The sequence below is a fragment of the Hibiscus syriacus genome, unplaced genomic scaffold (genome assembly GCF_006381635.1).
Source record: "Hibiscus syriacus cultivar Baekdansim isolate YM2019G1 unplaced genomic scaffold, ASM638163v2 tig00110319_pilon, whole genome shotgun sequence".
NCBI lineage: Eukaryota > Viridiplantae > Streptophyta > Magnoliopsida > Malvales > Malvaceae > Hibiscus > Hibiscus syriacus.
Window position 1 is genome coordinate 2,630,904 of NW_024062678.1, and position 62,307 is coordinate 2,693,210.

At 33.4% G+C, this 62,307-nt stretch overlaps 1 protein-coding gene and 3 pseudogenes across 1 annotated transcript; 1 reads left to right on the forward strand and 3 right to left on the reverse strand.

The window, feature by feature from the left end:
• The window catches only part of LOC120117363, a 6,529-nt pseudogene extending 6,042 nt beyond the window's left edge, over positions 1-487 (reverse strand).
• Positions 488-17,386: 16,899 nt separating this feature from the next.
• LOC120117238 lies at positions 17,387-18,399 on the forward strand. The gene is made up of 3 exons (XM_039137524.1): positions 17,387-17,609; positions 17,664-18,102; positions 18,187-18,399. The coding sequence occupies exons 1-3, from the start codon at positions 17,506-17,508 to the stop codon at positions 18,211-18,213; spliced, it is 570 nt and encodes a 189-aa protein (XP_038993455.1). The 5' UTR covers positions 17,387-17,505; the 3' UTR covers positions 18,214-18,399.
• A 1,477-nt stretch (positions 18,400-19,876) lies between these two features.
• Positions 19,877-22,638, reverse strand: LOC120117431 (annotated as a pseudogene).
• An 11,057-nt stretch (positions 22,639-33,695) lies between these two features.
• Positions 33,696-37,349, reverse strand: LOC120117469 (annotated as a pseudogene).
• Between the last annotated feature and the right edge of the window lie 24,958 nt (positions 37,350-62,307).

A 62,307-nucleotide genomic window follows, 5' to 3' on the forward strand; every position in this document is an offset into this window, starting at 1 on the left:
TAAAATTGGTGACTAAATTATAGTAAAATTAAAATTAAAAACCTAATTCAATATTAATCAAAATTATAGGGATTAAACATGCTATTTTCTTATTTATTAATTTAGTGACTAAAATAAAACTTATCTAAAGTTCGAATATCAGATTAAAATAAATTAAAAATATAAACTCGGGATTAAAATATTAATTATTAAAATTAAGGATTAAATTTGTTATTTACCCTAAATATATTATTTTAATATAAAGGACTAAAATAAAGAAAATTAAAATTAAAGAACCGAATTAAAAGGATTATAAATTGATTTAGTGACTAAAATGTAAAGTTTACAAATTTGAGGGATGGCGGACGGGATTTAACAATTAAAAAATTACATAAATAGCCCTCCACGAAACGACGTCGTTCGGGAAGGGCTATTTAAAGCCAAACCTGGCTGGCCCGAAGGGCCAGCTTCATTTCTCATTTTTTTCCTCTCTCTCTCTTCTCTCTAAAACAGAGAGAAGCTAGCCGACCGGCAGCCGTCCGCCGGCGTTCTTCCACCGCCGGCGGTGGCCGGAAAAAAAAATTATACTAAAATATAGATCGGACCGTCCTAATGACGGTTCCGATGGTTTTTTCTTCTAAACGGCTCCCGATCGAAGCAAATCTAAGAAAAATACCTTCGGTTTTTGAAGGTTTTGGTGACGTTTGAAGAGGTCCGGTGGTCGTAGCTTCCTCGGTAAGCTTTTCTCCTCCCTTTTCTTTTGTTTTTGGTTGTTGATTATTGTGAGTTGGTCTCTTTTTTGGTATCTTTGCTTTCGATTTTTGTCTCTCTAGCTCTGTTGTTCTCCTCTTTCTGTTCGCAGATGGGGTGATGGCTTTATAGCCATCACCGGTGTGGCCATCGGACCAGGTAAAAGAATGGAGTCTGGTGAGTCACCGGACTCCCAGTGGTGACTCACCGTTGGGACGATATGTGTGCGGCTGGAGTGGCGGCGAGGCTGAAGCAACGCCGCGTGGTCTTCTAGAATCTACGGTGGCGCTGGGACGTGTCCCTAGGGTATTGATACCCTAGGGTTTCCTCTGGAAAACTGTGGACCGTTGGATCAAACCAGATCCAACGGCTGAAATTGAAGATGGCGGCTGGGGGAATAGGAAAACCCTAATCTGTTAGGGTTTGTTATGGGCTCATTGATCTGGGCCACCATTTGGGTTTTGTAATATTAATAAATAATATATATTAATAATAATAATAATAATAATTAATAATAATAATAATAATAATAATAATAATATAAATAACATTTAAATGAAAAAAATGAATATCTTCAGCTGCCCCTCTTTGCTTATTCTTAATAAGAATAGAGCAAAGACGAAAAGATAATAAGTTTTTTTCATTTGACTTCACTTGATTATTATGGAGATGTTGAATAAATTCTTCTCTTTCTTTCAGATGAGTTCTTCTCATTATGAAATTTTCGCTGGGGATGATGTTGACCTCTTTCCTTCTGTGATAGAGTCATTCAAAAGGTTGAATAAGCTCTTCTTATTATGAACTTATTCTTCTTCAGATGAGTTCTTCTCATTATGAACTTTCTCTGTAAAGGTTGATCCATTAAGTGATGAATTTGAACAAAAGGTTAAACAAGTTCTTCTCATTACGAACTTCTTCTTCCTTCTTCAGATGAGTTCTTCTCATTATGAACTTGAACTGGAAAAGCTGATCCATCAAGTGATGGATTTGAGCAAAAGGTTGAACAAATTCTTCTCATTATGAACTTTTTCTTCCTTCTTCAGATGAGTTCTTCTCATTATGAACTCGAACTGGAAAAGCTGATCCATCAAGTGATAGATTTGAGCAAAAGGTTGAACAAATTCTTCTCATTATGAACTTCTTCTTCCTTCTTCAGATGAGTTCTTCTTATTATGAACTCGAACTGGAAAAGCTGATCCATCAAGTGATGGATTTGAGCAAAAGGTTGAACAAATTCTTCTCATTATGAACTTTTTCTTCCTTCTTCAGATGAGTTCTTCTTATTATGAACTCGAACTGGAAAAGCTGATCCATCAAGTGATGGATTTGAGCAAAAGGTTAAACAAATTCTTCTCATTATGAACTTCTTCTTCCTTCTTCAGATGAGTTCTTCTCATTATGAACTTGAACTGGAAAAGCTGATCCATTGAATGATGGATTTAAATCTTTGCTAAAATCTTTGAAATTCCTGTTAAAAATTCAACATGGATAAAAATGAATGAAAATGCACCTATTTTTGCAAACACCTAAATATGATGCATGAATGTTAAGTTATTTGATTTCAGATTGGTGAACTGAGTATTTCTTCAGTTGTAGAAACCCAATAGATCTTTCTTCTTCAAATCAGAGAATCTATCATCTTTGAAAAATGTAGATATAATGTCACAAAACCTCTTGAGAATAAAACTCAATAGTATAGGCTCTTGAAAAGCTTGCATTCATGCAACATGTTAATTCTGATAACAACTCATCTGATTATGAAGTGACCTTTCAAGATGATTTCACAGATATCGATAGTTCTTTTAATACCGGGAAATCTTGAATTCTGATTCTGATGAGGAGAATAAACTGTTATACTTGACAAAAATGGGATTCTCAGAGGCTGAAGCTTCAATAGCCATGGAGAGATGTGGTCTAGATTCATCAATTGTAGAATTGACAAATTTTCTATGTGCTGCTCAAATGACTAAGGCTGCTGATGCACTTCTTCTGGTAAAAGGTAGGAAGCCATTATGCGATGATCCCAATTACAAGAAAAGGCGAAACTTGGGCTATGAGGAAAGGAATAAGCAAAAGAAGCTTGAAAAGAAGCTTCTTAATGAAGACGATCATGCAATTCATCTTTTAATTCCAATGATTGGTTCTCTGGTTCCTACCGAACCAGATCAGATAACTCAAAGAACACTTCCAGAAGATGCTATGAGCACATTCATCTTTCAAATCCAATGATTGGTTTTTTGGGGTTTATACCAAACCAGATCAGATAACTCAAAGAACACTTCCAGAAGATGCTATGAGCACATGGCATTTGTTCCAGTTAATGTTTGGACTGGGATATCACAGTACTTATTCGATGTAGAGCCAGAATTTGTAGATTCGAAGCATTTTCATGCTACTACACTGAAAAGGGCTATATTCATAATTCTGCCAATTGAGAACAGATTTTCTCTTATTCTGCTTCCTCCATGTGCTGATGCTTTTACATTGACAAAGAAATGATGGCCTTCCTGGGATCCAAGAACAAAGTTGAACTGTTTATAAACATGTGCAAGAAGTGCCAAATTGACAGAAAGGATCTGTAAGGCTCTTGAAGCTTATGACAATGAGCCACATTCGAGTGTCCAGAAGTATGTTCTTGATGAGTGCTGAAAATGGAATCTAGTATAGGTTGGAAGGAATAAAGGTTCTCCACTTGAACCTGATGAGGCAGATATGCTTCTAGGTTTCATTAAAACCCATACACGAGGATCTGTATAGAGACATGTTCCATGGTGGTATCAATGTGCTGTCTCTTTTCTCTGGGATTAATGATGCAGAGGTCGCCTTCTACTGTCTTAGCATATCTTTGAAAACAGATGTACAAGAACTGAATGATGATCGGTTGGAGCAATTGATGAGTAGATTTAACGGTCTTGATCTTGTGGTCGGTTGTATCCAGCATAACAACCTTATTGTTCATGGCTTTAAGATGGTGAAGATTTGCTTACTTTGTATTCCATGCTTTTAGAAGTAGAAATCTTTAACTTATTTCAAAATTATGTTATTCCATTTACAAAATAAAAGGATAAATTGAATTTTCGAAAATAAATTGAATCTCAACTAAATTGAACTCGGAATTTTTTAATAAATAGATAAGATTGTATTCAAAGTTATGGCAAGCATAAAAATTCAAATGACTTAACAAATTATTAGCATAAGTATTTCTAAATTAATCAAGTTGACACAATTTAGAGTAATGATGTAAGCTTTTGTCTGGAAGATCTCAAACGTTGTCAAAATGCTTGTAGATGTGAAGTTTCTCCCAAACTGTCAAAATCTTAAGAGGATTCAATTGCCAGATGCCTAATATCAACATGCATTTGAGCCGCCCATTTAGGTTTTCAACTCAAATCATTCCTTTGGTTACAAGATGCCCTTTGCGGGTTTTCATCTTGACCCCCCTTTTTCTTTTTCCTTTTTCTTTTCTCTTTTTTTCTTTCTTTTTTCTCTTTTTCTTCTTTTTTCTTTTCTTTTTTCTTTTCTTTCTTTTTTTCCTTTTTTCTTCAAGCATAATATTTCTTGACAGAATCCGAGTTTATTGGATTTTTCAGAATTTTTCCATCCATTTCTGCCAAGATCAATGCTCCTCCGGAAAAGGCCTTTTTTACAACGTATGACCCTTCCCAATTAGGCATCCATTTCCCACGGAAATCTTTATGTATAGGCAAGATCTTTTTTAGTACTAGATCACCCTCTTGGAATTCTCTTGGATGTACTTTTTTGTCATGAGACTTCATCATCCGTTTTTGATACATCTGTCCATGGCAAATAGCTTTCAATATTTTCTCCTCAACCAGGTTCAATTGATCAACTCTAGCTTGGATCCATTCAGATTCATCCAATTTTGTTTCTCTCAATATTCGAAGCGATGGAATCTCAACTTCAATTGGTAAGACTGCTTCCATCCCGTAGACTAAAGAAAACGGTGTTGCCCCAGTAGATGTTCGAACAGTAGTTCGGTATGCATATAAAGCAAAATGTAACTTCTCGTGCCAATCTTTGTAAGTTTCAGTGGTCTTTGTAATGATTCTCTTGATGTTCTTATTTGCTGCTTCAACTGCCCCATTCATCTTTGGACGATACGCCACTGAGTTTACATGTTTGATCTTGAATTGTGCACAAAGTTCGGTTATCATTTTGTTGTTCAGGTTCAGAGCATTATCTGTAATGATCCTTTCTGGTAGGCCATACCGACAAATTATTTCCTTCTTTATGAATTTGCAGACTGTAGACCTCTTAATATTGGCATATGAAGCAGCTTCGACCCATTTGGTAAAATAATCAATTGCCACAAGGATGAAACAATGTCCATTTGATGCTTTTGGTGTGATTGCTCCAATGACATCTATTCCCCACATAGAAAATGGCCAGGGTGCTGTCATTACATGTAAAGGAGATGGGGGTACATGAATCTTGTCTGCATATATCTGGCATTTATGACATTTCCTTGCATAATCAATGCAATCTGTGTGCATGGTAGCCCAATAGTATCCATATCTCATTATTTTTTTGGCCATGGAAAGACCATTTGCATGTGTTCCACATATTCCACTGTGTACTTCTTTAATGATGCTTCTAGCTTCGATGGTATTTAAACATCTCAATAGCATTTGATCATTGCTTCTTCTATACATAATCTCTCCATCAAGAAAATATCCAGCAGCCATTCTTCTCAAGGTTCTTTTATCAATTTCAGATGCATTTTGTGGATAACTTTGATTTTTGATATATTGCAGAATATCATGATACCATGGTTTACCATCTACCTCTTCTTCCACACTATAACAATGTGCAGGAATTTCATATACTTGCATTTTGATTGGCATCATATCAACTTTCTTAGTTGCCTGAAACATAGCAGCTAATGTAGCCAAAGCATCTGCCATTTGATTTTCTTCTCTAGGGAGATAATTGAAGGTGACTTTCTCAAATTCTTTCACTAATTTGAGGGTAAAATTTCGGTATTCCAACAATTTGGGATCTTTTGTTTCCCATTCTCCTCGCAATTGATACACCACTAATGATGAATCTCCATATATTTTGAGACATTTGATTTTTCTTTCCATAGCTACTTTCAATCCCATGACACAAGCTTCGTATTCCGCCATGTTATTGGTGCAAAAGAACTCCAGTCTACTTGTAAAGGGATAATAAATATTTTCTGGAGAAATTAACACTGCCCCGATTCCTCGTCCCAAAGCATTGGATGCTCCGTCAAAGTAAAGCTTCCAAAATGTAGATGCACCATTTGTTCTGACTTCTTCATTCATGGATATGCACAACAAATCTTCATCGGGAAAATTGAAGCTCAAAGGCTGATAATCATTTGATACACGACTGGCCAGAAAATCAGCTATGACACTTCCTTTTATCGCTTTTTGGTTGACATATACAATATCAAACTCAGATAATAACATTTACCATCTAGCCATTCTGCCTGTCAAAGCTGGTGATTCCATTAAGAATTTCAAAGGATCAAGTTTGGATATCAACCAAGTAGTATGGTATAACATATATTGTCTGAGTCTTCGAGTAGTCCACACCAAGGCACAACATAATTTTTGTATTGGTGGATATCGAATTTCACAATCAGTAAATTTCTTGCTCAGATAATAAATAGCTTTTTCTTTTCGTCCAGATTCATCATGCTGTCCCAGTACACATCCCATTGAATTTTCAAAGACCGTTAAGTAGAGAATTAATGGTCTATCAGGCATTGGTGATACTAAAATTGGGGCATTGGATAAATATTTCTTAATAATATCCAAAGTTTCTTGACATTCTTCATTCCAGACTTCAGGATTGTTCTTTCGAAGTAATTTGAACACTGGATCACATTTGTCAGTTAGTTGAGAAATGAACCGAGATATATAATTTAATCTTCCCAAAAAGCCTCGAACTTCTTTTTTTGTATTGGGTGGTGGAAGATCTTGAATTGCTTTTACTTTATCTGGATCAATCTCGATTCCTTTTTTGCTGACCACAAATCCCAAAAGTTTCCCGAAAGTTACCCCAAAAGTGCATTTTGCGGGATTGAGCTTTAATTGATACTTCTTCAATCTCTGGAAAAGCTTTCTCAGGTTTTGAATATGTTCTTCTTCAGTTCGGGATTTGGCAATCATGTCATCCACGTATACTTCAATCTCTTTGTGCATCATGTCATGAAACAAAGTTACCATGGCTCTTTGATACGTTGCCCCTGTATTTTTCAATCCAAATGGCATCACTTTATAGCAGAATGTGCCCCACATGGTTACAAATGTTGTTTTTTCCATGTCTTCAGGATTCATTTTTATCTGATTATATCCTGAAAAGCCATCCATAAAAGAAAACCATGCGTGTCCTGCAGTATTGTCCACCAATGTGTCTATGTGGGGTAATGAAAAGCTATCTTTCGGACTAGCTTTGTTGAGATCTCTGTAATCCACACACATTTGAACTTTTCCATTTTTCTTCGGTACGGGAACAATGTTGGCTACCCATATTTAGATGCCTGTAGGAAACCTGCATTGATCTGTTTCATCACTTCTTATTTGATTTGCAACAACATTTCTGGCCTCATTCGTCTGAGCTTTTGTTGGACCGGTTTATATTCTGGATTGATTGGAAGCTTGTGTATCACTATATCTGTGCTTAAACCAGGCATATCTTGATAAGACCAGGTGAAGATATCCTTGAACTCTTGAAGGAGATTTATCAATTCTTGTTTTATCTGGATTATCAGAGTAGTACCAATTTTCACCTCTTTTATTTCTTCATCTGTTCCCAGATTCACAGTCTCAATCTTTTCTTTGTGGGGTAGAATTTGTTTGTCTTTTTTTTCTACCAATTTTAATAATTCAGTAGGAACATCACATTCTAGTTCATCCTCACACCTATTGATTTCTTCCAGACATGTGGGCTGCTCTAAATTTATCTCTTGATTAAATTTAGGAATAAACACGCTATTAACATGGTGATACCTGCAAATTTAAGTCGGACATATTTCCGAAAGAATATAGTAAATTAATGAAATAAATGAATGTAAAAATGTAAGAAAATGTAAAGAATGATTGCTATCTGAAAATTTTAAAGAAAACTTCTTATATTTAACCTAATTTTCTTTACAAGATAACAAAAAGTTTTCATACTTTTGAGCTAAACATAAAGATTAGTTCTGAATATTACTCTGCGTTAATATTAAAAACTATAGGAAGATCTTCAGTGGTCCAATTGTTGAGTGTTTCTCCAGGAAAACATGGGCGAATCCTATCCAAGTATTTGCTAGTCTTGTTGTCATTCATGATCATGTTGATAAATATTCCATTCATAGCTTCTTCAACTATGTTTTGATCTTTCGTCAACTTTTCTTCTTTAAAGGCTTCAACAAGCTGTTGTTCTACATTAATTGTTTCCCCTGATCTGAATGTGGTCTTCAACTGTGGGAAAAACATGTGTTCCCAAAGGATTTCTTTCCCTTTCAACCTTGCCTCTCTGTCTTCACATCTTCTTTTCATCTCTTTGTTCTTTTGCTGAAAATTGGGCTTAAATCCAAGCCCAAAACAATCTTTCTTCATCTTTATACTTACAGGAACTGAAATCCCTTGAAGATTCTTTCCTAAACCTTTCCCAGCTTTAGCTCCGATGCCTAAAGTTTGTCGTACCGTTATCTTGGTACAAACAGATAATCTGGGATATGGAATTTTGCTTCCTTCCGCAATAAAAGTTGCATTGACAAATTCAAGAGCTCGGAAAGAGCATTCAAGAGCATCATCATTGGTTTCAATATATGGAACATCACTTGTTACGGACGCAATGATTTCTTCTTCAGCTCCGACACATATTAATTGTCCATCAACAACAAATTTCAATTTCTGATGCAATGAAGAAGGAACGGCTCCTGCTAAATGAATCCATGGCCTCCCTAATAAACAATTATATGTAGGGTGGATGTCCATTACCACAAAGTCAATATTATACATGACTGGTCCAATTAGCAACGGTATTTCCATTTTCCCAAGCACCTCTTTTTGAGTACCATCAAAGGCTCGCACTACATTCTGATAACTCTTCATGTGTGATTTATCCACAGGCATCATTTGAAGTGTGACTAGAGGCATCAAGTTGAGAGCGGATCCATTGTCAATCAATACTCCTGGCAACACATGACCATGACAATGTGTTGTGATATTCAAAGCTTTTACTGACCCCATTCCGCCTTCAGGTATTTCATCATCCGTGAATGTTATGTAATTGTCAGCGGCTATATGTCCCACCATTCTGTCAAGTTTATTGAGGGATATATCTTCAGGGATAAATGTTTGATTGAGAATTTTCATCAAAGCATTTCTATGTGCTTCTGAATTCATCAATAGATCAAGAATAGAAATTCTCGCTTGTTGTTTGTGTAGTTGTTCAACCACACTATACTCACTATGTTTTAGGAATTTCAAAAATTCTTGAGCTTGTTTTTCTGTCACAGGCTCATTGAATGCTGGAGGGGATTCATCATCAAATACATTCTGAGGTATTACCATGGCTTTTCCTTTTGCTTTCACTTGTTCTGAGGCATTGGATGTTTCGAAAGAGTAACATCTCCCACTTCTTGTAAAGAAACCGACTTCACTCACTGCTTCAGATGTCGATGTTGTACCCAAACTCTGTATTTTCTCTTCCATTTTTTCTAGAGAAACAGATCCTCCTACCATTGAAACATTGGTAGTATAATTCCAAGGTACCCTGCGAGTATCTTTGTATGGAAATGGTAGAGGAGTGGTGATAACTACTTTCGACTTTGTTGGTGCCAGAATTACTGTAGATGATTTCACATTAATGATCACAGGATCATTTATTCTTTGACTAGGTTTAGAATCCTTTGATGAGAAAACATCATCTTCTTTTTTTCCTGGTTTTTCTTCAAAGAATTCTATCTCTCTGCTATTCATTAATTTTTGTACCAAATCCCTAAACTCAGGACATAGTTGAATTTCATGCCCCTTCTCTTGATGATATTCACAATAATTCTTGCCTTCATTATGCTTTGGCCTGAATTGTTGTGGAATTATACCGGCTAAAGAGAGTTGTTGGAATACCCAAACAAAAGGAGATTTAATTTCAGAAATGTCCGTTTTTTCTTTCTTTCTGTTCTCTTCCTGAATTGCATTCACGTTTTTATCTCCATGATTTGGCAATGGATGATTTGATGTAGATGGTGAATTGAATTCCAACTTTCCAGTGTTGATCAAATTTTGAACCACCCTTTTGAACGCCAAACAGTTTTCAATAGAATGGCCCGTAATTCCTTCATGGTAAACACAGTGTGCCTTTACATCATACCATGGAGGGAATGGTGGTTGCATGGGAACCAAAGGATAGGGCCGTATGACATCTGCTTTTAACAGCGAATCATAGATCTCATCATATGGTACTGGTAAAGGTGTAAAAGATAACCTTTCATTTTCCTTTCGAGATCCTCTGGACTCTGCTCGATTAGTGTTTGTTTCTTCTTTCTTAACCCTTGGTTGGGTTATTGTAACACTTTTCGATGAATCCTTGTTGTAAGAGTTTGCATTGTTGATCTCATTCTCTTTTTCCGGTACATAGGTTTTGGAACTAGACCCTCATTTGATTCAATTTTACCACTTTTCAAGACATTTTCAATGAGTTCTCCAGAAATAACCAAATCTGCAAAATTTCTGGTTGCATTCCCCATTAGATGATTTAAATAAGGAGCTTTCAATGTATGGACAAATATTACTGTAGCCTCTTTTTCTGACAAAGGTGGTTGAACTTGGGCTGCTGTGTCACGCCATCTCTGGACATACTGTCTGAACGTTTCGTTATTCTTTTTCTCCAAATTTTGGAGAGTCCATCTATCAGGAACCATGTCTGTTACGTGGCGGTACTGCTCTAAGAATGCTTTAGCCAGAACTTTCCAGGATCTAATGTTGGCTTTGGTCAATTGAGTATACCATTTTAAAGCTGGTCCTGTCAAACTATCTTGAAAGCAGTGAATTAACAACTTCTCATCTTTCACATATCCTGCCATTCTGCGACAAAACATAGTAATGTGGGATGAAGGGCATGTAGTACCGTCATATCTATCAAATTTGGGAACTTTGAACTTGATGGGGAGGATTAAGTCTGGAACCAAACTCAACTCACTAGCGTCAAACCCATAGAATGATTCAGTTATTTCCACGGATTTCATTCGTTCTTCTAAGCTCTTGATCTGTCTGGTCAATTCTTCATTTACTTTTTCTTTCTCATTCAGCTCATTCAAATCTGGGATTAAATGCTCAGTATTAAAATCCCCTATTTTCACATCAGATATAAGTGGATTTTTGCTTGAAGATGCAGGATCCACTTGTCGATTTTCATGTGGTTTGGCTTATTGAAATGCTGATGTGCGAGCATTAATTTGTATAGGTGTAGTACCAGAGTGATAAATTGGTTCTGGTGGAAAACCTAGAGGATACATAGGTTCTTGGTCGAAAGATACAGGATTTTCATGCATTTTTCCAATGATAGCCTGCCTTTTAAACATGTCCTCTATTTTCTGCATCATACTGTCTTGTGAATTTGCAATACTGGCTTCAATTTTTTCCAGCTTCATTCTCATTTCTGCTTGTTCTTTATTATGCTGTTCCTCAATACGTTGTATTTTATCCTCCATAATTCTCTTAGTAGCTTGTCTAGTACCGTAGTGATGTTGTATTTCTCTTTTGGCCAAAATAACTGCGATTGAAAAATCTTTTGATATTATTTTTTCCAAATTTTAATTAATGAATTTTATCTTAATAATAAAATATCCATAAAGAAAATCATGAAATGAATAATGAATGTATGCAAAATGTATGTATGCAAAAAGGAATTGATCCCAAAAAGTTAACTGTCATAGAACAACTTTCATCGGCATACAAAAGTTTCTTTATAATAGTTTATAACTACAGATAAGGCATAGCTTTCCTATTAAGCTCTATAATTTCTTTCATTAACCATGACACCTTCTTTCCGAACTTAGAAACTAGATCAACGTGATGCTCAATTATTTTAGCTTCAACAGCTAGTTCCCCAACATATCTAGCAACTTCGCTCATTTGTACCATGGCCTCGAACACCATATTACTTCTTTCTTCACTTCTTTCAACATAGAAATCAGTTGACTTTTTCCATTGTTCATTAGTTCCTTCCAGAGTTTGCTCTAATTCAGTGATTCTGTCTTGACAATTGTGCAGAATTTTTTCAAGATCTCTAATGCGTCTTTGCAGTGAAGCACTTTCCTCATTACTTTCTTTGAGATCATTAGGTCCTAGACGAACCTTTTCTTGAAATAATGACTCTTCAAGTTGCAAAATGTAAGCATTAAACTCTGAGTTTTTGTTTCTAGACTGATCCAGATCTTCTTCAAGTTTTGTTCGTGCTTCTTGCGTTCTTTGATTAATCTTCTGGATTTGAACATTCTTGTTTCGCATCTTTGCATCCAATTGCTAGCCACTTCTTGCTCTACCTCAATTTGGTGTTGAAATTCTTTCTTTCAACTCCATTTTTCTTTTTCAATATTGAACTCTTCAATCTTTTGGCCCCTGACTTCAAGTTTAGCAATCAACTGGTTCATTTCAGATTCAAATACCTTGAACATGATATTTTTCTCACCTTCAAATTTATCAAAGATGTCATTCTTTATCTCTTCTAAATCTTTGGCTCGATCCCTTTCTCTTTGCATTTCATTCATGATCTCGCGGTGTTCAGCCTTGTGTTTTGTAATTCGCTCTCTTCTGTCGACCTCAAAATCTTCCATTTTTTGCTTTCCTTTCTCAAGGCTTTTGAGTAGACGGCTATTCTTTCCTTTCAGATCTTCAACTCGACTTTTCTCGATGTTCAATTCTCTGGTCATCTGTACCGTTGATTGGCTTGGTCCTGATGCTTTCCGGGATTTATATAACTCTTGGTAATTTTTCTTTAATGTTCTAAATTCACCATCAAATTTTTCTTTGTTTTCTCTCAACATTGCACATTGTGATGAATGAAAGTCAATATCAACACCCAACATAGCTTTATCTCGTCTCATTTGCTTTGATTCTCTTGACCAACCTTCTCTTTCTGATTCAAACTCAGCTCTCAGGATTTCAATCTCTGATGGAACCACCTTAATGCGATCTTCCATAGAGATATCCTCATTTTGATCTGGTAGAGGAATATTTTCATTTTTCTGACAGATCTCCATTCCTCATAATCAGGAGTTAGCATTTCTTTTGCTGCTTTAGCTCGGATACAAAAAGTTGTTTTCCAAGCTGTAACGACTTCCATGATATTTCTTTTATAATTTTTGCTGTGGAATGCGAACTCAGATGAATGTAATCCAGCGGTAACAGGTACAAATTGACGACCTTCATACTGTCTTATGACCAGAAGTGGTGCATATCCAATTCCTCCCCATAATCCGAGCAGCATTATCCAATTGTAATCACCACATTTGTAAAATAATTCCCTTTGGATTTGCCACGGGGCTCGCCAAACAATGTCATTGCTTTGCAGATTTCGAAAGGCATTATTCCACATATCTTTCTTAATTTCTTTCGGCCATTCTTGCTCCAGAAATTCTTTTAATGGTGAGTAATCCGTATTAAAGCGTCGGTATGAAACCTTTTCTGTCTTCCAGAAATGGCTACGGACCCAAACATATAACAACTGGGTACACCCTGAGAATCGTCCACCTCCTAGCTTTCTACAAGCATTTAACGATCTGAAGGTCTCTGCTAGAATTGCAGAAGCAGGATTAATCTTTTTCGGTAGCTGTTCAAACAAATCTACCACTGCAGCTTCAACATATCCAATACTTTTGGGAAGATGACCATACCATACATACCAGAGCAAATAGATCGAATCGTACTTTAGTGTCTGGATGACTCTGAATAAGTTCTTTAATGTTGGTCCAAGCAATGCCTTCGCTTTCGCCTTTTTGTTTGTACGGGATGCCACCCATTCTTCTCGTACCCCGGCAATCTTTGCTAATTTAACTCGAAAGGGTTGAGTTTTAATTGACTTTGAATAGATTCGATTCTCCAAAACCCCTTCTATATGTAGCAAAGTTGTGTACTCTTCAATAGTAGGGACCAAGTCCTCCTTATTGAGAGTGAAGCAATTGTACCCTGGATTCCAGAATTGAATTAGGGCTCTGAGTAATTCATCATCAACTTCAACATAGAGCAAATATGGGATGTCTCCGTAAGTCTGATAAAACTGCAATTTTTTGTTTGAATCCCAACTTTCCCAAATGCTTCGCAAATCTTGCATATCATTTCTTTTTAGCGAAACTGGAGCATAACTGGCCAAGTCAGATACATAATCATCCTGCAGACTGTCTCCTTCTTGTCTTTGTAAGTCCTCAACCCACTATCTTACTTCTGAGTTTATAATTATTTGATTTGAACACTTTTTATCTATGGATGAAGGCTTTCCAATGAGACAATTAACACGAGGATCAATTCCTTTTATCCTGTATGATGCTATGCAAAATAAAAAAAAATAAAGAACACACAAAAAGAAATGAAGTAGTTTACATAATAAAGAATTTAACAATAATATCTACCTAAATATCTTTATTTAAACATGCTTTTCATAATTTAAATAATTTAAATTTACATGTAATTTTAATCAGTAAAGAAAATAAATAAATTAACAGGAAAGTTAGAATTCATTTCTCCTGTGTGTACCTATTTTGGACAAAATTTTGGCATGACTTCAGATCGAAAGAGTTTTTAGGGTTTATTATATGCAAGGTTTCAGATCTAAGAATAAAGGTACCCGAATTGTCCTTGTTATTGCCCCCTTGGGTTGATAACCCTAAATCCTAGTCCATCACAGACTAAAGTGGATCGAGTTCAATTCGAGGGGATACATTTCTCTATGCCTGACACGGAGAATAAATTCTCACGAAGATATAGAGCATATGAACCCCGAAAGTTACTTGCTAGGTCTGACACGGAGAATAAATTCTCACGAAGACGTCGCTTTCACTCCCACTTAAAAGGGACAAACTCAATTATAGAGCTTTATGTTATGCAATGCAAGTGTTGTGTGTGAGGAGAAATGTTCAAACCTCTGACAGAAAAATAAATAATGAAATAAAATACTTGCAAATAAAAAAATATTAATAGGAAAATATATACATACTATGAAAATAATAAATATATAAAAAATTTGAAAAGAAAAAATTATAAATTAAATATATAAATTTTAATTTATAGAGACAATTTATAATTGATTTTAAAAGTTTGACCAGTCCCCAGCGGAGTCGCCAAGCTGTCGTAACCGGTTTTCGTCCGGGTACGAAATATTTATTTGGCCGGAAAATTGATGTGAATAAATGGTTTTTGAAAATAATTTGGGAGTCGCCATCGGCCTTTTGGGTCAGGTAGGTCGAATACCTAAAAATTATTTTCTTTAAAAGAGTTTTAAGAAAACATCAATTAAAAAATGAACTGATCTCTACGTTTATAACCAAAAATTCGTTCTTTTTAATAATAAAAAGGGATTCGTGGTCGGTTACGTTTAGGGAAGGATTAGCACCCTTACAACGCCCAAAATTGGTACTTTTTAATTATAAATTGTCTCTATTATTAAAAATTCAAAATATATTTAATTTATAATCCTATTATTTCAAAATTATATAAAAAATATTTAAAAATATCGGAAAATGACTTCTAGGTGCCTTAAGACAGCTCTTTTCTTGATATTAATAATATTAATTTGAATAAAATTAAAATAATAATTTTTTATAATATTTAATTTTAAAATACCAGAATAGGACATCCAGTTGTATTAAGATGCCCTTTTCTTCGATATTGAAAAATAAATATTAAAATAATTTATTGAAAAAAAATAAATTATTATTTATTATATATTATGACTACATATAATAATAAAAATATTTAAATATATAAACAAATAAAATTAAAACAATAAAATACAATTAGAACTATATGAAAATATTTAAATTGGTGACTAATTATAGTAAAATTAAAATTAAAAACCTAATTCAATATTAATCAAAATTATAGGGATTAAACATGCTATTTTCTTATTATTAATTTAGTGACTAAAATAAAATTATCTAAAGTTCGAATATCAGATTAAAATAAATTAAAAATATAAACTCGGGATTAAAATATTAATTATTAAAATTAAGGGATTAAATCTGTTATTTACCCTAAATATATTATTTAATATAAAGGACTAAAATAAAGAAAATTAAAATTAAAGAACGAATTAAAAGGATTATAAATTGATTTAGTGACTAAAATGTAAGTTTACAAATTTGAGGGATGGCGGACGGGATTTAACAATTAAAAATTACACAAATAGCCCTCCCCGAAACGACGTCGTTCGGGAAGGGCTATTTAAAGCCAAACCCGACTGGCCCGAAGGGCCAGCTTTAACAATTAAAAATTACACAAATAGCCCTCCCCGAAACGACGTCGTTCGGGAAGGCTATTTAAAGCCAAACCCGACTGGCCCGAAGGGCCAGCTTTTTCTTCTAAACGGCTCCGATCGGAGCAAATCTAAGAAAAATACCTTCGGTTTCGAAGGTTTTGGTGACGTTTGAAGAGGTCCGGTGTAGCTTCCTCGGTAAGCTTTTGGTCTTTTTGGTATCTTTACTTTCGGTTTTTGTCTCTCTGGCTCTGTTGTTCTCCTTTTCTTTCTCGCAGATGGGTGATGGCTTTATAGCCATCACCGGTGTGGCCATCGGACCGGGTAAAAGAATGGAGTCTGGTGAGTCACCGGACTCCCAGTGGTGACTCACCGTTGGGACGACATGTGTGCGGAGTGGCGGTGATGGCTGAAGCAACGCCTCGTGGTCTTCTGGAATCTACGGCGCTCTGGGACGTGTCCCTAGGGTATTGATACCCTAGGGTTTCCTCTGGCAAACTGTGGACCGTTGGATCAAACCAGATCTAACGGCTGAAATTGAAGATGGCGGCTGGGGGAATAGAAAAACCCTAATCTGTTAGGGTTTGTTATGGGCTCATTGATCTGGGCCACCATTTGTTATAATAATAATAATAATAATAATAATATAAATAACATTTAAATGAAAAAAATGAATATCTTCAGCTCCATTTCTCATATCATCTACTCGAAGGAATAGACCCAGAGGAGTGGGTGTGGGTGGTCGTCCCATTTCAAATTTTAAATTTGTATATATTTTAAATATTTTTTATATTTTTTTTATTCAGAATAAGATTTTTTCTACTTAAAATTTTATCAAATCACCCTCTCTAACATGAAATTTTGCGTCCATCGTTTGACAACTTGACAAATAGATTCTTTTTACATAGGAATGGCGCCCACTAAGTCTGTTGCTCAAGAACAAATGTTTAGATATTGGTGTCAAAAAATGCTAATGATGTTGACAAAAGATTTATGAGGAATTTGTTCCCTGTATGACTGCAATCAACATGTGGTGCCTTTATCATTTCCTTTATGGTTGTAGCACTCACCAGAAGGAATCCAATCCACCGTGCTTGTATTTATAGTTTGCTCCACTCAAGTAATTAATCATCAAGCACTAACAGATTAAGAGAGGGTGAGAATGGGGTTGAATGGAGGTGGCAACTCAATGGGACAGGGACACTACCCTAATTGGGGAAGCAAGAAGGAGAGCAAATACCATGGAGTCAAGAATGGCTTATAGTGGAAGCGAATGTTATACTCAAATCCACAATCCCACCACCTACGGAATGAGCAAACCCCAGAATGCTTATGGAATGGCTGAAACTTGGGATGGGTTTGGTCAATCTTACGGCAACTACAAGTCCCAAAATGGACCTGCAATGTCCAAAACTCAACTTCATGTTCCTGGAAATGGATATGGCAAGATGCAGTCGTATGGCTATGGGAACGATAGTAACCACGGGAAACATGAAGGTCGTGTTTATGGCTATGGGAGCCCCACCCCAGCCGATAGGTTCCAGAAAAATGGCAGCGGGACGGGCCATGGTTTCGATCATCACGGAAACTATGAAAGCTATGAAGAGACGAATGGCTATGGAGTATGCCATCAATGAGATGGTCCGTAGCCAGCCGCACCGTCGCGGCAACCACTCCGGACACGGAAACGGGTTCATCACCACTCAATCATACGGCCCTTGTAAAACCATGGGGTTAGAATACACCGAAGCCGAGTACAGCGAAACACACTTTTCCAACGACTCACATTATTACGGCGGAGGCCGTGGATACCGTGGCAACGGCCACTCAGCTAAGGGTCTGATGAACAACAATTCGGGTGAAAACAGCTGTAGTGACTCTCAGAGTAACGACGAAAACGATCATCATGGGGGATTTAACAAGGTAAAGTTCCGAATCCATATATTCACCTTCGTTCTTCTTCATTTTGTTTAATCAGGATACAAAACTAATGGTTTTTATTTACAGGTCTGGAAATGCAAAGAAATACGATGAACTCTACATATGTATAAACATGGTAGATATGTTGGCATGATGATAAGCCTGCCACACAATATAAATTAAATAAACTTGCGATGTAAGGAACTGGAGAATGTATCTTCTTCCTTCTTGATGTTGTGTTAATGTAATACGGTGTTATGAATTAATGATAAACCTCTGGCCCTGAATGAGAGCTGGATTTGGTCATGCTTTGTTTATTTCCCTGTATGATTATGATCAGATATAGTTTCTTAAGACTTTTCTATTTTTTTTTATTTTTATTTTTAAAATCAATTAATGAAACTTGTCCAGTTGTCCTTCACTAAAAAAAACTTAACAAAAATATAAAAATTGATTGAAAACTAAACGACCTCCATGATTAGAGAAACGATTGTTATCACTAAAGATTTTATGTTCAATCACCAATGACTTCAAAATATTTGAACATTCATTATTTAATGGTTTAAAATCTTTAAAATATATACAATCACTTATAATCACCATAGATTAATAAAAATATTCTTTTAATCTCTTTAAAATAGAATCCCCTATTTCTCTTTGTTCTTTGTGTTCTTATTTAGTCTCTCAATTCAAAATTGCGACATGTATTCTTTTCAGCAAATTATTTTACACTTTATTCGTTTTAATGTAAAAAGATTTATTATTATTTTTGTTTACGCTAAGCAATGATTTACATTTCAAAATTAATTATAAATTTTAATTACATAAAGATTAAAAATCAATGATAATAAATAAAAATAAAAAAAAAACAAATCAGGTGATGGTGATAATTCGGGATTTATATATATGTATTTCTATTAATATAAAACGAAATAAAATCATCTTATCATATTTGTTTCAATTTATTTTAAAATTTATTTAATTTTAATTATATAAAAATTAAAATTAAAAATAATAAATAAATATTTTTAAAATTTAATTTTTTTACCAAATCTAATATCTATATTTATTTTCTCCTCTTTTATGATTTTTTCCCGTTCTCTTCTATAAGACATTTATGATTAAAGTGAATTTGAGTAAACTTATTTAAGCCATATCAAAAATTTAGACTCAAAATTATATTTGATTTTAATTAAGTTTTACTTTTATAATTTGAATTGATTTAAAATAAAATTAATTGAGTTTCTTCAACTCATTGGATTAATTTAATTTACCTACAATAATTGAACTTGATTTACTTGTTCAATTTTAAATTTAGTTATTTATATTTATGCTCAAGTTTAATTCAAGTTTAAACTAATATTTTCAACATTAATTAAAAAATAAAAAAATATTTTATTCTTGTAGGTTAATTGAATAAAGGTTTTAAATTTTAATGATCAAATTATATTGCCTTAACAGATTAATCTCAAAGTTTTTTCTTTCATGAAATTCTCCTTTGTATTTTATTTACATCTCTCCCATAACTACACATTAGATAATAAAATCTTACATTTTACTCTTTTTTATTGTAATGATAAAAAAAATATTTTATTTTATTTTATTTTGTGTAGACACATAATAACACAAATTTCCTTAACAAGTCCCTAAAGAATAAATTCAACACAAAAATGAATAATTAAATAGATACAAGCATAAATATTACAAAGGGGAGAAAAAAAATAAAAAAGAAGCAACCAAAAGTGCAACATACTTCAGTAAAACAACAAAATTATACAGAGCAGGGTAGACTTCTGCAATAACAGCAACAAACCACAAAACTGCACAAAAATACTGTATTGTAAAATGAAATTGATATGCACTGGGTCAGACACTTCAAATTCTGAGACCCCATTTTTTGTCCCCTCTTTCTTCGTCATCCTTGAGTTCGATTGATCAGATTTTTCAGCGATTTTGCTTTTCTGTTTCGAGGTTTGCCTGCCTCTTTTAGGAGCTCAGCCATCCTACCTTTTTCATCTTAGAAATCAGGGTTTGCAGTTCCAAGTTTCTCTGCTCGCGATTTTAGTACATTCTCCAATATCTCGATTGCATCTTCAACCCTGTTTTTCATCAAAATATAAGTAACTGAATTCTAGAAGGAAAAAAAAATAAGAAACTACGAAGAATTAGATGCAATGCACCATAAGAGCACAACAGATACACTCCCGTATCAATTTCATTCCTCCTAAGTTTATTTTGTGTCTTCTCTGATATTCAAGCCTACAATTCTGTAAGCAAAACTAAATAACTAATGATCTCCTGTTATATCAATCATAAGCTAGGTTGAATGGAATTTGCTGCAGAGTACCTTCCCATAGCATCATAAGTCGCTGCAAGATTGCCACATACTCCTAGAGTATCTTGATGACATGGACCACATTCCTGCTCGAGTATGGCTCTTACTTCCTCATACAACTCAACAGCCTCATCTATCTTGAATAATTGGACACAAGTTAAGCCCATCTGGTTCAGGACAACCCCAAAAAAGGCTGACTTCCTCTCTCCACTAGCTCTAAGCTTTGCTATTGCACTTTCAAAAGAGGTCCTTGCCTCTTCATACCTTTCAAGAATGTAGAACATCACACCCATCCGAGCATCAATTCCAGCAATCGTGCTTTGCTGTCCAGGTGTATCTTCCAACAATTCCATTACCTTCTGCAAGAGCTTCAATGCCTCCTCAGGCTCATCATCAGATTCATATATGGTTGAAATCTCTATTAACCCACCAGCTATCTCTTCTGCTGTGGTTCCAGGAACAGGGTTAGCAAAGATTCTCAGAGCATTATCACAATAGGACTTCGATTCTCGAAGCTTCCCCGTCCTGTGGTAGAGGTCAGCAAGGCGCACAAAGACTGAAGCAACTGAATGGTGGTTGTCGCCCTTTGATGATTTGAAAACTGTTAGTGCCTTCTGGTAAGAGAAGACAGCCTCATCGAAGCGACATAAAGACAGGTAAATATTGCCAATGTTGACACCAATGGCTGCTACTTCATTCTCCAGTCCATTAGCAATCATTGTCATGCTGGCTAGGACAAGGTGCTCAAGGGCCGCTTCATAATCTCCCTTTGCCTCAAATACGAGTGCCATCAAGCGACGGTCAGCTGCCTCTTCGAGTGATGCAGCTTCACTGTGGGCACGATGAATTTCAAGAGTTTTTTTGCACAATTCTTCGGCTTTATCAAATTGCATTGCTTGAACATGAGCCTCAGCCAAGTACCTGTTATTTCCATTCATCATGAGCATACTGTTGATAATAAAACAGAGAAACTCATACTAATTTATGCAAATTAAAAAATAATAATAATCCTAGGAAAAAACTGAAAACGGAACATATCATTGCAGTCATTTCTAACCTCAAAATTTTTCCTCCTTTAGTTCTTCGAAGTTTGAAACTCAATTTAAGGAAGAGTTAGTTCATTGGAGCCGATAAAAAATTACCAAATAACCCATTTTCCCCTAGACGGCCTCATGAACAATCGTTAGTTAATAAAATTTTACAAAACAAAAATAGAATATCAATAAAAAAGAAAAAGAAAATATTTAAAATATAAAAATTAAAACTTTTTGAGAGACACTGCCCCATCTGCCACTTCAGCCCATCGATGCCTATTCCCTTTTCTTTCTCACTATCTTTTCTTTCTCACCTACCAAATCTCAAATTCTAGTACTTAAATGTTAACAGTAAATAAATCATTCGAATTCAGAAACAGAGAGAAAACCTGCAAGTTTCGCCAACTCTGGCATCAGTCTCACCCAGAGCCTGGACCTGAATCTTTAGTCCTTCTTCATAGCATCCAATCGACTTCTCAATTTTCCCCAGCATGGAATATGTGTCCCCCAGCTGCATATGCCCCGAAAAAGCAGCCAACGCGTGGTCAGGGCCTCGATCCACATCGGGTACTTGAATAGCCTGTTCCAGCACCGGAATCGCCTCATCAAACTTCCCCAAGCTGCAATAAATGGCAGCCAGCACGTGCAAGCTCATCGCCAGATCCAAGCTGGGCTCACCTTCCCACGGCGCATCTCTCAAACGACTTGGCCGCTCAAACCGCATAGTCCAAAGCCTTAGCCGGACCCTCCCCGGAAGCGATAGTGTCTCGGGCTAACTTGAGTAAAAAGGGACCAAGATCCGGATTGTCGAGCGCGGAGTCGTCGAGGTTGGGTGAGTCCGGTGGAGGCTTCTTGGTACTGCGAACGGGGGAAAGCTTGGATCGGGAAGGGAAAGGAGAAGGTGGCTTCTTATTAGGAGTTCGCGATGGAATTTGCGGCAGAGGTGACTCCCGAACTGTAATCCGCAGCGGTGGCGCGTCGGGTGGAGATTTAACGGAGACGAGGCCCGGCATTGGTTGAAAAAAACTGCTAAAATCAGAAATACTAGATTTGGAAGAGGAAAGGGAGGTTGGGTAAATTGATAAAGTTGAGTTGCAGAGAAATAAGATTACAACATTCTACTTGTCTGTTTACGAAATTCGACTGTGAGGAAGGTCAGAGGTCAGTGGAACCAACAGACAAAAAGAAGAGGGAAATGAAAGATTAACCGCTCCTTTTAATTTTGTTTGCAGTTGAACCAACAGATACTGCCGGGACTACCGGCTAGGCTTAACTATAAAAAAGTAAATTTTTAAATATATATCATGTGGATTTTTTAAAGTATATTATGTTTAAGACACTTAAAATAATAATGTATATACCATTAGTCATTTACAGTGACCAAAAAAAATTAGGCACCTAAATGAGAAAAAATGTATAATTTAGACATCTTTTCTATATTAAGTTGTTAGTTACACCTAGATATAAGCGTTCAATTGAGTCGAATCAAATAAAAAAATTTCAAGTTATTTAAGTTGACGATATTTATTTTATAACTTGGACTCTATTTAAATTTTTTTAGTCTAGTCTAGTTTACAAATTTTGAGTTGATTTAAATTGTTTGAATTTCTATTCAAATTTAATTATAAATATTTATAATATTTTATACTATTTAATTTAAATTTAAACTGTTTTCTATAACTATACATAATATACATATACATTTCTTCAAATTTTTTATATGTGATATATGTATATTATACAAAATTAAGAGATTCGATCAAAACTTGAAAATTAATCTACTAATTACTAAAAATTTTGAATTATTAAATTTATATTTTATAAATCGGCTCGATTTTAAAAAAATAAAATCAAATTATATAAATAAATAAAAACGATTTTTTCAGGTACAGTTCTACACCCTGATTATAAGTTTATAACACCTGTCTCTTATTTTAACTTTTTCAACCTTACCCCTCTCAGTTTGTTTTTCCGACTAACTGGACCGAAGCAACACGTTGCTCCGCTCATCATTTCATGTATTTGCATTCGAGACGTAAATGTGAGAATATGATTTATAAAAGCTAGGTTTTATCATCTTTATAATAATACATATAAAAAAAGTATTTTGATAAAAAGTATTCAATAAAATGGAATAATAAAAAGTTTATATTCAAAATTATTATTGTTAAGATGCTTCACATGCGCAATTTTCACGCTTCACAACCACTTGAAGATCTTAAGATATCTAAATCTTTTGACACCTTGGAACCTTTGGGAGATATAAAGGGAGACGTAGAGAGAACGTATTCGGAAGAAGATTTCAAATATTTAAAAGTTATAATTAGTTGATATGATATCTGATAGACTTATGTGATTTATCAACGTCAAATCCACTACTATCTTATTAGGAATATCTAACCTAATCTACACGTAGTTATTATAAGGCTACGATTAATATATGTACTAGATAATTCTCATACAACCTCTTAAGTATGACTAAGAGATTAAATACGATTTCAATGAAATCACCTCAAGTTAACTCTTTTATGCTTTACTTCCTTATAGAGATAAAAGACTTTGACACCGACCGTGCGAACCACCACCAGTTGCGACTCTCCACCTAAATAAAGAGAGAATCACCGATAGACGCCATAATCAATTTGATCTCATAAACAAATAGTGAGATGAGCTTAGAACACTTTCTATTAAAAGATAATAAGTTAAAATATAACCCTAAAGACAAAGTAGTCAACTTCATCTCCTAACTTCCTAGTCTTTCCCAATATACTTTATTATTTTTTATGGACGCCTGTAAATTCTAGCTGCATTACATGCATTATTTTCTCTTTAAAAGTGGTATATCTTAAATTCCATGCAACAATTATATCAGTAAATATTTTATTTTTTTAAATAATGTAATTACATGCCTAATTTGAATTAAAAGAATGCTAATAAAAGTAATTGTTACAACTTGACAATTTTAAAAGTTATCCCCTAAAAGCTTCTCTAGCTAAAATTTGGAAATCCAGAGCATGATTTTGTGACAATTTAACAATGTCATTTATACATATGTTTAAGTTATTTTAGGAAACCCGAACCAATGGATCTCAATGGTTAAATAACTCATTATTTTTCTTAGTAGTTAAAAGTCCTTTAAGTGACACGTATCACATTCATGTAATTCTAAAATTTTTATTATTTAAAAAAATCTTAAAATATTGTTATCTTTTTAAAAAAATCCAAATTTCTTTAAAATTACAAAAAACCTCCTATCTAAAAAAAATACTTAAAAATGATCCTAAATTCCTAACTTTACCATCTCCATTGCAAGCCACGGCCTCCGTCACTTCCACCATCATTGGCATTTCTCTTGTCGGTTGTCTTCTCCATTTGTCTTTGTGTTGGAATTTTCGGAAGCTCGAATGGACAACCGGAACGGTTTGCAAAGAGGGGTCGGAACGGTTTTGTGTTTAGGGAGTAAGGAGATTGAAAGATAGAGAATTGCACAGCGATTTATAGTGGTTCGACTTTCTCAATCAAAGTCTATGTCCACTACCTTAGCTCCTCACCAAGGATTTTCCAACAAATTCACTAATTTGTTCTTTCTTTTGAGGATAAAGAGTAACCTTACAAACTCCCTAGTTTTTTCGGGCTAAACTAGAACCTTTCCCTAGCTTTTACACGGGATTAGCTAGAACCTTTCCCCTTTACGAAAGGATAAGAAATGTAAACAAGAAAACCTCTCTAAGGTAGGTGTTTACAAGATTGAGCTCACAAGAAACAAAATATATACAAGAGAAAGATGAAATAAGAATGAAAAACTCTTCTCTTGTGTTTAATTGCTTGAATAGTTGTTCTCTTACTTCTTCAAGTGTCATTAGCTTGTATTTATAGCTTGGAATGTGTTTGAAGTCATATCTAGCCGTTGGGGATGTTTTGGAGCCGTTTGAGAATGATTTTTCTGCAAAAATAGGCTGCCCAGAATGGGGAGAATCGGTACCCCTTCATAGGGAATCGATACCCCTTCATAATATTCAAATATTATGACCATTGGGCTGATGAACAGTGAGGGAATCGGTACCCTCAAGGGGGAATCGGTTCCCTTCGAGTAATCTGTTATTTCTCGGAGTCAAACCATGCAGGGGGAATATGTACCCCTGGGGGAAATCTGTTCCCGGGGAATCGATACCCCCTGGGGGAATCTGTACCCCCTGGACAATCTGATTTTTCTTGAAACCCTTTAAAAAAAAATTTTGGCTCGATTAAGGCTCGAAATACTTTGTAAAATTGTTTTAAAATAGTTTAAGTATAAAACACAATTTTACACTTTAGTAAGGATTAAAATGAACTTTGAAAGACTTGGAGTAATTTTGATATTCGAATAATTACATCGAATATACTTAGAAAGTCTTTTGTAAAATCTTAAAATTCATTTAACTTAATTTGTATATCGATCAAAATGTTTTCAACAATCTCCTCATTTTGATATAACAAGACATTGAGTAATTTTAATATTTGAAATAAAGTTTGAAATTACCCTCTTTACTTTAACACTTCTCCCCTTTAACACCTTAACACTCCCCCTTTGTTAAATCAAAAAGACTCTAATCTTTGAAGTTCAAAATAACTTTGGAGAGTAAGTAGTAAATTGACATTTTAAAAATCATTTGAAAAATCAAAGCTCCCCCTCAATAAATGCATTCCAAATAAAATTTAGCTTTAAGAACAAGACACTTAAACAAAATTGAATTCAACAAAGAATAACAAACATGTAGTAGCACATGAAATTCAATATATCCAAGACTAAAATACTTTATGCAATACCAATTGTTGAAATTTGATATCAATATCAATTGTTAAAATTAAGTGCATATGCATAAATCCAAAAATGTTATGCATTTGAAAATTTTGATATCAATTGTTAGAGAGATATCATTTTCATTTAAACCACATGCATAAACATTCAAATTTAGGTCAAAAAATTTTAAAATTTGTAAAATCAAAGTATTTGAAAAATTGATATCAATTGTTAGAGAGATATCAATTGCATTAAAACCAATTTTGACCAAAAATTTTATTATGATGAACTAAAAATTCTTAAAATTAAATAACTTTAAAATGTTCATCATCATCTTTTCAATACATGAGATTAAAACAATGATGCATAATCACTTAAAAACAAAACTCAGCATGCTTAAAATAAATGAGCAACAAATAACCAAAATTAAAAGCATTAAGCTTAGAGGTTACCCATTCCTTTTCATGTGGCTAGAGCATTGAATATCATCACTCTCATACACCTACAAGAGACATTTAAGTAGATTTTGGTATCCAAATGCTTTGGATCCTTGGACGTAGTTTCAATGCCCCTTGTTGCTTTCAGAACCCATACTGCCTAATTTTAAAACGTTTCCTTTCTTCAAAGGACAAGTATGTTCCAAATGACCATGATAATGACAATGTGAGCATATTGTCATTATTGAACTAAATGAATTATTTAAATGATTTCTTTTTCTTTTGTTAAGCTTTCAAGCTTAACTTTTAAATCAAAATTTGTTTTTCAAAACTATCAATTTTTATTTTGAAAGCTCTAAATCTTTTTCAAAATTTCATTTTGGCTTTCAAAATCTATTTTTGTTTTCAAAAGAAAATCGTTATCAATTTTAAATTTTGAAATCATTTTCTTATATTTGGAGTTCATGGTCTCAAACTCCGAATATAACCTATTAAAAGTATCTTGTAACTCATCAAACGTATATGAATTAAATTCATTTGAGTTAGAAGATACCTCGGGCTCTTCATAAGCCATTAGAAACACCACCTTTGTTGGTTCTTCTTTCTTGTTTCCATGGATTTCCTCGAGCTTATTCCAAAGCTCCTTGGCACTTGAACATGAAGAAACCCATTCATAGATTTCAGGACCAAATGCACAAAACAACATGTGCATGGCTTTGGCATTAAGTTGAGCTTTCTTCCGTTCTTTGTCACTCCACTTTTTCTCCTTCTTCTTTGGAGAAAAGTAGCCATTCTCGATTATCTCCCATACATCAAGATCATTGGATTGGATAACTACCTTCATTAATTTCTTCCAAAGATGATAGTTGACTCCATTGAAGTATGGAGGTTTGTCGGTTGGTAGGGAGTCTTCCATGTGGAACGAGTCGGAGGTGGAAGCCATATTCTCGATTGTATAGGGAATTGGTAGAGCTTCTTCTAGGATCGTCTCAAGGTGGTTAAACCTTCTTAACGAGTTAGGCTTTGATGTCAATTGTTGGGATTTTCGGAAGCTCGAATCGACAACTGGAATAGTTTGCAAAGAGGGGTCGGAATGGTTTTGTGTTTAGGGAGTAAGAATATTGAAAGATAGAGAATTGCACAGCGATTTATAGTGGTTCAACTTTCTCAATCAAAGTCTACGTCCACTACCTTAGCTCCTCACCAAGGGTTTTCCAACAAATTCACTAATTTGTTCTTTCTTTTGAGGATAAAGAGTAACCTTACAAACTCCCTAGTTTTTTCGGGCTAAACTAGAACCTTTCCCTAGCTTTTACGGGATTAGCTAGAACCTTTCCCCTTTACAAAAGGATAAGAAATGTAAACAAGAAAACCTCTCTAAGGTAGGTGTTTACAAGATTGAGCTCACAAGAACAAAATATATACAAGAGAAAGATGAAATAAGAATGAAAAACTCTTCTCTTGTGTTTAATTGCTTGGATAGTTGTTCTCTTACTTCTTCAAGTGTCCTTAGCTTGTATTTATAGCTTGGAATGTGTTTGAAGTCATATCTAGCCGTTGGGGATGTTTTGGAGCCGTTTGGGAATGATTTTTCTGCAAAAATAAGCTGCCCAGAATGGGGGGAATCGGTACCCCTTCATAGAGAATCGATACCCCTTCATAATATTCAAATATTATGACCGTTGGGCTGATGAACAGTGAGGGAATCGGTTCCCTTCGAGTAATCTGTTATTTCTCGGAGCAAAACCATGCAGGGGGAATCTGTACCCCTGGGGGGAATCTGTTCCCGGGGAATCGATACCCCCTGGGGGGAATCTGTACCCCCTGGACAATATGATTTTTCTTGAAACCCTTTAAAAAAAAATTTTGGCTCGATTAAGGCTCGAAATACTTTGTAAAATTGTTTTAAAATAGTTTAAGTATAAAACACAATTTTACACTTTAGTAAGGATTAAAATGAACTTTGAAAGACTTTGAGTAATATTTTGATATTCGAATAATTACATCGAATATACTTAGAAAGTCTTTTGTAAAATCTTAAAATACATTTAACTTAATTTGTTATATCGAAACATCAAAATGTTTTCAACACTTCGCCATTTGTCATGCACGTCGTTAAATCACATGGGTGCCTCAATTTTGGGAGTTTGGGTTTGCCCTTTGGGGTTTTGGGTTCACCGTTTTCTTCGTCGAGGACTTTAGGTTTCTAGGATATAGGTCATAGGGTTCGACTTGTTGTCAGGTAGAGGTTCTGATGGTGGTTTGATTGGCGGAAACGATAGTAAACCCGACGGCGGACGTGGGCAAAGAGATTGAAATTAGAGTTTTCAAAGTTTTGATTTTTTTAAGATTTGATAAACTTTTTGGATAAATTTACATATATAATTTTAAGTTTTTTATTTTAAATAAAATTTTCAAAATTATACATGTGTGACACTTGTCTTAACGAAAATTTTTAACAGTCGTTACGATCAAGACTCTTAAAATGATAACTTTCATAATGTCTGACACCTGAATTGACCGAAAAATAATTTAGACATCTAAATAGGAAAAATTGTATATTTTAAATATTTATTTTTATATTAGTATTGCATTATGTATAGTTTATTTGGGTGATTCAATTTATAGCTCATTTCATTTAGATTTTGTTACATCAATATATATTTTTCATTTATATATTATTTTTGACGTCATCTAATGATGATAAAAATGCCTACCTAACAAATTCCGATTCGATTTTTCTGATCGAAAAAAATACTTATTATTTTGTATGATATGTCTTGATCCATTATTTCTCAATACATCTATTATTATGTTAAAGGAATTAATTTAGCCTTATGGATAAAGATAAAATTATGCCAAAGCCGTTAGATAGAAACTTTAATTATTCTCTCCATTTTAGAAAGCAAAATCTTGTAGAGAAAGCTAATTGTCTTGTCAAAGCTAATTATTCACCTCATATTTATCATTTCCTCGAGTTGATTTAGTAGAATAAGACATTAGATTTTTTAATTAAAATTAAAAATTTGAATTATAACGTTTACAAATGAAGTAAATTAAATTGAGAGAATTATCTCATAATTAGTCTTTACAAAACTCAATTTAAATTAATCGATTAATAAATTAGATAGAATGATTAATTAAGAAAAAAATCTTATAGCCAAATCCAATTCTGATGTATCTGGGTATTTTCTTTTCCAAAGCTCAAAATTACACATTTGGAAATATATTTTCAGTCCATTTCTTTTCCTTCTTATAAACAACTAAACAAGGATATATATTTGATTGAGTCGAGTAAATTTTTTTCGAGTTAATGATTCTTATCTTATAATTTAAATTCTATTTAAAAAAATTCGAGTTAAGTCGAGTTTATGAAATCAACAACAACAATAATAAAACCATATTCCCATATGCAATGGGGTAAGGGAGAGGTGGGGTAGTAGGCTGCCCCCAACGCCAAGTTGAGAGCAGCTTCCGTGGAAGACCTCCGGCAGTAAGAAAATTAAAAATAAAGATAAAATACAATGCATGGATAAATAAGTCAATAAATACATAGTTGAAATAGTTGAACAATTTTCATATGTTGTCTTCATATGCGCGTCTGTAATTTGAAGTAATCCCTGCAAATAAATCTCTGCGTGAAAATCTCTGCTTATAGACAGAAACGTAAGTCCCCGCTAAATTTAAAAGATGAAACATGAAGAGAAGGATAAACAGAAGTCAACGATAGCAAGCTGCGATAAGAAATAAAGTTAAAATGGTTAAAGCCTAAACTAAGGTAACACTATTCCGCCATCCTAATTCTAAGCCTACATAAATTCCAATGACAAAAACATATAAAAAGTAGAATTCATGGAAATTACTACAAAGGCATTAAAAAAAGAAGACTGAGATGCCCACACTACTCAGCTACCCTGATCTTAAGTCTCCATACTTTCCTATCGATGGTCATGTCCTCGGTAAGGGCTAAATCCTTCAAATCAGATCTCAAGCAGTCTACCCACTTCCTCCTTGGTCGTCCTCTCCTTCTGGCACCGTCGACTGTTATCGACTCTACCCTCCTGACCGCATCCGACAGTTGTCGCCTAAGAACATGCCCAAACCACCGTAGTCTTCCCTCCCTCAATTTTTCGGATACAGGCACCACCCCCAAAGACCTCCTAATTGCAGAGTTTGGTGTCATGTCCCACAGAGTCCTACCACATGCCCATCGAAGCATTCTCATTTCTGCGACCTCCATCCTCCTTAAGTGATCCTTCTTGATTGCCCAACATTTCGATTCATACAACAGCGCTGGTCTTATTGCCATTCTATGAAATCAATCTATTTAAATTAGATGTTATATAAATTTATAGTTCTTCATATTTTATCATATGTGATACACATATATTATACATAGTTGAGAGACTCGACTTGAACTTAAAAATCAATCTATTAATTACTAAAAAATTTGAGTGATTTGAATCCTATTTTATAACTTAAATTTTATTTAAAAAAATTGAGTCAATTTGAATTTATAAAATTATGAGTTATTTTATTGAGTCAAATATTTTAGCATCAAAACAAGTAAAAGAATTCAAAAAAATTTAGTTAAGTTTTGCTAATCCCTGTATACAAACAATATCTTTTGTTATTATTGACTTGGAAGTCAAATAGAGAGATTTCACGTAAACAAGAAGGAAAAGGTTGGTTCACAAAATGTCAAATGCCAAGATATGGAGGGACCCTCATGTCACATTAAACTCACCACTGGTTTTCCTCCACGATTTTGATATGCTCAATCAAGTCCTATAAAATGGGGTATTTTCGGGTGAGATCAACAAACACCAATCAGCAAAAACCAAATACAAAAGTTAGAATGTCACAAGGTATTGGTTGCTCACTCTCCCTCAATGGCTTCCGGCAATGTGCTCGACCGGCGATGCTCGAAGCCTTTGAAGAGAGTTAACAAAACATGCCCTGATGATGATGGTGTATACCCCCACTGTTTACAATGGAATCCATTGCTCACTCTCCCTCAAACGCTTCAGAATTTGCCTCTCTTTAAGGGCTTCAACTGAAGCGCTTGTTGAGAGAGTGGATAATGCTCACCATTCTTTCTGCACAGACTTCATATTTTTGGCCTATCTATATGAGGTAAATCATCACCATCCATGCTTCATGGATCATTTATTTCTTTGGTCGCAGTAAAATCTGAATTAGGATTTCGCTACTATCCTTTAACAATGATATTAACTACTTAAATCGAATACTTTAAAAAATATTTCTTCACTACAATTTTCACAAACAATACTAAAAGAATCTCTAATCCTAAAATTAGTAGCTACTCAATAGTTTGTGAATTTCATTTTCGAAGCATGATAAAATAATATAATTACTATTTCTTAGTTCTCTCAGTTTGTAAATTATGGTTAGAACATTTATAGCTCTAAGTTGGGTGCCACTACGCCAATGATAATGGTCTAAAATACTTGCAGCGAGGGACATTATCGTCCCCAAAAAAATTAAAAGACATAATATCAAAATTAACCCTTAATGTTGATCAAAATAGTCATTTTATCAACGATAATGGTGAATTATCAATCACAAGTAAGTGGTCTAAAATATTCGCAACGAGGAAAATTCATATTTTTTTTATTAATTTGGATAAATATGGTAGTGTTATAAGATAATTCTCAACTATTTTATATTGAAAACTCGCACCCTTGACATTTATGGTACTCAAACTCGGGACCTCAAGAAATAACAACAATTTATTTACGATTATCTCCCCAGGGATAGACTGATGGATACAGGTGGGAACAATCGTCTCTTGAAAATTTAAGATTGCCATATATTTTAGATTATTTTTGTGTATTTTCTATTGAAAATTTATTTTCGTTCCTTATAATTTTATATGTTTGTCACTTTTTAAAATTTTAGAAATTTACCCCTATCATAAAATTGCATGTACATATGTTTGTTTGTCTTCTCCCTTTACATTTTTTCCTTTACTTTAAACTTATTTTTTCTAATTGTATTGCTAAATCCAAAATAAACACTTATTTCCACGTGTAGCATTTATCAATCTGATAATAAAATCGATTAAATGGTTTTTTTATTAAAGAAATGTCATTTATTTATTTTTTATTTATGTGTGTTTTATTAAAAAAAAAGTTACCTACTCTGCTTACCAATTAATTCTTATTTCACTATATTATATTAAAAAATTTAAAACATTAACAAAATAATGGGGCGGTAACATTTTTGCCCTTAATATTTTTCAAAATATTTTAACCTTTTAATTTTTTTAGTTTCTTTCTATCCTCAAATTCTTAAAAATAACAGATCTATTACGTTGATGTAAGTTATTTATCTTTTTTAATGTTAACAAATATTTTATTCATTAATCTTAAATTTCATCGTATTTATACATTAATCAAAATGATTCTGAAAAAAGTTTATGTAAAATTTATGACTTTGGAAGATACAACGAAGGTTCAGGGATTGTGAAGGATATAACGGAGGACCAAAGTCACTGAAAGATATAGGTCGATTACATGTCAGGTTCGAAATAAGTCGGATAATATCAATTATTTATCAGATTAATCTTGGGTTCGGATTCATATAAGGTCGAATGCAGGTCGGGTTCATTTTGACATTATTATGTTCAATTCAGATTCAAGTCGAATGCAGGTCGGGTTCGATTTGATATTATCATGTTCAATTCAGATTTAAGTCGTTCACAGGTCGGGTTCAAATCCAAAATTAACCGATCCAACTCAGGTTTAGGTCTACATCAATTCAGACTCAAATCGATTTTGTATCATAACCACCTTGGATCACAAACAATTCTAACTCAGGACAATTTCAATCAATTTTACAGGTCAAGTAAATTTTTTACCTCCCTATTTGGTTATCACGAATTTCAGTTGTTGCAATCAATGAATAAAATAGGGTCGTGAACATTGTCATTAAAGGGTTAAAAACATAGCAGAGAATAAAAAATAAGGATTTAAATAGTGGTTCGCTATCATAATGGAGTCTATTATATAACGGTAACGGTGTTGTTTGAAATTGTTATTGCATGACCGCGATACTCGTAATCACCACAATAACGTCTACTATGTCCATAATTGAGATAAATCCTTGTTGGTGCAATTTAAATCCTTGGAGAAAACTATATCTTACATTATGAATGAATCTCAGAAATGGCTGGTGCAAGAACCACCTTGTTGTGGACTGGTGAGTTCAGCGCATGGCCAAGGGCTTACCTCGACTGCAGCCCCACTTACATAAGAGCACTTCCATGGAGGTGTTAGTCCTGCCATGCTGTGGAGGCTAACGTTTGAAAGACAGATGCCAGTGAAAGGGGCGTCCTTCAGGCCTTGCATTGAACCTGCTCGCTGAACTTTCACACCCCAAATGTTCTTTAATGTAACATCCTTGACATTTGGGAGGCGTTTGGGTTAAACTGGTTATCAGGGTGGTCGCCAATATCGCCTGCCACTTTTATACCGGTTCTTACGTTTTCCATGAACACTTCAGACACCGTGATGTTCTTTATAAACCCTCCCCTGCCGATGTTGGTCTTGATGTGAACACCAACTCCGGTGTTGTAAAGAATTATGTTCTCGGCCAACACATTCTCTACTCCTCCGGATGTTTCACTTCCCACGGCTATTCCAGCAAACCGGGTTGTCCCCGTTACTCTTCGGATGGTGATGTAAGAACTGGGGTGTGCATAAGCGATCCCGTATTCATCCCATCCGCTCTTCACCGCGACCAGGTCATCGCCGGTTGAAATGAATGAGTCCTCTATGCAGACATTGGAGCTTGAATCTGTATGTATGATAGTAAACAATGTTGAGTCTCCAAGAAAATTTTCCATTCAAATAAATCAAAAGAACATGGGACATCATAACTTAGGTTTGAGTTTTACAGGATTACATGCGGTTCAACCTGCCTGATTGCTTGCTTGAGTGAGAAAATGAAACCCTAAGATGAATTTAACGAATGAAAACTGCACTCATTTTGTTTTTACCTGGATCAATCCCATCAGTATTTGGGGAGTCGGGTGGAGCCAGGATGGTAATATTTCGAATAACAACATTGCTGTGAAGAAGATAAAAGAATTTACTAATTTATTAGCTCTGGCAACAAACTGTGCCATAGAAACACCTTTGGAGCACCTTGCAATGGGCATACATGTAAAACAAAGTGTGCCATGCAAAAATTACCTGCAATAAACAGGGTGAATGTTCCAGAAGGGGGAATTTATAAAATCACATTGGAAATGACAATGCCTCTGGAATCCACAAATTCAACGAGATTTGGTCTTGTAAACTGGAGAGTCCTCTGCCTCCACATGTTCCACCAGATCTCTCCTTGACCATCAATTGTGCCATTCTCACCTGTTAAGGTTAAAACAAAACAAACCATGGAGATTCAAGTACAAGACATAAACCGTGTCAATAAAACAAACCTATGTAAAACATACGAGGAAAGTTATCAAAATATTCAGAACAAATACCTGTGATCACCACATCTTCCAGTCCATCTCCATGAATAAAGCTCAAATATCTTCCTCCAGGGCGTTCCCTTCCCCTTCCATAAGATGGCAAGGGAGCAATTAAGGGCCAGTTCAAAGTGTCCTGAGATGTTAATCCAAGAAGAAAGTTTTATGACTCTCCAACATATCATAACATATTAAGAGAATAACAATGCAGTGCAGTTTTTAAAACTTTCAAATATGGAGAAATGTTTAGAAGAAGAGAGCAAATTTCTGTTCGAGAGGAAAACACTTTGTGCCAAAGGGAGTGAATAGAAAAACGTTATTTCAAAGGACAGACTCGTATAAGTATATGATAAACGCTTTTGTGCTGTTAAGTTTTTATCATTAGGTGATCAAAACAGAATTAAAATATAATATTAGATATATTTTCAAGAAAATAGTAATTAAGTAATCAAAACAAAAACTAAATAATAAGTGGATGACCCAAATAGATAATTTACTCTAAAAATAATTATAAAATCAATATTTGCCTTTCCAAGAAAAATATAAATATAAGATATTGTTGACCACTCGTACATTTAAATTTTTAACTTAGTACTTAGACTATTATTTTTGTTCTGTTTTGGTACTTAAACTTTATTTTTTTTCAAAATCATACTTAATATTTAATTTGGTTTGTGGTAGTTTTCTATGGATAAATTACATCAGTCATCCCTCAATTATCTTCTTGCTCCTATTTTGGTCACTAAAGTATAAAAATTTTCAATTTAATTGCTCAACTTCAAATCGTTCCTATTTTAATCACTCTAATTATTAATATTTTTGGTTATATGATGTTTATTATTATTATTTTATTAATATATAATTAAAAAATAAATTTAAAAATATACCCAACCCAAAAATTATACCACAAACCTTAAATCACAAACCCCTTATATATTAATAAAATAAGTTAAAGTGATTAAAATAAGAGTAATTTGAAAGTTAAGGGATCAAATTAAAACAAATAATCTTAAATAACTAAAATAAAAGTGAAAATATAGTTGAGTGGTGAATTATTTATTTTACCCATAAAAATATAATGTACAACACTTCATTTGAGTTTTTAATAGTGAAATATCAAAATAAAACATAAACTAAATGTTGTACGATTTTGAAGAAAAATAAAATTTAAATACTAAAATAAAATTTAAATTTAAATTTAAATATTAAATATTAAACGTATAATAATAATAATAATTCTAACATTGTAAGAGAGATGCATTATATTATCAATCTAGATTAGATATGGCACCGAGTTGGACAATTCAATGCTCGCCATCTCTGTGTCGGTTTCAAAGAAAAAGCCATAAATACCATGCACACATGGGACCATACTAGGGAGGCTCAACATGTTTTCTTTTTCACCCCAATTCTTTAGAAGAGCAGTCTTGAAAAAGAATGACCCTTGCAATTATGATCAATTCATTTTAACTTACCAAAATACAGCGCCAATAATAGGTAAGAGAGTAGTAATTAAGATATGGAGTTACCTGAGTAGCTTTGATAACAGCACCTTGAGCCAAATAAAGTGTCATGTGGCTAGTAAGATTGAAAGTATCCGTTAAGTAAACCCCAGAAGGCACATAAAGTAGAGTGCCACCTCTCCTTCTCCGATGCTGAATCAGATATATAGCTTTCCGGAAGGCCTCGGTATTGAGCGTCTTCCCGTCGCCGACACCGCCAAAGTCTGTTATCGATATCCTATGGTTTCTGTAACTCACGGGTACAATCCCCGAACACGTTATCACGCCCCCATGAGAACTGTGAACCCAAAATGAGGCTTCAAGGAAGAAGCAACAAAGCAAAAATGAACCCAGTGCTCGTAACATTCTGTTTCAAATTAGAAAAAGAAATTGAATTTTATTTGGAGAAAAAGAGAAAAGTAAGGAAATGGGTTGATGGAATACTGGGTGTAGATCTGGAGATTGAAACAAGGAGATAGCTCCAATGGGTTTCTTTCTGTATATTTTTTTTATTTAAGAAAAGAAAGGATTGGTACTGGTAGAAAAGAAGAAATCGGAAGATAATGGAAGATTGACAATAAACTTTTGATCTTTAAGAAAAGAAAATAAGTTGATAAAAACGAGAAGTGAATGACAAAGCAAAAGGCTTAAGGAAGAAGAAAGAGAGTGTGTGTGAATGGGTTTAACCGATTCTAAAAAAGAAAAGGAAAAAATAAGGGAGGTAGGCATCGAAACTCAAAAGAGATGCATGACCCATTAGTTAAAAACGGAAACTTTTTAGCTTATATCACGAAAATATGGATGATAATTTGTTTAATTCCATTTTTATGAGTTTTCTAATCAAGGTAAGAGATATTTTATTTTTAAAAATTATATATTTAAAAAAATTATAATCTCGAGAGTATGAATTAAAAATATGATACTCAACTCATAATATTTCAAACTATATAATCTCGAGAGTATATGTCCAAGCCACCACCTCCCCTCCCAATCCAGCACCGGACGGTGAATGCCACTCGTAGCAAGAATCGTCTCTCACCTTGTTTGTGTTATTGGGTTGAGTTGTTGCATCACACTTCTTGAAGTCGATAATTAAAAGCACCCAACAGCTGTAGACTAAGATTAGGCCTCAGTTTGAGAAGCTGGACTTTTATTCTGAGTCCCATAAATGGATCAGGTCAAGGGTCCAAACAAAATCTATATGGTAATAAGATGAACACTACCCTGTGCTGAACCAATGGAAAGAGTACATAGAAGCATCGCCAAGGCCAACTACTGCAACAAACATTGAAAGGTCTAAAAAAAAAAAAAACATACATTAATATTATCATTTTATAATAAATTGGTCACTCGACCATTAACCACTCAATCTCTGTCTTCATTGCGACCGTATTTAACACACGCCATAGCATCTTAGAAACACAGCTCATCTCATCTCAACAACCAAATATGATTTGAAAGGGAAGATGGGTTTACTTGTTTGACCAAGTGTTATTCTAACTTCCTGTTTGTCATCGCCCATATCTTTCCTTCTGCATGAAAATCTACTAGCCTTCAACAAAAGAAAGGAGATGCATAGACAGAACATGAAGATCGATTTCGAGGTTGCTTGCCTTGTTTTTCTCTCTGCCATTTCACTTACCTTAGATGACTCGCCTCCTGCATCCACCAACTCACGACCAACATGTCCAATGGACCTCATGTGCATGACAAGAATCACATGGAACTCATCTCTTTGTCTTAACTTCCACCCTAACTCAACCTCCAAAGCTAAAATTGCACAACAAAACTATTGCATGTCTATATTATCGATCATTGGTATTGGACTTGCCCAACATCCACTAATTTTTGTTTGTCTGTTGGAAATATGTTTCATTGAAACATAAATTTACGTCAATATTTGTATTATGTGACATAAAATTAAACCTCACCGTGATCTTCACTCTAAGTGTGTTATTAAATGTCTAGTGCGACAATGTATCTTTTTATTGTCACGTATCGTTAAACGTATAGTGACTTTTATGTATAATATCACTTTATAATTTTTATTCAGTGAAAACTAGTTGCGTAATTAAATAAAATAAAGTTCTATCATTAGTCATTCATATCGTCACTAATAATATTAAATTTTACTGTATAAATGACGAAGAAAATATCATCACAATTCTTATTTAAAAATTATTAAAAAATAAGGATTATAAAATTACGACAAAAACCTAAACTTTTATATAAATTACAATAAAAGTCTAATTTTTTGTATGTTACAATAAGTACCAATTTTTTTTATAAATTATAGTAAAGACCATTTTTTATAAATTAATAAAAATGCTAAAACTTTTTATAAATTACAATCAAAGGAAAAAACTTCTCAAAAATCACAATAATGTCCTTGATAAATTAAATTAAATTAAAATCCCATATATTTTATAAATTATAATAATACCCCGTATTTTTTACAAATTAAAATAAAAGCCCAGAATTTTATAATCATTACAGCAATTACCTTCTTTATTGGATAATAATAATAAAATAAATAAATGAATAGATTAGTTATTAAGGGAACAATTTAGATTGATTACAAGGGTTTTGTTCGTAATAATAGAGGAGCAAAATCGATCGAGTTTTGTTCGCACGACACTGACAAGACTAATGGGAGCGGCGGTGAGGCGAGTCGACGCTTAGATCGGCGACAATCGGTGAAACAAGGCGGCGTGATTTTGGGGTTTTTTCATGATTCAGTCGAACGTCGATTAACGACAAACGACGACGATGCTCGACTTGAAACCAATGGGGTTTTGGTCGGAGGATGCGACGGCCACAGTAGGGGTGGCAGTGCACTTCACGGAGGCCGGACGATGACATATTCGGTAGTGGATGGTCGGTGGGCTAGGGATTTGGGGGTTTAATTTGGAGATTGGGTATAAAACCTGATTTTAGCCTTCAATATATATATAATTCAAAAAAATCATAAGCAGTGCCTTGGCCTAAACGACTAAGGCATGGGCGGTTACCTGGGGTCGGGGTTCGAATCTTCATAACACATTGCCTAACTTTTTTCCTATGACCATAAATGGTTAAATTTGAGAACAAGCCCATGAAGTTTATGGAAAATTCAATAATTATCATAAAACTTTGAAAACTTACAATTTGGTCCCTAAAATTAAAATTAAATCAAAATAATAAAAAATCGGGGTGTGACAATTCTCTCATCCATAAAAGAAATTTTTTCCTCGAAATTTACTCAAATCAAAGAAATATAGAAATTGAACTTCCATCAAATCTTCTTTCTCTCAAGTATCCTTTACATGTATATGATTCCTCTACTAGACCTTAACCAGTTGAGTAAGTGTTTTAGGCAAAACTCTTCCTTATCAAAATTCCATAATTTTAACAGAATTCTCCTCGTAGAACCAAACATACCATAATTATCAGTTCTTAATCAAAATAATACTTGCTTAACTTCAGTGCAAGATACAGACATAACTGATTTCTTACATACATAATGGAATCACCTTGAAATTTACACTTTTACTATGAACACGTTCCCTTTCTTTTAATCTCATATTGATCAAATCATTGAGATAAAAGACTCAACACTTATTAGGTTTCAAACTCATAAAATTGAAACAAGCATGATTTCAAAATTCTCCAATTCAGTACATCAGTATAGAACCTTTTGAGGCGTAACACATTGGTTAGGTTTGGACCAAATACCTTGTTCTCCAATCTATTTGGGTAGTAGATCTTAATCTCAAAAATTTACTTATAAAGGTTGGTTACAAGTTTATCATCACAGAGTGTTTGGGGGGTAATAACTCAAATTCAGGTCGGGAGTCAGGTCAAAAATTCTTAAACAAATAATCTCTCATGTTACCTGTAGTGTAACTTCCAAAATTGGGATGAATACTGGCATTATTCTCTTTTTGTACAAATTGAGTCATAACAGATAAGATACTTTGGTATACTTATTACATAATGATTACTTGACATTAGAGTTCCGACTCACAAGAGTACGGTCATAATTTAGGGGAATGTACAGAATAAACATCTTATAACAGTCGATCGGTTGATCTACCCAGAAGACTCAACTCAACCTAAGCTCTGATACCACTAAATGTAACACCCTTAGGCTGATGTTGATGACCTGATCTGGTATGAGGTGTCACATTAGGGCCACCGGAGCGACCCAAACTGAAAATCCTAGAAATTTTAAAATTTTCATTTATTCATTTAAAACTGTAAAATAATTTATATATATAAAATAAAAGTTCAGAACATCATTTATATATTAAAGTAGAATTCAACAATATCCAGTAATAAAACAAGTTTCAGAATCGAATATAAAAACATAATACAACATACATGCCCTCTAATCACATGCACCGTACTCCACAAGCAACGTCGGTGGAACTCCTTTACTGATGTCGATATCTGCACTGGATCGATTCTTTTAACCTAAAATGGTGAGTAAAGAGTGAGCTTTGGGAAGCTCAGTAATAAAGAGCTATCATATGAATACAATAGGTCATCGGGTATATGGTAAAGCATAAATTCCTTAGTGGAATAGTCATTATCAGATTCTAACGGTGAATTAAAATTTCATTAGCTAAGTCTTCAATTATAAACATGAATTTACAGTCTGAATGAAGTATTCAGAGAGAGATAGATTCAAAAGATTGAATTGAGGAGTCTAGTGTGTTCCGACAAAATAGAGAAATGTGTATATATCATTTAAAAACATTAGTAGTTTAAAACATATTTTTAAAACCACAATAATACCCTCCAACCGAACATGGATATGTAGTTTGCCCAAAACTACGTCCATAAAGACTTACACTAAGCACACAACAAATGTGCCATCCAAAGGAGTACCTTGGGACCTATGTGCCGACCCAAGGGTCTCCTTAGGTCCGTAAGGAATTACCAACTTGATCAGAGTTGAACCTCCATACTCCCGATTTTTTTCCTCTGACCAAAAATGGTTAAATTTGTGAACAAGCCCCTGAACTTTTGAGTCGGATCGAATATTTTTATCCTAAACCCAACTTGACCCGAACTTTATTTTTTTTAAAATGACCTGATTGGGTCGGGTCAAGTATTTTTCACCCTAAACTAACCCGACCCAAGCCGAACACAACCTCTAAAAAACTTGATTTAACCCAACCCGAACCATTTTTTTAAAAAAAATTGACCCGACCAAGTCATAAGCCATCGGATTTGGATCTCACACCCATCCCTATCTATGACATCATAACATGACAATTCATCTCACAATAATTTTTTTAAATAATTTTTTATATTAAAAAATATTTGTATTCACACTTAAGAACTCAAATGTAATACCATTTACTCGACAATTACAAACACCTTAAAGTTTACAACATTGGTTGAAAACGACTACTAAAAGATTTAAGACAATTAATACAAAATAATACAACATTGTGTTAGCTATAATCCTTCCTTGCACATCATCGATTCTCAAATCCATTCTCTACGTAAGTATATCATAATTCTTTATTTTGAATTTATTAAAATGAAAAAATTTGAGGGTGATACAATCACACTCTGATAAATATTGGTGGTAACTCTTCGAACCATATATTTTAAGAAACCTCAATTTATTAAAGTAAACTTTAAAAGATGATTAGTTTCCTAAATAAAGTTTAAGTACCAAAATGTAATAAAATTAATAGTTTATGTACTAAACATTGAATTTACCCTAATTTTATTTACTCTTTTGTTATTTTGGTATTGATATCACTTCAGTTTAAAGAGAAGTATTTTGAAATAGACATGTTTTATTCACATTACATATAAATTTTATACTACACATCCATGATTGATCTATGTCATTGGACTATGTTTGTATATGTGATCATTAGTGGATATAGTCATCAATGATATGTCAAATAATATTTTAGCCTTATATTGATATATTTGATGGACGGGATTGTTATACAACACCTATTATATAGTTGTAATTTTTGAGCTCATAAGATTGTACATATATTTAGAAACATATCCAAGGGAGGGATTGTTATATTAAATTCGTATTGTTGACACATATATACAATATATAATGTCATTTTAAAGTATAATACAAAATTAAGTGTCTAATTATGTTACATGTGTCATAGATATTAAAATTTCATTGAAATAAAGTCTATATACTATAAGTTATAGTTATAATTTGATGATGGATAAAATTATAAACAATTAAAAACTAATTCAACACTCAATTATCTAGAGAGGTATTGTTCTCTAAGAAATTTATTAATTTGTATTTCTCTCCACCAGGATAAATAGTTTTTCATAAGAGAAAATTTATTTTTATGAAATATCAAAATCTTCCAGTCGATATTCATATATGGATTAACTTGTTTAAATTTTTTTATATTAATTTTTTATTATGTTATGATTCTAACATTATATTCTTCAGAAAAGTAATTTTAATATATATTTTTGCATGAACCAAACGACTTTGGTTATAAAGGAATTGTTGTTATTTTTTTAGGTTTCGGATCAAGCACTAGGAATATCAATGATATAAACTTTTAATGTTAAATGATTTAAAGTTATCTTTAAACATATATTATGGTGTGTATTTACCCCAAATTAATGAAAATAATAATAATATACTTTTTTGGATGTATAAATTATTTCATCACGTTTGCTAACAGTATCCCTAAATCACGATTTCTTCCACTCTTCAAGAATTTTTGGTAAAAAAAATGTTTATAAAAAAATGAATCACACTTCACAGCAAACACGACCGGTAGTTACAAAGCATGTGAGACGTAGCATCATGTTGATGCCGCGTTTGAGCAGCTGGTTCGTCCACGTTGATTAAGCACGTGCAGAGAAAGCTACCTTTTTTCCTTTCAGGGTGCGGCGACAGCACGTGGGTGGGCCCCTGCCGGAAACTTTGTCAGAAAGCACGTGCAGTCACATGAGGAGATTTAATGCTCCCTTAGAGTGAAACACGTGTTGCCAGAATTCCCGGATTTATAGGGTCACAAATATCACCGCTGATTGCGATTTGATAAAGCGAGCGTTTTTATCGTTTACGACGGTGGCCCCACTCCATGAACGTGGCTGCCGGAGGCTTGACGACTCCCCGTCAAGATCACTTGCTTCGTGACGGTATATAGAAGCTAAATACCGTAAAATCACAAAATGTTAGTATTGTATCTTTTGATGGATAATGACTTTGGGGTAATGTCAAATTTGCTGCTTGTATTATGGTAAAATATCTAGGGTCTGTTTGGTTAGTTTTAATTGATTTTTTAAAAATTGAATTCTAAAAAATGAATTACTGGAATTTAAATTTTAGAAAAGAAATTATATTTCTTAAAATATTTTACGATGTTTAGAATATGTTGTTTAATTTTTTTTCCACTAGTTGATGAGTTTTTTAAAAATTATTTATTACAAATATTAAATACAATAAATAATATTATTTATCATAAAATTTAATATTATTATTTTTAAAATAATAAAATAATTTATTTATTTTTAAATATTATTTTTATAATTTTATTAATAAAAATATTAATATTGGTATATTTTATTGAAATAAAAATATTATAAATTATATTAATTATTTATTAAAGTAATAGTGTTATATTATATTTTAAAAAATATTAATTAGTATATTTTAAATATCTTTATTAAAATATTATTAAATTATTATATTAATATATTAATATTAAATATATAAATAATATTATTCACTATTAATAATTTAATAATATTATTTCTATGAAATTAATAAATAATATAAATTTTATTAATAATTTATTAAATATTATTAAAAAAATAATATCTTATATTATTATAATATAATTGATTATTGTATTATAATATTAAAATATAATATTTTATTATTATAAATATTAATAAATATATTTTAAATATTTTAATAATTAATATTTTGATTAAAATGATATTAAAATATTTTATTAATATTAAATTCATAAAATAAAATTATTTTGAGTTTTTATTCTTTGAAGTGAAAAGTTCGGAAAATGACTTATGGAAAATTAGATCGTAAATCATTTTCCAGAAAACACAAAGGAAATTTTGTTGACCAGGAAAATGTTTTACGTTGACCAACCAGTTTTCCTCCCACCAAACAATGGAAAACATATTCCGAAAAACGAATTACGTGAAACAAACACGAGATTTCGAGGAAAACCAATTTCATAATTGGTTTTCCCTCAAACAAACAGACCTTTAATATAGTATTAATATTTTTAAAATGTTAAATGTGATATTTGTACTTTGATTATTTATTTAAAATGGTATATGTATTTTGACAAAATGTTTAATGTAGTACATACACTTTTAAAATGCTCAATTTGATGGTACTTATACATTGACACAATATTTTAATGTCGTACATGAACTATTCGTACATGAACTATAATGACTATAATTCTATATAGGTTTAAGGGTTACTTTTATTCGCTAATAGACTTAATTTATCATTTTCACCCATATTGTATTTTTTTATCAATTTAACCTTCAAAGTTATTTAATTATATCGTTCTATATCATACCCCTAACTTAAAACCCTAAATTGATAACCCTAAACCTTAATCTATAACTTAAACCCCTCAATTTAGGATTTTAAGTGAGAGGTAGAGCATAGAATGATGCAATTGAACAACTTTGAGGGTTAAATTGTTGTGAAATACGAAAGGGCAAAAATGATAAATTTGATCTACCAACTATTTTTATTTTATATTTTAATTTATTTTTATATTAAATAATTAAAAAATGTCAAGTTGTACCAAAATAATAATAAAATAATTCAGAGTGACAAAAACAAGAGATATCAAAAGTTCAGTGAGTAAATTGAAAATTTGAAAGTACAATGAGTGAAATAAAAGAGAGAGTAAAGTTCAGTAAGAAATTGTGTAGTTTACTCATCTATTTATTAATTAATTTAGATCTAATTTTACAAACATCAGAATTTGAATATTTAATCTTACTTAAAAAAGGACACTACTAAAGCTATCAACTTTTACTAAACATACCAAGTTATTTATTTTTTTAATAAAGGTGTAGGGTGTATGGGAGACAAAGAAATAAAAATGAGCAAATGGGTTATGCGATTTTTTTTGTTGCATGAAATACCATTCATGTCATTAGAAATTACGGTTATTCGATCAAAAGTCTCAGATCTGTTACCAATTTGTTCGATTAAAAATATTTGTGATAACTGAAAATTCAAAAATAAAATGGGTTGCCTAACTACATAAACAAAGTGCTTTATGGGAGGCAACATATTTTATTTTCCGATTTGTTTAAATTATTTCAATTTTAATTTAATTTAATTTTTTGTTACATATTAATTTTATTTTTCTTTGAATTTTCAGTTATCATAAATATTTTTAATCGAACAAATTTATAGCTGATCTGAGACTTTTGTTCGATTTAAGCTGTGCGACACATTAACAAAGCTCTCCCAACCTGGTGCAAGATAGTATAACCCATTTGCCCAAAATAAAAATGAGCAAATGGGTTGAGATTGATTTTTTTTTCTTTCATGAAACACCATTCTAGTCATTAGAAATTACGGTTATTTAATCAAAATTCTCAGATTTGCTACAAATTTGTTCGATTAAAAATATTTGTGATAATTGAAAATTGAAAGAAAAATATAATTAATATGTAACAAAAATAAAATAAAATTGAAATTGAAACAATTTAAACAAATCGGAAAATAAAATGGGTTGCCTATCGACGTTAAACAAAGTGTTTTATGGGAGGCAACCCATTTTATTTTCTGATTTGTTTAAATTATTACAATTTTAATTTTATTTTATTTTTTGTTACATATTAATTTTATTTTTCTTTGAATTTTCAGTTATTACAAATATTTTTAATCGAATAAATTTATAGTAGATCTAAGACTTTTGATCGATTCCAGCCGTGCGGCACACATTAAAAAAGCTCTCCCCCAACCCGGCGCAAGTTAGCTTAACTCATTTTCCAATTTTTTATTTCTTTGCTGCCCATACACCCTACACCTTTATTAAAAAAACTAAAAAATTGGTATGTTTAGTAAATTGTTTGGTATATTTTAACTCACCCTTTATGTAAAAGGAATTGAAAAAAATTCATATAAACGGAAATAAGAGTAGCATTTGCAGTTTGTACCGTTCTGGTCCTTCTTGTCTTTTACTTTGCTCCAACAACCAGATTCAAAGTCCACCCATCCAATTAAATATAAGTTTAATGCATGAATTAGTCTTTAAAGTGTATTAGACCAGTTAAAAAAACGAAAAATCAGAAACATCTCTCATTAATTAGACCAGTTAAATTAGGCCACCTTGCAATTTTTCCACCTCATAGTTTTTAATTTTGTCATTAGTTTTTTGTATATATTGATTTCTTAAATTACAGAAGCATCTCTCATTTATTTTTAACACTCTTTTCTCAATTTATATTTCATATTTTTCTTCAAAGTTAAGGTTTTGCACCTTGGATACACAGAGGACAAATCAGAAACTCATTCTCAAAGATGGAGCTGGGATTGAACTATGAGGAGGACAAGTGGTCTAAGTTTGAAATAAATGTGATCTTTAAAATGGAATAAACCATAAAATTTAAAGGAATTATGATTTAATTTCACTAATTTTAAATTTGAAGGGTCTTAAAGAGTAATTAAACCAGAAAAATCAGAAGTCAAAAAATTTATTTTAAAATTGAAAGGGTCTTAAAATATAATTAAATCGATAAATTTTGAAAAGGACAAAAATTTGATTGTAATGATTTCAAAAATATTAGTGACCTAAAACCAATTAAACCATCAAAGTGGGGGACAGTTACCCTCTCATCTCCCACATACATTCGTCCCTGCTCACTTTCTTTTCCCATTCTCTTTATAAATGTTTTACTAATTGTTATAGTAGCATAAAAAAGGAAACATTGTCGAGGGTCTCTACGCGAACATAGATAACTAGGTTAACCAGGTTAAGATAGTAACATAAAAAATTAGGAATTATTTAAATGACTAATCATTGTATGTTCTAACCTAATAATGTATGGTCCAACTAAAAGGACCGATCTTTGATGTGAAAGGACGAATTAGGTTGAGATAACTAGTAGTTGAGTTTGATCGAATAGAATGATGCTTGATTTGTTGAAATAACGTATGATTCGGGGTAGGATTTTATTACATCTTGCCAAGTTACCATGAAATATATTTTCTTGCAAAAATTGCTTATACGCTTGCCTAATTTATATTGATGCATCTTCAAAGCATTCTTGAGCAAATGTCTTGTACTACTATAGAGAAGGTTGGGTGTGCTACCTCACTCCTACGAGGCCATGCATATCGTTGGTGGGATACCATAAAAGGGGTACCGCCACAAAACGATTGATTTCGACCTTCTTTTTAATCTTTTTTCAAGACAATGTTCATAAGAGACTCGTATATGGATGCAAGAAAAAAAAAAAGAGTTCTTATCTACAACAAAAGTGGCTTGTTGCGGCGTTTTTTTACTTATAGCGACGTTTTTAAGCGCCGCTAAAAACACCTACGGCATAAAGACAAACGCCGCTAAAAGCGTCGCTAAAGTTCGTGGCGTTTTTCAACAAAAAACGCCGCAATAGGTGACAACATATAGCGGCGTTTGTTGATGTTCAACAAACGCCGCAAAAGGTATTGATATTTAGCGGCGTTTTGCAGAAAAACTCCACAATAGGTGTTGATATTTAGCGGCATTTGGCAGACAAACGCCACAATAGGTGTTGATGTTTAGCGACATTTTCTTCACAAACGCCGCAGTAGGTGTTGATTTTTATCGGCGTTTTCCCCACAAACGCCACAGAAGATGTTGAGATTTGGCGGCGTTTTCGTTGCAAACACCGCAATATGTCTTGAGATTTCACGGCGTTTTTATCACAAACGCCGCTAAATGTATGGTATATTGCGGCGTTTCTTGTTACAAACGCTGCTAAATATCACAGAATTTAACAGTTCTAAAAATTATGCTTAATACCCCAAATCTGTTTTTTCAACCTGTTCCATTATCCAACAAACAAAACAACAATAACATCAAACTCTATATCCATAACAAGCAACATCAAATCCAATATAATAAATAAAAGTTTTCATTAACGTAATATAAGTTAAGTTAAACACGGTTCAGTAACATTAACATAATGCTCATAACATAAATGAGGCTACGATGGTGGATTCTGAGGTTGCGTTTTTTGTATCATCAGCATCATATCATTGAGTCGTTTTTAAAATTCTTCATATCTCTGCTGATATATTGCGCATTTATGTGCTGCCGCTGCTTCTCTATGTGCTACCGCTGCCTCTCTCTGTGCTGCCACTGCTTCTCTCTCTGCTTCCACTACTGCTCTAGCTGCTTCCGCTACTGCTCTAGCTACTTCCGCTGCTGCTCTCTCTGCTTCCCTTGCTTCATTTTCCGCTTTCAAGTTAGCCATTTGTTGATCCATCTCAGCCAACTTTTCTTTTAAACGACCAACTTCTAATTGGGAAGATCGAGACTGTGATGACATGTACTGTGATGAACTGGATCCAAAATATTTGGTGGGAGTAACGAATAATCCTTGACAGCGCACCCGACCATATCTTCCAGGACCCAAAACATCATTAATAACTTGGTTTTCAATATCATCATCATTAACAATACCTTGACTCGAAGCAGTAGCATGATACTCTGCCCTTTTCTCCCTCAATTTTTCCTAATAATAAAGTGAATAATTAATTAAAATAAAAAATGTCATGGTACAAATATAAATAAAGTCAGGTAAATTTAAAACATCTACCCAATAAACGTACCATAATTTCTGCAGCGTCAGCAGTCATAGGAGTGCCATCATTCTTCGTATGTGTCATGTCGAAGAGTTGGATTCGACCAACTTTAGAACTGGATGTATTTTCCTACAATGTACCATAATGTAATTACTATGAGTTAGTATGTACATGGAATACAAAAAAATATTTCAATAATCTATAATACCTCCTCATGAGCTATACAAGCAAAGCTCTTCGATCCAGCCGTGTGCGTAAACTTTTGTTGTTGCCTGCTAGCAACACCAACATGCTCTCGGTCCTACAATGTCAAACAACCACTTATAATGATGATTTAAATTTCGTTACAAGTATTTATGAAAAATACATCATACTTGTCCTTTTTGAGAACTCCAAAATCTGACTGCATCTTCCCATTGGTACCTGAGCATTCTTGGTGGGACTGTTTGCAACTTCTCTTCAAGGCTGAGATCATTCTTGAAGTATTTCTTCTTTAAGGAGCTCTTGTGGCACCTCAATCTCTTCCCTAACGCTTGCTTCACATAATCGTCAGAGACCTCTAAAACAAATATCTCCTATACAGCAAATAAGTGTGCACCGTAAGTATAAATTAGTATTGAATTTCTATAGAGTATCTATTATAATGACATTATTACCTTAACAAAATCCAACGCTTGATTTTTGTTACTATTAGGCATTTCGCGCCATGACTCATAATTGATCGGTAACAGATTCGCATTACGTCCAACTATGCCTAAGTAACCTGCTAGAAGACGTGATTATGGGCCAATAGGTTGACCAGTATCGTTTCTTGAAACTTTGACACGATGCCCATGAGGAAGTTGGTATAATTCCTTCAAAGTTGTACGTCCTCGAGTCTTGCGCGTTCCAGCATTTTCAACTATATAAGAAATTATTAAATGTCAGTTTTGAAAATGAACAAAGTAGTAAATAAAGTTTCGAAGATTACCTTGAATTTCTACTTCTTCAACAGTTTCAGGAACTTCGGAAGACTCAGGTGCATTCGTTTTCTCGTTATTTCTTTCTTCATGGTCTTCAGAAGCTCGAACCACCCGCAAATCAGTTATTTTTCTCCTCGGCATTATATCTGTAATAAACAAACATGAGTAATAAAAAACGATTTAATTAATGAATACATTGAAAGACAACATATTAAGGGTTATAACATTATAAATAAATAAATGAAGATATAAAATCGTACAACAGTCTTATGTAATGTCAGTTGTCATAAATATCTTCATCAACGTCCTCCCGAACCCATTGAAATTATGTTGTATTACTGATAGTTTCATCTAAGTTTTGTGGTAGTTGAGGTAAACATTCTGATCTTGTTTCAATGTCATCTCTACTTCCATCCCCGATGTCTATCAAGTCTCTGGGAGTATTTCGAAGCACAACATATCAACCGTCATCCATTGGATCGTGATAATAAAATACTTGTTTCACTTGAGAGGAAAATACATATGGTTCATCCATCAAACGTTGACCCGTGTGAATTAATCGAGAGAAATTCACCATTGAAAACCCGAATTTATCTCTTTTTATACATCTGTTTACATCAACCCAGTCACACCGAAACAACACAACCTTTCGTTTTCTATAATAATCTAACTCAATAATGTCCGTAAGATTTCCATAATAATCGACCTCTCCATCCCACGGATTATTGTCCCTTACAGTAGCATAACTTGTAGTTGACGAAGTAACTACGACTCCACAATTTTGTGTCCTCCTTAATCTTTCACGAGATTTCTTGTGGAACCTGAACCCATTAAGGAGGAAGGCATTATATCTTTTAACTATTCTATTCGGACCTTGAAAAAGCCATTTAACTTCTTCACTAACTTCTCTCCCACTCCAAACCTATTACACATGAATGGTGAATTAATTTGCATTGATGTAGATATAAAAAGCAAGACATATATTATTTATAAGTGTTCCGTAAGATTTAGTTGCTTACCGTCTGGCCTAACCATTCATGAAAAGTTTCTGTGAATAACTTATGTAGCTCTCGCTGATTTAATCTTCGGGAGCGTGCTCAAGATCTCAATACTTCTTTAAACTCACTATAAAGAATATTATATCGTTAAAAATTGATAAATATAAAAGATAAAGAGATTTCATTAGGATTGGGTCCGAAAGACTTACGTGCGAAAGTGATCTATTGAATCGTGATGGAAAAGAACATATCGATGTGCTTGTACCCAAGACGTGTCATCTAAATGTGTAATTTCAACTTTCCTTAATGGTTGACCATAACTTCCAAACAAATAATGTTGAGTTAAGTCATCAGTACCTAACACATCATTTCGATTTGGTCTATTTCATCTTGTTTCAACATTTTCCAAATATCTAGAGCAAAATGTCATACATTCCTCTGCCAAATACCCTTCAGCAATTGATCCTTCCAGATAACGCTTATTACGACAATAATACTTCAACTTGCCCAAGAACCTATACAGAAAACAACATACTACGTAAATACATTTTATTCAAATGTATAATCAGTAGTAATTTGAAACGTGTAATTCAATTAACACCTCTCTATAGGGTACATACATCGATAGAAAACGGGACCACCAACTCTTGCTTCGTGAGGAAGATGAATTAACAGATGCACCATAATTGTGAAGAATGAAGGCGAAAATATCTTCTCCAAGTTGCATAAAGTCAAGGCAACTCGATCTTGTAGTTTATCAAGTTCTTCAACCATTAGAACTTTCCCACATATGGCTTTCATTATATTAGAAAGTTCAATGATACAAGACGTCACCTTACTCGACATGCAACTGCAAATAACTACTGGTAGTAAATCTTGCATTAATATGTGATAATCATGAGACTTTAAACCATAAAGTCTTCGATCTTTAACACTAATACATCGAGAAATGTTTGATGCATACCCATCTGGGACCTTTATATCATTCAACACCGTGAAAAACACTTCTTTTTCTTTCTTCGAAAGAGAAAAAATAGAAGGCGGCAAGAAATTTCTTCCATTCGGACGTAATTGCGGATGAAGATCATGCCGAATTCCCATGTCTACTAAGTCAAGTCGACTCTTAAGATTATCTTTAGATTTTCTGCCATCATTCAGAATGGTCTCTATAATATTCTCACAAACATTCTTCTCAATATGCATTACATCAAGATTATGTCTCAAAATCTGCTTTTTCCAATAAGGCAACTCGAAGAATATACTCATCTTTTTCCACAAGTCTACCTCATTTGGATCATCCTATTCATCAGACTTTAACCTCTTCATTGATCTATTTTGCCTTTTTCTTTGATCGTGTACTAGTTGGTTGATTCATCTTTCCATAAGTAAAATTGATATTTTTCAACATTCTGAATATTTCAGAGCCGGTTGTTTGGTCAGGAGCATTTTGAAACTCTTCATCACCATCAAACATATTCTTTTGACATCTAAATCTATGATTATCATGTAACCACCGACGATGTCCCATATAAGAGAACTTTTTTCCATTAACCAACCACTTCGAACATGTTTGTGCAGCACAACAAGGACAAGCATAACGACCTTTGGTACTCCAACCAGATAAATTTGCATACACAGGAAAATCATTAATTGTCCATAATAAAGTAGCACATAAATTAAAGTTCTCCTTCTTCAACACATCGTACGTTTCGACCCCTTCCCATAATTGTTTCAACTCTGCAATTAGCGGCTGCATGTAAATATCAATATCATTTCCGGGGCCTTTCTCGCCGGGGATTATCATGGATAAGATGAAAGATGATTGTTTTATGCAAATCCAGGGAGGCAAATTGTATGGAACAAGTACAACAGGCCAAGTACTATACGAAGTACTCATGAGTTTGAATGGATTAAACCCATCAGAGTCAAGATCGAGCCTGACATTTCGAGGATCTCTCGCAAAACTTGGATACTTGTTGTCAAATGACTTCCAAGCTAAAGAGTCCGCAAGATGCCGTAATAATCCATCATCGGTTCTGCCATCATGATGCCACCTCATAGACTCAGCAATCTTGGAGGACATAAACAATCTTTGTAGTCTAGGTATGAGAGGAAAATATCGCAGAATCTTGATCAGTTTCTTTCTTGATCGTGCTTGAGCTTCATCCTCAGTAACATTTTCTGCCTCTCTAGTCATCCATCGAGATTTTCCGCATACATGACAAGACTCCTGATTTTTCGATCACCCCAATATAACATACAATCATTCTGACAACTATGAATTTTGTCATATCCAAGACCCAAATCTTTGATCATTTTCTTCATATCTTTGCATGATTGAGGGATTTTTGCAAAAGGAAACACTTCTCCTAGTAACTCCAATAATTGCGTAAAGGAGTTACCAGTCCACCCTCCCAGGCATTTTAAGTGGAAAAGACGAATGCAGAAAGAAAGCTTTGAAAACTTTGATCCCTCATAAAGTTGTTCATTCATTTCATTCAACAACTTGTAAAACTTTGTCGCTTCTCCATTTGGCTCTTCATCACATCCACTTCTTCCAATCTCAATGAAATCATTAACATCATCCTGACAATAATTTTCTGTATCATACGACTGATGATTGTGTATATTAAATGCATCTCGTAACATCCCTTCCATGTCATCTTCTCTAAAAGTTGGATGGGGAGAAGGAGCATGATAAGTCGAGTAACTCGTAGAAGCAGATCTATCTGATACAATCTCTCCATGAAAGATCCATTTTCTATACCCCCGAACAAATCCAAAAATAACTAGATGCTCGTACACAACTTCATGAATGTGCCAATTAATATTCACACAATTCTTACAAGGGCAAAGAATCATATTTTCTTGGCTTGCATTCAGAAAAGCTAAATTTAGAAAGTTTTCGACTCCATTTCGATATTCGATGCTTACCCTTGAGAAATCCATCCAACTCTTATCCATTTCGTATTTCTGGAGTTTCAATTTCAAATGTTAATTACTAATAATATAAATAAAATTAGAACCTAAACAGAAGCATTAAATTATCATATTTAGTGCATAACAATATTTGCATAGTATAAAACTAATCACTCCTAAATTATACAACTTTTAAATTGATAAAATTGTATGGGAGCAAATGTATCTCAGTTAATTTATAAAAATTATAACGAGAATTATACAACTGCATACTATAGAACTAAATACTTACACATGTTTCATCGAAATGTAGCATTTACATCTAAACATACTCATGTTTCATTGTTACCGAGAGAGGCATTAAGAACTTAGAATGAAATATAAACCCAATTAACCCATTAGCGATGGGTTGAAGAAATAAAGAAAAAGAATAACACAAAAGGACAACCGACTTAAGTCGTAGTCAACAATTTCTCAGTGAAATGCATACTATATCTCAGTGATTAATTATGATTGTTAGAAGTTAGAATTCCAAGGACAATCCACTTAAGTCTTAGTCAACTATGCGACACCAAGAATAATTTAATACACTTGACTTGACAATCTTAAAGCAACGTAAAAATACTTTACTTATGAGTATCATGGACAAACCTGGAAAATGTTTATTATGATGCTATTTCGATGAACCAGAACCAGAAATGTTTGGTGATCCACAACTAACCTTACAGAGGCTTTCCTGAGAGAGCATAAATAGTTACATTTAAGCTTAATTCTAAAGTAAATGCTAGAATTAAACATTGCATGCCACTTTGTATTTATCTATCATGAACTTGAGAATTCGAATCAGAACCACTTAATATATTAATCTGAATCAGAATAATATATGCATGTCACTAATACCTGTGCAACTCGATCAAACTCCAACAGCAACAGTGATTTATGTAACTTTTTTTGCAAATTCTGACAACCATGCAGGCAAAACAAGTATACTGTAGCAAATAAACCACGATTACATATCATCATAAGGGAAAAGGGGGCTAATACGTTAAATGATTTAAAGGACCTAAACCAAAGAGGTGAGCACGAATACACGTCTTCACAAGTGAAGTGAACTGAATTAAGAGCCATTTATTGTGTACAACACAGTAGACATGTCTTTGAAACAAAAACATAACCATTTAGGGATCGTTAAGGACATAAAAGATGGTTCCAACATAGCAGAGTTCATGCAAATTTTAGAAGACCCTCGTCTTGTGTCACTAACCATGTCGTTAACAGAACCAAAGATGGATCCTTGATTAAGAGTTAACTTGACATTTCTTCTAACTCTTCATTTGTTTCACACCTCCTCTTCAATTATAAACATGCAGTAATCGTACATGATAACATGATTACTAAACAAATATTATAAGATTCTTAAATAAATTAAACAAATGTATCTTACAAGCAAAAGCCATAATATTTCTAACCATCAAAACAACAAAATGAGAGTACATAACTTGAAGATAATCCAATTCCCTACCAAGTTAATATTTCAGTAGCATACACACAAAAATAGAATTAAAACAATAAATACATTAGAGAATAAACAATTCCCTCTTTTCGAATTCAAGCTCCTAATGGAGCAGCACAGCAAAAGTCATATGATTATTCAATTTAAACAAGGAATTTAACTGGTTTATTAAGTTTATTTCACCCCTAAACCATATGACAATTCAATTTAACCAAGGAATCAATTTAAAGAAGTTAACATTTTGATATCCTCTTTGTGTTCTTCACCACTAAAAATTACTTTGATTTTAACCCATTCTCTATACGCGACCCCATGGGTTCATAAGCAACATTATTATTGACTTCTTATTTCGATGCACATGTTATTCTTAAGGCAAACAAACTGTTTTTTTAAATTTGGACTTCCATATACATATCAGTGTTTGACAAAATTTTGAGGAACAATGTATGAAACAGAGAAAACAAACTAAAACAGTAACTTCCTCAGTTTAAACCAATCCTAGTGCATAATACAAAATGTCATACATACATGTTCCAAATTATACCAATTTAATCAAGTTATCTATGTGCTATACATAAGGATGTGAGGTAATACAGATTAAACGAATAATCTTATCAATTGTGCAATTGGAACAGATATGTGGTCAACCATAAACAGTTACAAATGGTATGGATTAAACATGCATTTCATTCATACATACAATTTAAGCAAATATACTCCTCATTCATACAACTCAATCAGACATATAGTGTTATTATATTATCATAATTACATATTAACAATACAAGCAGTGGCATACAACAATCATCGTACAAAGTACACAAATAAGTTTAGCACAAAGATTAGACACACAAATGACACTGACATGTAAAACAAGGATTCAACGATAAAAGGTGAAAACTGATTAATCAAATTAATTGAGTTATAACCCAGTTAAAGACTGATGGTTTCTCGATTTCTTCTCAGTTGAAATCCTTAGCAGAATACAAGTTATAACCCAACCACTCAAGGAGCAATCTTGACAAAAAAAATTAAGAATAAGAAAAGAAATGCACTGAGGTAATGCAAGATACGGGGTTGAAGAAGCGAGAAAATGGAAGGAAAAATCGAGGAAAATGAGAGAACTGTAGTCTACTAGTGAAGAGTGTGTTCACTTCTGTTTCATCGTCTCTTTCAGCTACGTGTCTTCTGGAGGGTTCAAGGCCAAGCCTTGAGAGTAAAGCTTTGATTTTAGCTAGGTAAACTGAGGCTAAGAGAAAAGGGCGAAAAAAATTAAGGAATCAACACGTCGCTGAGAGGGCAAACGACTGGAGAGAAATAAAGCCTAACCTGGGTATGGCGAAATGCGACGACGCCGGAGACGAAGAAGGCATGGCGCAGTGAAGGAGATGGCTACTGGTGTTTTCTGGGTAAATTGTAATCAGAAAATCGTAGACAAATCAATAAGGAAGAATAGCTAGGGCTTCAGGAGTTTTAAAACTGGCTTTGCGGCGTTTAACATTACAAACGCCGCTGATGTATAACTAATTGCGGCGTTTTTAATTAAAAAACGCCACGTTTGTTAAAATCAATTGCGGCGTTTACAGAAAAACGCCACTAATGTATGACCCATTTGTGGCATTTCTTGTAAAACGCCACTAAAGTCCGACCCATTTGCGGTTTTTACCAAAGCTCCCCGCTAAATTTATAAATTTTTGACGGCGTTTATCAAACAACGCCACTATATGTTAACCATATTGCGACGTTTGAGCTATAAAAGCCGCTATATTACAACTCTATTGCGGCGCTTGATCTATAAACGCCGCTATATTACTACTCTATTACGGCGTTTGAGCTATAAATGCCGCTATATTACAACTCTATTACGGCGTTTGATCTATAAACGCCGCTATATTACTACTCTATTGCGACGTTTGAGCTACAAACGTCACTATATTACTACTCTATTGCGGCATTTTAGCTATAAACGCCGCTATATTACTACTCTATTACGGCGTTTTAGCTACAAACGCCGCTATATTACTACTCTATTGCGACGTTTGAGCTACAAACGCCGCTATATGCTTAAAGTTCTATAAAAAGGCCTCTATTCTCTACTACATAGTGGCGTTTTAAAAAAACTTGACAACAATCATACATTCTAATTAAGCCAGAAATTATCATGTAGTTTTATCTAATTAGGTGAGGGTTGTTGTAGTACCAGAGAAATCCCTTTTAGGTAAGAAGCGTAGAAATGATTTTAGGGATTGGGCAGGAGAAAATGGTGGAGCATATATTGACCCTTTGGCGGCGTTTTATAAAAACGCCACTGTAGTACATGTTTTTGTGACGTTTTTATAAAAGCGCCACTATAGACAAACATATTGCGGCGTTTGTAGGAAAATCGCCGCTAAATTATTACTCTTTTACGGCGTTTTTAGCACAAATGCCACTATAAACAACTCTATTGCGGCGTTTATATAAAAACGCCGCTAAATTACTACTCTATTGCGGTGTTTTTTTAGAAAACGCCACTATAAACAATTATATTCCGGCGTTTGAGCTATAAACGCCGCTAACTTACCACCCTATTGCAGCATTTGTTGAAAAAACGCTGCTAAAGTTTCATTTTCCGGCGTTTCGATTGTAAACGTCGCTACATCCTTAAATTTTACGGCGTTTTCCCTAAAAACGCCGCTAAAAACGCCGCTGCATAACACTTTTGTTGTAGTGTTAGATCTGGCAGGGATCATTTTCAGTATCAGGATATGAGGTTGAATTAGTTCAACTAGCTGAGTATGTGATTTAGATAGTTCCCAGTGAAGCTTATTGGTGCAAGATGCTTTGTGCGGGTTTGAAAAAGGAGATATTAGCTTATTTGGTTATAGTTGCAACCGATTTGTTTGATGCTCTAGTAAATCATGTTATGTCAAGGAGACTATTAAAGTAGAGCTTGTTTGTGTTCAATCAAGTGGCGATAATCTACTCAATTCTTCATCCAAACACTAACAAACAATTATTCTCTCACCAGCTATGTCTCTCCACCCAAACTAGAAGAGGTGAATCACACACGACTAACGAGATAAAGTTATTTCCACCAACAATATCCAATATAATATACTTAATGTAATGCTTTGTAGTTATATGAATGAAATCAATAATATCTTCAATAGAGAGAGAGAGAGAGAGAGAGAAACCCAGGAGATGTACAACCAATAGACACTAAGATGTTTGAAATGAGGACGACACAAAAATATTAGAATGCCTTCTATGGGCAAATTCAAGGGGCTAAGCTAGATAAAATAATCAAAATTTTGATTTTAGGCCTTCTTAGAAATTTGAAAATTAATTTAATCTTTGAGTTAATCGTATCATACGCCCTCAAATATTGACCCTCATTTTAAAATAGTCCCTAAAGTTTTTAATGTTCTAATTTCATCTCCAAATTATGACTTTAATTCTAAATTAATCATCAAACTTTTAAAGGTTCCAATTTCATCTCAAAACTATGACCTTCATTCTAAATTGATCTCCAAACTTTTGAACATACAAATTTTATCCCAAACTATCAGTATATAATAATCACATCCCTGCTAATAAAATTGCTAGGCCAAACAATATTATTATATGTTTTTAAAAAATAGGTTAAATTATGGTTGAAACTAATTACATATTTGGATGCTTTTGGGAATGAAATGGGAAGATTCATAAGTTTGGGAATCAATTTAAAATGAGTCATAATTTGGGATGAAATTAGAATATTCAAAAGTTTGAGGATTAATTTAGAATGAAAGTAACAATTTAGGGATTAAGTTAGAATATTTAAAAAATGTAAGAATCAATTTAGAATAAAACCCATAATTTGAGAAGGAATAATGCAAATAATTGATATTTTTCATAGAACTTTTGACTTTGACCTCCAACAATATATATTTTCATTTGATCCCAACAAAAGATTCCTTCACCCTTAGAGCCAAATTAAGGGGGAAATAGCTCAACAACAAGCTTTTGAAAAATCACGGTTCGTTTCCCCTTTAATTTTCTCTTTTTTTTGGGTAAACTACATATTTAATACCTAATGTTATGTTTTGATTTTATTTTGGTCATCTATTGTTAAAAATTTAACAAAAGTACTGACGTGACATTTTAAAAAAAAATCAATGATGATGTGGCATTGTCTTATGGTGATACGTCAATATCACTGTTAATTTTTTTAATAGTAGGTGACCAAAATGAAATTGAAATGTAACATTAGATATGATTTTGAAACAGAAAATAGTTGGATGATCAAAATAAAACAAAAGTGATAGTTGAAGTATTAAACGTGTAGTTTACCTTTTTTTCACAATCTTTAACTTGAATGCTAATTATGCTCCACGAGTCTCTTTCAGGGACTGTGAAATGTATATGGTTAAACGGATAGAAATTTTGTGGGAAATATAAAATTTTATCAGACTAAAATGATTGTGTAAATGTAATTTTTTTTCCACTACATGGACAACTTAATGGGAAGTGCATGGGAGATTTTATTTCACTAAATATGAGAAGCCAGTTATAATAGTGCAGGGAAGTTTAACTGTAAAAGGAGGTTGTTGATGTGGATAAATCAATCAAATCACTTGAGAAATCCACAATCATTGATTGGTTAAATTTGTAGTAACATTTGCGTTGACCATCCAAATAATAAAATCTGTCCCATAGATTTTGTTTCCCTTGTTTAAAGAAGAATTGATTAATTTGTAGAGATATGAATCTGTTTGTGGCCATTTAAATGATATTGTTTCATGGGATATCATTGTTTTATAAATTATGGCGTGGGGATGAGGAAAATTTCCTACTGTCTACTTGTGTGGCAAAGTTTAATATATTTTAGATTTTTTGTATTTTTATTAATAATCTATTTTCATCATTCTTAGAATTTTATACGTTCATCATCTTTTAAAATTTTAGAAGTCCGTCTTATAACATTTTTTTTGAAAATCATAACATAAAATCATACATTCGTCCCTAATTGCAAGCATAATTATTGTGTGATGAGGCGGGAAAGGACATTATATGAAATATCATTGTTCAATCTAGGCTTGTAAACGAGCCGAGACGATCTCGAGTATTGTTGAGCTCGACTCAACTCGAAAACTTTAAAATGAAGTTCAACTCTGCTCGAATGCTCGCTAGCCTAAAATTTTCAAGCTCGACTCAAACTCGAAATAATGAATTGAAGCTCGAAAAAAATTGAAAAAAAATTCTTAAACTTAACTCGGTTGAAGCTTAAACTCGAACGTGAACCATAAATACATGAAAATCTTATATTGCTTTTAAAAAACTCAACACATGAATGCTAATATTATTAATAATTTTTTAAAAGAAAACAAAATTTTAATATATTATTTTTTTTAAGTTGCTTGCGAGCTTTACGAGTCGAGTATCAAGTTGCTCATTTCAGCTCAATAAGAACTCGAGTCGAGTCGAGTTCAAGCTTGAGTCAAGTCTATTCTAATCGAGTATTTATCAAATTTTGATTGAGTCGAATTCGAATACCTCACAATCTGTCTTATCTCATTTACGATCCTAGTTGAATCATTTTCTTTTTTTTTGTTGAGAATTTGGTAGAACCTGGAAAATCTTTGCAAGATTTTCCTTTTTTATTGAGTCCAAAACAATGAATTGTCGGATTCTGAAGAATTTATGTATTTTAAATTCAAATCAGTAAAGATGTATAGCATTAATCAAGCTCCCACATTGAATCCAAAAAAAAACAAAGTGAAAAATCTAAAGTAAAATGAAACAAAATTCGTGGCAAACACTTGGGAGCGTTAGTGGACTCATAAAAGAATGTAAAAGCAAGACCACGAAATGCTCTATTCTCAACTGCTCCAAACAATGCTTACATTAGCATAGGACCAACATAAAACTCTATGTTATGGAGTGAATTTCTAAAAATATTTTTTTACATTGAATTTCTAAGATTTTAGATGGATGTGAACGTATAAATTTTAGGAGTGCAAATACATATTATCCATGTAATTTCTTTCAAACTTATAATAATCATATTTTTTTATAGAAACAACTGCTCTCGACTGTCTCCTCAATCTATCCCTATATCCGTGATTGGCTCGGTCACTCATGGTGGCCCTGATGGCATCTACCTTTACGTGAATCTGGCTTGATCTGCGGTTTCGAACTAGCACGCGAGAGAATAATTAGAAATTTAAAGGCACCTTTTCTTTTTATAGGTCAACCAGTTTTACTTTTATAAGTATTGTTATTTGGTATGCTGAATATTTTTACAAATTCAAAAGAAGCTTATTTTTTTTAACCGAAAATCATATCCCTAGAAATAAGGGATTTTATTTTACCAGACCTTACATTCTATCCCTTAAACTAACTGTAGAGGAAAAATTAGTTTAAATCTGCAATTTCACATACTCCATTTTCCTGAACTTCTCAAATGCT

Coding starts and splice junctions, on each gene's coding strand:
- LOC120117238 (XM_039137524.1), top strand. CDS start 17,506: ATGCTTATGGAATGGCTGAAACTTGGGATGGGTTTGGTCAATCTTACG. Junction 17,610..17,663: donor AAACTCAACTTCATGTTCCT/GGAAATGGATAT, acceptor GATAGTAACCAC/GGGAAACATGAAGGTCGTGT. Junction 18,103..18,186: donor ATCATGGGGGATTTAACAAG/GTAAAGTTCCGA, acceptor TTTTATTTACAG/GTCTGGAAATGCAAAGAAAT.